A 72,089-nucleotide genomic window follows, 5' to 3' on the forward strand; every position below is an offset into this window, starting at 1 on the left:
TCCTGGCACCTTTCTATCATAGCTGCAATGCTCTGTGTGTCCTGGCACCTTTCTATCATAGCTGCGATGCTCTGTGTATCCTGACACCTTTCTATCATAGCTGTGATGCTCTGTGTGTCCTGGCACATTTCTATCATAGCTGCGATGCTCTGTGTGTCCTGGCACCTTTCTATCATAGCTGCGATGCTCTGTGTGTCCTGGCACCTTTCTATCATAGCTGCGATGCTCTGTGTGTCCTGGCACCTTTCTATCATAGCTGCGATGCTCTGTGTGTCCTGGCACCTTTCTATCATAGCTGCGATGCTCTGTGTGTCCTGACACCTTTCTATCATAGCTGCGATGCTATGCGTGTCCTGGCACCTTTCTATCATAGCTGCGATGCTCTGTGTGTCCTGGCACCTTTCTATCATAGCTGCGATGCTCTGTGTGTCCTGACACCTTTCTATCATAGCTGTGATGCTCTGTGTGTCCTGGCACCTTTCTTTCATAGCTGCGATGCTCTGTGTGTCCTGGCACCTTTCTATCATAGCTGCGATGCTCTGTGTGTCCTGGCACCTTTCTATCCTAGCTGTAATGCTCTGTGTACTGATACCATTATATCATAGCTGCAATGCCCTGTGTGTCCTGAAACCTTTCTATCATAGCTATGATGTTCTGTGTGTCCTGACACCTTTCTATCATAGCTGCGATGCTCTGTGTGTCCTGTCACCTTGCTATCATAGCTGCGATGCTCTTTGTGTCCTGGCACCTTTCTATCATAGCTGCGATGCTCTGTGTGTCCTGGCACCTTTCTATCATAGCTGCGATGCTCTGTGTGTCCTGACACCTTTCTATCATAGCTGTGATGCTCTGTGTGTCCTGACACCTTTCTATCCTAGCTGTAATGCTCTGTGTGTCCTGACACCTTTCTCTCATAGCTGCGATGTTCTGTGTCCTGACACCTTTCTATCCTAGCTGCAATGCTCTGTGTGCCCTGACACCTTTCTATCCTAGCTGCAATGCTCTGTGTACTGATATCATTATGTCATAGCTGCGATGCTCTGCATGTCTGGACACCTTTCTATCATATCTGCAATGCTCTGTGTGTCCCGACTCCCCTCTATTATAGCTTCGATGCTCTATCCTGACACTTTTCTATCATAAATATGATGCTCTATATGTCCTGACAACTTTCTATCATAGCTGCGATGGTCTGCGTATCCTGACAGATTTTTATCATAGCTGGAATCCTCAATGTCCTGAGACCTTTCTATCAGCGATGCAATGCTGATACCTATTATAGCTGCAATGCTGTGAGTCTCTTGACACGTTTCTATCATAGCTGTGATGCTCAGTGTGTCCCGACACCTTCTAGCATAGCTGCGATGCTCTGTGTGTCCTGACACCTTTCTATCATAGCTGTGATGCTCTGTGTGTCCTGACACCTTTCTATCATAGCTGCGATGCTCTGTGTGTCCTGGCACCTTTCTATCATAGCTGTGATGCTCTGTGTGTCCTGGCACCTTTCTATCATAGCTGCGATGCTCTGTGTGTCCTGACACCTTTCTATCATAGCTGTGATGCTCTGTGTGTCCTGGCACCTTTCTATCATAGCTGCGATGCTCTGTGTTTCCTGGCACCTTTCTATCATAGCTGCGATGCTCTGTGTGTCCTGGCACCTTTCTATCATAGCTGCGATGCTCTGTGTGTCCTGGCACCTTTCTATCATAGCTGCGATGCTCTGTGTGTCCTGACACCTTTCTATCATAGCTGTGATGCTCTGTGTGTCCTGGCACCTTTCTATCATAGCTGCGATGCTCTGTGTGTCCTGGCACCTTTCTATCATAGCTGGGATGCTCTGTGTGTCCTGGCACCTTTCTATCATAGCTGCGATGCTCTGTGTGTCCTGGCACCTTTCTATCATAGCTGCGATGCTCTGTGTGTCCTGGCACCTTTCTATCATAGCTGCGATGCTCTGTGTGTCCTGGCACCTTTCTATCATAGCTGCGATGCTCTGTGTGTCCTGGCACCTTTCTATCCTAGCTGTAATGCTCTGTGTACTGATACCATTATATCATAGCTGCAATGCCCTGTGTGTCCTGACATCTTTCTATCATAGCTATGATGTTCTGTGTGTCCTGACACCTTTCTATCATAGCTGCGATGCTCTGTGTGTCCTGGCACCTTTCTATCATAGCTGCGATGCTCTGTGTGTCCTGGCACCTTTCTATCATAGCTGCAATGCTCTGTGTATCCTGGCACCTTTCTATCATAGCTGCGATGCTCTGTGTGTCATGACACCTTTCTATCATAGCTGTGATGCTCTGTTTGTCCTGACACCTTTCTATCCTAGCTGTAATGCTCTGTGTGTCCTGACACCTTTCTCTCATAGCTGCAATGCTCTGTGTGCCCTGACACCTTTCTATCCTAGCTGCAATGCTCTGTGTACTGATATCATTATGTCATAGCTGCGATGCTCTGCATGTCTGGACACCTTTCTATCATAGCTGCGATGCTCTGTGTGTCCTGACACCTTTCTATCTTTGCTGCGATGCTCTGTGTGTCCTGACACCTTTCTATCCTAGCTGTAATGCTCTGTGTACTGATACTATTATATCATAGCTGCAATGCCCTGTGTGTCCTGACACCTTTCTATCATAGCTGCAATGCTCTGTGTACTGATATCATTATGTCATAGCTGCGATGCTCTGCATTTCTGGACACCTTTCTATCATATCTGCAATGCTCTGTGTGTCCCGACTCCCCTCTATTATAGCTGCGATGCTCTATCCTGACACTTTTCTATCATAAATATGATGCTCTGTGTCCTGACAACTTTCTATCATAGCTGCGATGGTCTGCGTATCCTGACAGATTTTTATCATAGCTGGAATGCTCAATGTCCTGAGACCTTTCTATCAGCGATGCAATGCTGATACCTATTATAGCTGCGATGCTCAGTGTGTCCCGACTCCCTTCTAGCATAGCTGCGATGCTCTATCCTGACACCTGTCTATCATAGTGGCAATGTTCTGTGTGTCCTGACACCTTTTTATCATAGCTGCGATGCTCTGATTGCCTTGACATCTTTCTATCATAAAAAAATTACAAAAAATTGAAGTCTGTAGTGCTAAAGCATGTAAATATTAAATATATTAAATATGAATAGCAATACTGCTCTAGTTAATAGGTAAAAATGGAGATACTCAGCACATAATTTGGCCAATTCATGCATGTCTAGCAGCCAACGACAAGGTGATCTTTGGTTGCTGGGAACCTACAGTTAGGTCCATATATATTTGGACAGAGACAACATTTTTCTAATTTTGGTTATAGACATTACCACAATGAATTTTAAACAAAACAATTCAGATGCAGTTGAAGTTCAGACTTTGAGCTTTCATTTGAGGGTATCCACATTAAAATTGGATGATGGGTTTAGGCGTTTCAGCTCCTTCACATGTGCCACCCTGTTTTTAAAGGGACCAAAAGTAATTGGACAGATTCAATAATTTTAAATAAAATGTTCATTTTAAGTACTTGGTTGAAAACCCTTTGTTGGCAATGACTGCCTGAAGACTTGAACTCATGGACATCACCAGACGCCGTGTTTCCTCCTTTTTGATGCTCTGCCAGGACTTCAGTGTGGTGGTTTTCAGTTGCTGTTTGTTGTGGGCCTTTCTGTCTGAAGTTTAGTCTTTATCAAGTGAAATGCTGCTCAATTGGGTTGAGATCAGGTGACTGACTTGGCCATTCAAGAATATTCCACTTTTTTGCTTTAATAAACTCCTGGGTTGCTTTGGCTTTATGTTTTGGGTCATTGTCCATCTGTAGTATGAAACGACGACCAATCACTTTGGCTGCATTTGGCTGGATCTGAGCGCACAGTATGTCTCTGAATACCTCAGAATTCATTCGGCTGCTTCTGTCCTGTGTCACATCATCAATAAACTCTAGTGACCCAGTGCCACTGGCAGCCATGCATGCCCAAGCCATCACACTGCCTCCGCCGTGTTTTACAGATGATGTGGTATGCTTTGGATCATGAGCTGTACCACGCATTCGCCATACTTTTTTCTTTCCATCATTCTGGTAGAGATTGATCTTGGTTTCATCTGTCCAAAGAATGATCTTCCAGAACTGTGTTGGCTTTTTTAGATGTTTTTTAGCAAAGTCCATGTAATGTCCACACGGTGTAAGGAATTTAAGAGAGAGTAAGCTTTAACTGTAGTTTATTCTTCTCATTTCCTCCAGCACACAACATAACAGCAGCATAACATTTCCTCCTCAGGTCAGAACTGAAACTGAAACTCCTCTCAACTCCCGCCCTCGCTTTCTTAAAGAGACAGATCTAATTCTTATACATTACATCATCCCCTTTTTTTTTTTTTTTTTATATACATATATTAACAACCTAAAACAAATATTGACAATGTAACAACACGAAAATGTCCAAGAAAAACCATATGTCTGTATTGTCTTATTCCCCTTTTTTTTTAAACTATATCTCTTCAATAAGTCTCGATGGAGCCCTTCTTTCCCGTGTAGGGTAATGTCTGCGTTCATTGGGGGTGTCCAGTGCTGACGGATCAGTCACCTCTTGTTGGTCCTCTCCACCGTCGGGTATCAAATCTTCCACTGGTGGGAGTTCATTACCATTGTTCTGCGGTATGATTTTAAAATGTGAGGAATTTCGAGTGATGGAGTGTCCGTCTCGCTCAGCCGTGACCATACTGCCTTTTCTCTCAGTAACATTATATTTTGCAGGACTATATACAGCTGAGGTTTTGTTGGTTGATTTTTGACGCACAACAACCATATCACCTCTTTTGATGGCACATGGCTGTGCCCGTCGCCTTCTGTCTGCATAATGTTTCATGGCTTGCTTGTTAAAGAAATCCGTTGATCGCACTGAAGAGTCATTTGGTAAGGGATGACTGGTCACATCAGGGATCCGTGTACGAAGAGTTCTGCTGAACATTAGATGAGATGGCGCAGCATTAGTGGTGGAATGTGGCGTGTTGCGGTAATTGCGCAGGAATTTGTATAGTGACTGTTTCAGTGGGGTGTGCTCCAGGCTAGCTGCCTTGATTCGTTTCCCCATGGTGCGCATGAAACGTTCTACGATTCCATTAGCTTGCGGCCAGCAAGGTGTGATTTTTCTGTGGCCGAACCCCAAGTATTCAGAAAACTGTGCAAACACATGTCCATTGAATGGAGGTCCATTATCTGTTTTGACCACTCTTGGAATGCCATATGCAGAGAATATGTCGTCCAGTTCTGGTATGACACTATTAGCAGACGTTGAAGAGATGAATGAAATGACAGGGTATCTAGAATATTCATCAATAGGGTTGAGCGACCTTCACTTTTATAGGATTGGGTCGGGTTACACGAAACCCGACTTTTGGAAAAGTCGGGTCGAGTGAAATCGGCCGATCCTATAAAAAAGTCGGGGTCGGGGTCGGCCGAAACTCGAAACCCAATGCAGTGCATTGGGTTTCCATGGTTCCCAGGGTCTGAAGGAGCGGAAACTCTCCTTCAGGCCCTGGGATCCATATTTAAGTGTAAAATATAGAATTAAAATAAAAAATATTGCAATACTTACCCTCTGACGCGCCCTGGTACTAACCGGCAGCCTTCCTCCTTCGAATCCGCGCTTCTAATTCCTATTAGGTATATACTCACCCTCGGAAGCGCCCTGCTTCCTTCCGACAGCCTTCCTTCCTAAGAATCAGCCCTTCCAGGACCTTCGGTGACGTCGCGGGTGACGTCGCGGCTTGTGATTGGCCGCGCGAGCGGTCACATGGGCGGCCGCGCGGCCAATCACAAGCCGCGACGTCACCGCGACGTCACGGCAAGGTCCTAGAAGCGCGGATTCGAAGGAGGAAGGCTGCCGGTTAGTACCAGGGCGCGTCAGAGGGTAAGTATTGCAATATTTTTTATTTTAATTCTATATTTTACACTTTAATCTGAATTCCGATACCAATTCCCGATATCTTAAACATATCGGGAATCGGGATCGGAATTCCGATTCCAGATTCAAAAGATCGCCGACTTCATGGCCGACCCCCCACTGGGGTCGGGTCGGGTTTCATGAAACCCGACCTTGCCAAAAGTCAGCGACTTTTGAACAATTTCGACCCGTTTCGCTCAACCCTAATCATCAATTGTTACTAGAATGTATTGGCCATTTGGTAATGGTCCATATATGTCGACTGCCACTTCCTCCCATACAGCAGTGGGTAACGGAGACATTTGTAATGGCTCTGGAGTTGATGATGGAGTAATTAATTGACAAGTGGAGCAATGTCCAATCTTCTCTTCCACCAATTTATCCATATTTGGGAACCACACTTTTTCTCTGAGTAACTTTTTTGTGCCAACAATTCCTAGATGACCTTCGTGTGCTATCTGTATAACTAGGTTGCGCAAGGCCTTAGGTACAACCAGTTTGGTACCACGAAGGATGAGTTGATCTTCAGTGACTGATAATTCCTCACGTACATTTGAAAATAGTTTTAACTCTTTCAGATCAATCCCATCTTCAGGAAATTTTTTCTTTTGAATTTCATGCCACCTTCTATTTTGAATAATTTGTATTAAGGCACAGAGTGTCTTGTCACTTGTTGTCGTATTCACAAACTGATCAACAGAAAGTGCTTTTGGCATGGCGTGAGCTGCAACAAAGTGGATGTATTCTTCAATGGAGGAATGCACAGGTAAATCATCATTCGTGGGATGTCTTGAGAGATAATCAGCCGAATTGCTGTATTTTCCAGGTTTGTGAACAATTTTGTAATTATAGTCCTGTAGACGTAGACCCCATCGTTCAATCCGTGCTGGCATTTTAGCTCGGGGATTTCCAAAAATTGTAAGGAGAGCTTGATGATCTGTGACAATGGTGAAGGGAGCGCCATAGAGAAATAAGTGAAAGTGTTCACATCCCCAGACGACTGCCAAGCTTTCTTTTTCAGGTTGTGAATACTTTCTTTCAGTGCTTGTTAAGCTTTTACTTGCATAGGAAATGATGTGGGGACTTTGATTGTCATCCTTGTATTGTGCTAAAATTGCACCCAGTCCCACGGGACTAGCATCCACAATCAGTTCAGTTCGAAGAGCTGGATCAAAATAGGCCATGGTGGTTGTTGAGCAGAATTCCTTTTTGATTGTTTCAAAAGAGGCCTGACAGGCTTGGGACCATTGAAAAACGCAATTTTGTTTCGTAAGTTCCCTTAATGGAGTGCTGATTGTCGAAAAATTTGGAATATATCTAGCACAGTAACTTGCCATTCCAAGAAAAGAGCGCACTTCACTGGCATCCTGTGGAATTGAAGCTGCTCTGATGGATTCCACTTTCTTGGGATCAGGTCGTACTCCTTCCGCCGAGAAAATGTGACCATAGAACTCCAATGAATTTTTATCAAATTCGCATTTTTCTTTGTTTAAAGTGAGTCCAGCAGAGAGCAGACATTCAAAGATAGCATATAGAGCACGATTATGTTCAGCTTGAGTTTTCCCAAAAACCAGTATGTCATCACTGTAATTAAAGGCATTTGGAATATGTTGAATGACACTCCTTATCGTATCTTGAAAAATTTCTGCTGCTGAGCAGACCCCAAACGTCAATCTTTTGTATCTTCTGAGACCCACATGGGTGGAAAATGTTGTTAAGTATCTGGATTCTGGACTCAATTCTAATTGATGATAGCCCTTATTGAGGTCGAGCTTTGAAAAAACAGTTGCTCCATTTAATAAATTAATAATGTCATCAATTGTGGGTGAGATGTGTCTTTCCCTTTGAATAGCAGTGTTGGGCAGGCGCATGTCAACACACAGTCTTACCTGCTCTGGAGTCTTTGGTTTTGGAACTACCACAAGTGGAGAGACCCACGGAGTGGGACCAGAAACAGTTTCAATGACATCATCATCCATGAGTAATTGGAGTTCCTTTTCTACCTTCTTTCTCAGGTGAAATGGAATACGCCTGTGAGCCTGGGCTACTGGACGGACACTGTCATCCACATGAAGATGCACTTGAGAGTCCTTTAATTTTCCTAATCCACTAAATAGGGAAGGAAAACTATTCACCATGGCTTGTACATCCAGGTCCGCAGGGTCGGTTATGGTATGAACAATCTGGATGAGTCCTAGCTTCAAGGCAGTGTGATAGCTGAGAAGACAGCCTCCGGATCCTTGTAATGTGTAAAAAGTGGTTTTCTGCCTATTTTCTTTATAGCTAAGTTCAGCATCAAATTGTCCCATTGTAACTAGAGGTGTTTTAGATCCATATGGGAAGATTTTAGAATGCACTTGCTGTAAGACTGGCTTTGTTTTCAACTGTTCATAAGTATTGCTGTCTATGATATCCACCGAAGCTCTTGTATCTATTGTAAAGGTGATATCCGTGTTGCAGATGGTGAGTGTAATACATGGAGCCTGCACTGAGCCAGTGACAGAAGTCGTGAACACATAGTTCTCAGCCACAGACATTTCTTCTATATCCTGATTTACCATTTTTATATTTGCAGGCTTTGTAATTGGCAGAGGAGACTTGTTGGGCGCTGATTTGCAGACAACTGCAAAATGGTTCCCTTTTCCACATTTACTGCAAGTTTGTCCTATAGCTGGACATTTGTTCATGTGGTGAGGGACATCTTGTCCACATCTATAACATTTCTTCTGTTGCGGGGCCTGCTTGCCTTGTGCACTGTTATGTTTGAGATTATGCACATGTAAATTATCCCCACTCTCCATTGCACTTGCCTGATGATCTGCTATCTCTATAGCACGGGCCATCTTGAGTAAATCATGCAGAGAGAGATCCTGCTGCAGAGCTTTACGCCTTATGGTATTAGACGAGCAGGTGACAATTACTTGAGTTAGGATTTCATCATCTACGTCAGTAAATGCACACCCATGTGCTAGTTCTTTTAGCCGGGTGACATAGGTGTCTATGGATTCTTCTGGAAGCTGCTTAGCAATCCTGAACTTGTATCTTTCATATCTGATGTTTTGTTTAGGGTTGAAGTAGTCAGTGAGAGCTTTGGAGCATTTGCTGTACGTGTCTGTCTCCGCTGCTTGTAATGTGCTGTATATGTCATAGACTCCTGTGCCAGCACAATGCAGGAACACGGCTTTTTTTCTGTTCTCCTCTTTTATATCTATTGCTTCCAGGAAATTCTCAAATCGATTTAACCATTTTCTCCAGTTATGAGAGAGATTAGTGACATCAGTCATATCAAACTGTGGGAACATGTGCAAGTATTCAGCCATGTTGGAGTCTCTCAGTGGCGCTGGCGTGTGAAGCAGTAAAGCAGGGGTCAGTACTCACAGAAGCAGGTGATTCTATCCCATCCTCGTCGCCAGTTGTAATGTCCACACGGTGTAAGGAATTTAAGAGAGAGTAAGTTTTAACTGTAGTTTATTCTCCTCTTCCTCCAGCACACAACATACAGCAGCATAACATTTTCCTCCTCAGGCCAGAACTGAAACTGAAACTCCTCTCAACTCCCGCCCTCGCTTTCTTAAAGAGACAGATCTAATTCTTATACATTACAGTCCAGTCTAGCCTTTTTATTCTTGATGCTTATGAGTGGCTTGCACCGTGCAGTGAACCCTCTGTATTTACTTTCATGCAGTCTTCTCTTTATGGTAGATTTGGATATTTATACGCCGACCTCCTGGAGAGTGTTGGTCACTTGGTTGGCTGTTGTGAAGGGGTTTCTCTTCACCATGGAGATTATTCTGCGATCATCCACCACTGTTGTCTTCCGTGGGCGCCCAGGTCTTTTTGCATTGATGAGTTCACCAGTGCTTTCTTTGTTTCTCAGGATGTACCAAACTGTAGATTTTGCCACTCCTAATATTGTAGCAATTTCTCGGATGGGTTTTTTCTGTTTTCGCAGCTTAAGGATGGCTTGTTTCACCTGCATGGAGAGCTCCTTTGACCGCATGTTTACTTCACAGCAAAACCTTCCAAATGCAAACACCACACCTCAAATCAACTCCAGGCCTTTTATCTGCTTAATTGAGAATGACATAACGAAGGGATTGCCCACACCTGTCCATGAAATAGCCTTGGAGTCAATTGTCCAATTACTTTTGGTCCCTTTAAAAACAGGGTGGCACATGTTAAGGAGCTGAAACTCCTAAACCATTCATCCAATTTTAATGTGGATACCCTCAAATGAAAGCTTTAAGTCTGAACTTCAACTGCATCTGAAATGTTTTGTTTAAAATTCATTGTGGTAATGTCTATAACCAAAATTAGAAAAATGTTGTCTCTGTCCAAATATATATGGACGTAACTGTATGTGTCTAGTGTGACTACCTCTCTTAGACTATAGCCTGAATTTGCTGACACCTTTCCATCATAGCTGTGATGCTCTTAGTGTCCTGACATGTTTTATTATAGCTGCGATGTTCTGTATGTCCTGACTCTGAGCTCAGATGATCTGTGTGCCCTGACACCTTTCTATCATAGCTCCATGCTCCACATGTCCTGACACCTTTCTATCATAGCTGTGATGCTCTCTGTGTCCTGACACCTTTCTATCATAGCTGCAATGCTCCACATGACCTGACACCGTTCTATCATAGCTGCGATGCTCTGTGTCCTGGCACCTTTCTATCATAGCTGCGATGCTCTGTGTGTCCTGGCACCTTTCTATCATAGCTGCGATGCTCTGTGTGTCCTGGCACCTTTCTATCATAGCTGCAATGCTCCACATGACCTGACACCGTTCTATCATAGCTGCGATGCTCTGTGTCCTGGCACCTTTCTATCATAGCTGCGATGCTCTGTGTGTCCTGGCACCTTTCTATCATAGCTGCGATGCTCTGTGTGTCCTGGCACCTTTCTATCATAGCTGCGATGCTCTGTGTGTCCTGGCACCTTTCTATCATAGCTGCGATGCTCTGTGTGTCCTGGCACCTTTCTATCATAGCTATGATGCTCTGTGTGTCCTGGCACCTTTCTATCATAGCTGTGATGCTCTGTGTGCCCTGACACCTTTCTATCATAGCTGCGATGCTCTGTGTGTCCTGGCACCTTTCTATCATAGCTGCGATGCTCTGTGTGTCCTGGCACCTTTCTATCATAGCTGCGATGCTCTGTGTGTCCTGGCACCTTTCTATCATAGCTGCGATGCTCTGTGTCCTGACACCTTTCTATCATAGCTGCGATGCTCCACATGACCTGACACCGTTCTATCATAGCTGCGATGCTCTGTGTCCTGACACCTTTCTATCATAGCTGCGATGCTCTGTGTCCTGACACCTTTCTATCATAGCTGCGATGCTCTGTGTCCTGACACCTTTCTATCATAGCTGCGATGCTCTGTGTCCTGACACCTTTCTATAATAGCTGTGATGCTCTGTGTACTGACACCTTTCTATCATAGCTCCATGCTCCACATGTCCTGACACCTTTCTATCATGGCTGCGATGCTCTGAGTGTCCTGACACCTTTCTATCATAGCTCCAATGCTTTGCATGTCAAGACGCTATTCTATCATAGCTGCGATGCTCTATTATGACACCTTTCTATCATAGCTGCGATACTCTGCCCGTCCTTACACCTTTCTATCATGGCTGCGATGCTCTGGGTCCTGACACCTTTCTATCATAGCTGCGATGCTCTGTGTGTCCTGACACCTTTCTATCATAGCTGCAATGCTCTGTGTCCTGACACCTTTCTATCATAGCTGCGATGCTCTGTGTGTCCTGACACCTTTCTATAATAGCTGCGATGCTCTGTGTGTCCTGGCACCTTTCTATAATAGCTGCGATGCTCTGTGTCCTGGCACCTTTCTATCATAGTTGTGATGCTCTGTGTGTCCTGGCTCCTTTCTATCATAGCTGCGATGCTCTGTGTCCTCGCACCTTTCTATCATAGCTGTGATGCTCTGTGTGTCCTGACACCTTTCTGTCACAGCTGCGGTACTCTGCTTTTCCTGTCATTTTCTATCATAGCTGCGATGCTCTGCGTGTCTGAAACCTTTCTATCATAGCTCCAATGCTTTGCATGTCAAGACGCTATTCTATAATAGCTGCGATGCTCTATTATGACACCTTTCTATCATAGCTGCAATGCTCTGCATGTTCTGACACCTTTCTATAATAATTCAAAAAATGAGTTAAAAAAACACAAATAAGATGCTAGACACTCCAAAACTAGTTAGAATCCACATTACCCAAAATAACATTATTATACCATCTAGGGATATAAAGTGATTCCAGGGACAATATAATTTTTTTTTTATAATTTATTATAATATAAATTAAAAGAACAAAACATCAAACATGGAGCAGAATATATAACCAAAAAAAAACAGGGTGGGAACAACCTCCAAATGGGGATGTGCCAAGACAGTAAGGCTGGGTCACCAGAACAGCTCAGGGAGTTATGGTACAAAGGTGCAATATTAGATATATTATATAGCGGTTCCCTAATATATCCCCAGGCATTCAGTTAATAGAAATGGTTCCTAAAGGAAGTGCACAGTGCAAAAGGAGGAGGTTAGCAAATAAATATTCAAGACAAACTGTTATGCTGGTGTGTATATATATATATATATATATATATATATATATATATATATATATATATATGAGAACTCTGCAAGTAAAAGTCAAAGAGAATTACATGCATAGTTCCAAAGACTTGAGGTATCAAAAAGTAAAGAGTTACATCACCTAAAAGAACCACAAGTCCCAGAGCAGAGGAGCCCAGGACAGCCGCGCATAGTAAATCCACACCTTGCATGTACTCTGGAGAGAAACTCATCTATGTAGTCGCATTAAATAGCGCAGCCGCCGTATTATATCATCACTAGTCCAGAGGGCAAACTGAGATGGCAGTCCTATGTAAAAGCACAGCTAGCACTTTGTTGGCGGCAACACAGTCCCATGTAATAGCAAAGCAAACACGTTACGTTGTATCCAGGACTGTGTCATATAGCATAGTCAACATTGCAGTCCTATGTAAAATCTGTGTAAAATGGAAAAATGACTTTGAGCTGCTACCTAGGGGGGTGTCATTGAACATAACTAGCTTTGCAGTCCTATGTAAAAGCACAACTAGCACATTGTGCCTTTACCCGGAAAGGCAATATATGACATCGTTGTCTTTTCAGTACCATGTCAAATCATAGATACCACTTTGCGCTGTTACCAGGACAGTGTAGTGTTGTAGGACATAATCGACTTGGCAGTCCCATGTAAAAGTTTAGCTATCACATTGCGCTTTAATTAGGACCATTTCATAGAACACAGTTGACTTTGCAGTCCTATGGAAAAACGCTTTGTGCTGTAAACCGGACTGTGCCACAGAACATAATCAACTTTACAGTCCTATGAAAAAAAAGTCTAGATAGCACATTGTGCTGATATCATACTGTTTCATAAGGCACGCTCGATGTTGCAGTCCTGTGTAAAAGTATGAATATCAAATCGGGCTGCTATCAGGACTTTGTCACAGCACACAGTCAGTTTTGCAGTCCCATGTACAATATTAGATATCTGATTGTGTTGTTACTTGGACTGTTTCATAGGACATAGTCCATTTAGCAGTCCTATGTAAAATTATAGATATCACATTGTGCTGTTACCAGGACTGTTTCATAGGACGCAGCTTTGCATTTGCATGGGACTGGAAAGTAGACTAACAGATTACACTGTCCCTGGGGCTATTTTATATATAGGACAAACTTCACTTTGCAGTCCTATGTAAACATATGGCTATTACATTGTGCTGTCATCAGGACTGCTTCATAAGGCACAGTTGTCTGTGCAGTCCTATGTAAACGTATAGTTATCACACTGTGCTGTTATAAGAACTGTTTCTTGAGACACTGTCAACGTTGCAGTCCCAAGTAAAACCATATATAACACATTGTTTTTACCAGCCCTCTTTCATAAATGACTTTGCAGTCCTATGTAAAAGCATCACTATCACACTGTGCTGTTACCAGGGCTGTGTCACGGGACATAGTCTACTTTTCAGCCCCATGCAAAAGCAAAGCTAACACCTTACGCTGTCACCAGGACTTTGCAGTCCCGTGTAAATGTATAGCTAGCGCGTTGCACAAAGTTGACTTGGCAGTCCTACGTAAAAGCCTAGTTAGCACGTTTACACTGATGCCAGGGCATAATTGACCTTGCAGTCCTAGGTTAAATCTCTGGACTGTGTCAGAGGACGTAGCTGACTTTGCAGCCCTATGTAAAACGTGCCAATTGCATGTCGTGGGTTAAAACTCGATGGACTTGTGTCTTAAACTCAAATAGGCTTTATTGGCAGGAACAAAATACACTTAGTGTCTTCTTTCAACCTTAAAGCTATGAAAGTGCGAAAGCCGACTTGGCAGTCCCATGTAAAAGCGCAGCCGCCGTGTGGCCACAAGCCAGCTTGTTGCGATGTCGCATAATTAGGACTAATTATGACTTGTATTGTTTAAGATTATTGTACTTGTTTTTATTATGTATACCCCTCCTCACATGTAAAGCGCCATGGAATAAATGGCGCTATAACAATAATAATAATAATAATAATAATAATAATAAGGGTATTCCGAATGACACACTCAGCTCTGCTACATCGTGTGTGGAGCGGAGGGCGGCGGTGCAGCCTCCTCTCATCCATCTGCTCTTTGCACTAAACTTCCCCTCAATGAGCTGCTGAAAGCTGGCGCAGCCCGACCCTCAGCTGTCACTCAGGCCGTCCCCTGGCTGGTGATTGGCTGCGCGCAGCACCTGTGGGCGGGGCTGGCCGGCGAGCTATTTAAGAGCACATGGCTTGTTAGAGATAGGCAGAGGATGTGAATGATCGGCCAGCGAGCGATCCCTGGGATTACCGGGGCTGGGGAAGCTTTGGGATTGGCGCTCCTTATTGGATCTTATTTATCCCCTGGGTTACAATGTGCTCCCCCAAACTAGAAGGTAAGTCCGTGCCAACTACAGATCATTCAGATGTAGCAGAGCTGAGTTTGTCACTTGGCGCCGCTCGTTGCGGAATTAACATCGCCTTCGGTGTAGCAGAGCTGCCGGGGTTGCAATATATCCGCATTGGGTTTACTGAAAGAATATTTTGGAAAACGACAAACACAGCTCTGCTACATCTGCCTTTTAAAAGGGCATTGGGATGGCGACATTGGTGACATTGGGCATTGGTGACAAACTCATCTCCCTTCGAATATTCATCTATTCCTTCTGAAGATGACTTGCTGCGGGATTACGAGTTCATAAGACAACTCCAATTTTGGCAGACGACAAGCTCAACCCTGCTGCATCTGTGTTTAAAATTGAATTCTGGGCTTGTAAGACGACGTTATTGGTTTACAGAAGTAACGTTCTGCGCAATGACAAACTCAACTCTGCCGCATAGGAATTATTTTTGCATGCCGATATAGCAGAGCTTAATTTGTGTCAACGTAGTGGGGTCTAAGGAACAAAAATTGTGATGGATGACAAATTCGGCTCTACTAAAATTGTGACAAGATCGTAAGATCCATGGAACAAAAATTGGGACGGACGACAAATTCGGCTCTGCTAAAATTGTGACAAGATAGTAGGGTCCACAGAATAAAAATTGGGGCGGACGACAAATTCGGCTCTGCTATATCTGAAGCCAATATGTTGTCCGGGTTGGGAGTTGATAAGACGATACAGCAATAAAAATAAAAAAAAATAGTGATTCGTGACTAACTCAGCTCTGCTACATCTGCCTCTAAGTGGAATTCTGTTACATGAGTTAAAGGAGATTTATTTTTACCGCCAGACCTTTGAAAAACCTTATAGATGCCAAATGACAAACTCAGCCCTGCTACATCCATTCAGAGCTTTTTGTTATTTCTTTACCTGCCGGAGAGAATCTCTAGCTCCTTTTCAGGCTATAAATCCCCGCGCTTCCCGTGCAGCATCTGTTGGTGCCGGCAGCCGCTGCCGGACACGGAGGTCGGGATTTCTAGGGCTTCGTTCACGTGTTCAGTATCTGGTCAGTATTTTACCTCAGTATCTGGTCAGTATTTTACCTCAGTATCTGGTCAGTATTTTACCTCAGTATTTGTTCAGTATTTTACCTCAGTATCTGGTCAGTATTTTACCTCAGTATTTGGTCAGTATTTTACCTCAGTATTTTACCTCAGTATTTTACCTCAGTATTTGTTCAGTATTTTACCTCAGTATTTGGTCAGTATTTTACCTCAGTATTTGGTCAGTATTTTACCTCAGTATTTGGTCAGTATTTTACCTCAGTATTTGGTCAGTATTTTACCTCAGTATTTGTAAGCTAAAACCAGGAGTGGGTGATAAATACAGAAGTGGTGACGTGTTTCTATTATACTGTTCTTCTCCAGATTTTTGACGCCGTGACTGTAAAATCTCCAGCAGTTGCATCATTCCTGTCACTTCTTAATGGTGACAGCTGAAGCAGTAAAGCGCGACTGCTGCGCTGAGGAGCCTAAAGTGGTCACGTTCCCCCTCTAGGCATAGTGGGGTATGATTAACACTCTTCCTCAGAGCTGAGTTTGTCATTTGGCACAACTCATGGTTGGTGGTACCACAAAGTATTTTTTACATAGGACTGCAGATTTGATACACTCAGCTTGTGGTGGTGGTGGCTGCAGCTGCGGCTTTGCCATCTCCTCCTCAGATGCGGCTGTCCGTCACTCTCACATGTTGGGGAACAGATGTCTGCTCTGAATCCGAAATATTTTGGGTTTTCTTTAAAGGGCCGGTACAAGACAATGCTCCGGGGTGTTTGAGATTATGTGGAAGGGACAGCTGAGAATACATGATATCAGGCTGTCAGTGGGAGTGGGAGCAGTTTTTAGGCTTCTCACATGTAGCAGAGCTGGGTTTGTCATGTGTGCAGAGCTGAGTTTGTCAGATGTGCGGAGCTGAGTTGGTCAGGCGCAGCAGAGCTGGGTTTGTCAAGGTGCAGCAGAGCTGGGTTTGTCAGGTGCAGCAGAGCTGGGTTTGTCAGGTGCAGCAGAGCTGGGTTTGTCAGGTGCAGCAGAGCTGGGTTTGTCAGGTGCAGCAGGGCTGGGTTTGTCAAGGTGCAGCAGAGCTGGGTTTGTCAAGGTGCAGCAGAGCTGGGTTTGTCAAGGTGCAGCAGAGCTGGGTTTGTCAAGGTGCAGCAGAGCTGGGTTTGTCAAGGTGCAGAGAGCTGGGTTTGTCAAGGTGCAGAGAGCTGGGTTTGTCAGGTGCAGCAGAGCTGGGTTTGTCAAGGTGCAGCAGTGCTGGGTTTGTCAAGGTGCAGCAGAGCTGGGTTTGTCAAGGTGCAGCAGAGCTGGGTTTGTCAAGGTGCAGCAGAGCTGGGTTTGTCAAGGTGCAGAGAGCTGGGTTTGTCAGGTGCAGCAGAGCTGGGTTTGTCAAGGTGCAGCAGTGCTGGGTTTGTCAAGGTGCAGCAGAGCTGGGTTTGTCAGGTGCAGCAGAGCTGGGTTTGTCAAGGTGCAGAGAGCTGGGTTTGTCAAGGTGCAGAGAGCTGGGTTTGTCAGGTGCAGCAGAGCTGGGTTTGTCAGGTGCAGCAGAGCTGGGTTTGTCAGGTGCAGCAGAGCTGGGTTTGTCAAGGTGCAGAGAGCTGGGTTTGTCAAGGTGCAGCAGAGCTGGGTTTATCAAGGTGCAGCAGAGCTGGGTTTATCAAGGTGCAGCAGAGCTGGGTTTGTCAGGTGCAGCAGAGCAAGGTTTGTCAGGTGCAGAAGAGCTGGGTTTGTCAGGTGTATATACCTGGGTTTGTCAGATGTGAAGAGCTTGGTTGGTCAGGTGCAGCAGAGCTGGGTTTGTCATATATGCAGAGCTGGGTTTGGCAGGTTCAGCAGAGATGGGTTTGACAGATAATAATCTTGATTTCATTGGATGTAGCAGAGCCACTTTTGTTGGAAATAGGGCAAATCCAAATGCCTTTCTTACCATAGTGTATAAGTTTTGCTGTCCTCATCATGAACATAAACAATGTCAGCTCAGCTACATCTTAAAACATTGCTCGATTTGGGTCTGGCACTGAGGCTTGGGATCCATGCACTTGCCATATACAGATACAGCTGATCCAAAAAAAAAAAAGTTACTTTTTTTTTTTACATAGGACTGCAGGTAAACCTACTACATGATGTAAATAGTTACATGACAAACTGAGCTCTGCTCCACGTGTAGTAGAAAAGTGGTGCAAACACAGAGCCACAAGCATTTCCATATCACTGTTTACCTTAGCATCACATGTGCCCAAGTGAACCCAACACTAACCCGCTGGTGAGCAGCGCTAACATCTGTCACTTGCTAATGCCGAGGTAGCAGAGCCGCCACGGTGCTGATGTAGTAGAGCTGGCTTTGTCACAGAATAGCTCACTGATATAAGAAGGTTTACCTGCTGCCTTATGGAAAGCATCACATGTCCTTACACTGGTTTGTGCCAGATGACACACTCAGTACTGCTACACCTGTATATATGTGGTAGTGGATGTTTACAGCAGGATGGCAGCGTACAGTAGCGGTGTAGCCCCAGGGTAGCAACATCTACATGAGTGGCGTCATTTGGGGACTTGTCTCCATCTCTCAGGGCCCTCCAGGTCTCTGAGATCTGCGAAAGGCACTGCCCCCCATACACTAATCCGAGCCCACCTCTATAGATTTCACGACACTGGAACAGCAGAGCTGAGTGTGCAAATCCACTAGAGTGGAGGAATCTGACATATGGCTACAGCTAAAAGAGAAAATAGCCAACAAACACAACTTTGTGTGTATACCGGACTGGTTTATGTACAGATGTAGCAGTGCTGAACGTGTTATAACATGGATGCCACCTGCGAATCAGATTTTTAGGTCTCTTGGTAACACCTCTCTTATCATCTGACTGTGTGAGGCATCCTCAATGACTAAATTCAGCTTGATGCCATGCGACAAAGTCAGCTCTGCTACATCGGAGTCCAAACAATGAGTTTGAAATGGCAAAAGATCACGGTTACGTGTCAGGGTGCTCAGGATGGTCTGCTGGTGCTTAATCCCCGTGCCCGTGGCATTACACTGTGCACGCAGTCTACACTTCCCAAACATGCGGAGGGACCTGACTTTCTTGTTCAAGTTCTGTCTAAACACTAGAACAGGAGCCGGGGGCCACACTGCAGCGAATAATGTAATATGGGTGTAGCAGAGCTGGGTCAGTCACCTGGCGGAATAGAACATAGACTTGAATGACTAACTCAGCTCTGCTACATTATTTTATATAGTAATGGTTAGGGCATGCTGGGACTTGTAGTTTCACAACATCTGTGGACAGATTCTAATCCATAGAGTGCATTTCCCCATACATTCCAGCTATATGTAGTTGGGCTGACTCTGTCAGATGCAGCAGAGCTGTGTTTGTCACTTCCCATTACTCCCCATGATAGTGCGGTCTACGGGGCTACCGTTCAGCTCTGCTACATCTCCCTACCGCTCCCCACCCCATCTAAGCCCTATCTACTTAGCGGTAATCCTCATTATTACATAATACATTAATATCGACCAGAAATGAACCCATTTCCAGTTCATCATCACGTTGTAGCAGAGTTGGGTTTGTCGGGTGTAGCAGAGCTGGGTTTGTTAGATGCAGCAGACATGATTATGTCATAGAGCTATTAGAACTGTAAGTAAAGGACGCAGCTCTGCTACATCTGCCATTGTTATTACATTAGAAAGAATCGGCAAAGTTTATACAGTCTCTGATTGGATGGGACACACACATATATATACATTACACACAAAAACATATATGCGCACACATTCATGGATAGACACACACATACATATATTACACATACATGCAAATTTATGTAGAGATACACACAGAAACACACACATCTATATATACACACACACACACACACACACACACACACATATAAACACACATATACGCACACACACATATACACACACGTATATATGCACACACACATGTATAGATACACACATATACACATACATACACACACATATACACCCATATATATACACACATACACACACATGTGTGTATATATACACACATACACATGTATATATACACATATACACACACACGTATATATACACACGCACGTATACATACACACGCATACACACACATATACATATGCACACACACGCATACATACACACACGTATACACACATACACACACACATGTATATATACACACACACTTGTATATATCTGGTACTGATCAATCCTTCACCTATGGAAAACATGATGGGGCGAGACGGAGCTAAATTTAGAGCGCGAGATGTTATTAATAGGAGGGGGACCGGCAAAACGTGGAATTCGAGCACATGCTTATTATTTTAGGAAGTCGGCGGTTTACTTCTCCATTCTGCAATTTTCATTCATTCTGAACTTGAATAATAGACACCAGAGAGGGGGCGGCAGGGAATTGGGGGCATCCAAAATAATTTTGGGCCAGCTGGGTGAGCAACAGGGCAATACTTTACATGGAGGGAATAGTGGAAATCCCACTTCCCCATCAGCAACCTGTCTGGCAGAGTGTCTCTCTATTCCAGAAACCTCATGTGTCAGATGTAGCAGTGCTGTGTGTGTCTTCTGGCATAGGCCTATGATACATCAGAATGTGTGTTGTTGTTGTTGTTGTTTTCCCCTGATATACCTAAACAAATCTATTTCAGCTCCGCTACATCTTTATAGGTTATTTTCTGAAAATTTCAGCAACGTGGAACATATAGATGTAGCAGAGCTGAATTTGTCATCTGGCACAGTTCTACTGGATATTAAAATATGTTTTTATATAAATTAAAACACGCTCAGCTCTGCTACATCTCACATTCAGCTCTTCTGTGCTATAAGATAAGAGTTACAAACTCGCTGTCATATGGAGCTCACTCACTAATTCTCAGTTAACTCATTGTGCAGCCAGGGTAACACAGTGGAACACAGAGGCTACAGTAAGCAACTCTGCAACATTTTGAATGAAAACCAATAGCATGTAGATGTCACACATGGTGCAGATCTGAAGTGACAAAATCAGCTCTGCTACATGTGCAGTTTACAGTTGCAGTGTGCTCCTGGGCTTGTGGGTAGCTGCTCTGCTGTGGAGCTGGGGGAGTTTGTCATACTTGTTTGTGTTGTGCTGATAAGGATCACAAAGGGAACAAAGTGTGGAGATGAAAATAGGATGTGAACAGCTCTCTATGTGCTACTTTGCCAATGTATAAATGCATACAGATGTAGCAGAGCTGAATGTGTCCTCAACTTCCACATTCATTCACTTTGACAATGCTGAAGGTTAAAGGGATTAATTTGTTGGGACATTTTTTTCTTCAGGTCACACAGTGTATCTGTGTGTATTGATATATCACACCCTAAGCTCTGCTACATCTCAAACTCAGCACTTCTGTGCTCCAAAGACAGATAATAGAGTTACAAACTCGCCTTCATATGGAGCTCACTGACTAATTCTCAGTTAACTCATTCTGCAGCCAGGCTTATACAGTGCAACACATAGGCTAAAGGAGGCAAATCCGGCAACATTTTGCATAAAACCCAATGGCACATATATAAATATATATCTGCACATACATAACATACACACATATATATATATTTCACGTATATATCCTAGTAGCCTCCTCACCATATTTATACACACATTGGGGCCATCATACTTTGTATAAGGCGCCGCTCATACTGTACATAGGGTGCTGTTTGGCCTCATACTATATATAAGGGGTCTGTGGGGCCATCATACTCCATATAAGGGGCTGTAGGGACATCATGCTATACTATACTGTATCTAGAGGGGCTGTAGGACCATCCTAATACATTTAGGGTGCTTTAGGGGACATAATACCAAACATTGTGAGCTATGGGGACGATCATACTATAAATAGGGGGTTATAGAGACATCATACTGTATATAGAGAGCTGTGGGGCCTCATGTTATAAATAGAGGTCTGTGGTGACCTACTGTATATAGGGAGCTCCGTGGCCTCATGTTATAAATAGAGGTCTGTGGGGACATCATACTGTATATAGAGAGCTTTGGGGCCCCATATTATACATGGGGGTCTGTGGTGACCTACTGTATATAGGGAGCTCTGTGGCCTCATGTTATATATATATATATAAAGAGAGAGAGAGAGAGTTCTGTGGGGACACCATACTGTATATAGGAAGCTGTGGGGCCTCATGTAATAAATAGAGGTCTGTAGGGACATCATGCTGTATATAGAGAGCTGTGGGGCGTCATGCTATATATATAGAGGTCTGTGGGGACATCATACTGTATATAGAGAGCTGTGGGGCCTCATGTTATAAATAGAGGTCTGTGGGGACATCATTCTGTAAATAGGGAGCTGTGGGGCCTCATGTTATACATAGGGGTCTGTGGGGGCATCATACTGTATATAGGGAGCTGTGGTGTCTCATAATATGTATGTATGTATGTATATATATATATATATATATATATATATATATATGCCAGCGCACGCACCCATACATATAAACACACACACACGTGTATAATATAAATATATATATATATATATATATATATATATATACAGTTATGTTTCAGTGTGGTAAGGGCGGTCACTAGAATCCCCTAGAAATATCACTTATCAAACACCCCGTTTATTTTAAAATGCCCCAGCAGAGGTTATCAAACACAACCCCTTTGTTATTTTTATATGCAGTCCTATGTAAAACTAGCAAAACTGAAATTTCCAAATTGACAAACTGAGTTCTGCTATACGACTCATTTACACATCTGCCTATTAAGGCCTGGGAAGAGACAAGAAGACATTACCACATTTCTATAGCCACAAGTGTAGAAGAAATAACGGTCTGGCATGTACAGATGTAGCAGTGATGGGTTTGTCATTTGATCCAGCACATACTGCGGTGAAATCATGATGTGCAGCAACGTTGTGTTCTTCAGCAACTGACAAAACTCACCTGGTGCAACCACTTACCCATGACAAATTCGGCCCTGCTACATCACATTCCAGCATTTGGACTATGACAATGTACTGTAGCTTGACCATTCTCTGTCTCCTTGCAAGCAACTCTGCAACTTTCTAAGGCCAGTTTCACACGTCAGTGGCTCCGGTACGTGAGGTGACAGTTTCCTCACGTACCGGAGACACTGACTCACGTAGACACATTAAAATCAATGTGTCTCTGTACATGTCAGCGTGTTTTCACGGACCGTGTGTCCGTGTGCAAAACACAGAGACATGTCAGTGTTCGTGGGAGCGCACGTATTACACGGACCCATTAAAGTCAATGGGTCCATGTAAAACACGTACCGCACACGGATGCTGTCCGTGTGCAGTCCGTGTGCCGTGCAGGAGACAACCCATAGGGGTGGAGCCGCATATTCATCACTGTAATGGGCGGCACCACGTGACAGCTCATACAGGAGAAGCTGCAGCGAGGGAGCCGGGTAAGTATTTTATTAACAGCGGGGGGGGGGGGGGGGGGGGGGAGGGGGATGATGGGGGTTGGGCGCACAGGGGGTGGGAGGGGGTTGGGGACAGGGATCTTTTTTTTTAAACACCCCCCCCCCCCCAAAAAAAAAAAAAAAGATTTTTCATATCTTCTCTCCAGCGAACGCTGCTGGAAAGAAGAAATGAATGGGGCTTCAGCACCAGATGCAGGGGACAGCGCTTAACTGTAGCGCTGTCTCCTGCACGGTGCGTGTGGTACCCACGGATGCCGCACATGTGCCACACTGATGTGCCACGTGAGCACACGGACACACGGATACGGATAATTCCAGTACCGATTTTTCCGGTACCGGAATTATCTGGACATGTGGGACAGGCCTTAAAGGGAGACTGCAACCTGCTGCAACACATCCAGTAAGTGACCCAGTGCTGGAATCCTTGTCTCTGTCACTACTTTACGCTGCCTTCTGCAGTTTCCCTTTAAAAGTCTGACAATCTAATACATCTCACAGCTGAGGGTTTGCTACAGTTGTATCCAGTCTAAACAATCATCAGCAGCAGAAGAAGTTTGTTACAATGTAGCAATCCGGTAGCTTAGCTCACAGTTACCTAGGCTGGATACAATTGTAACAAACCCTCAGCTGTGAAAAGTTTTTTTGGGGGGCTTTCAGGTTCTGGGAAGTGTTCCATTCACTCCTGAAAATGTTATGTAATTTAAACGTAAAATTAATTAAAATGTATTCAAGAACATCCCTTTAATTCAACTGCATAGCAGAGCTGGGCGTGCGGTTGCTGTAGGTTGACAAACCATAGCTAATACTTAGTCCTTCTGCACCTGCAATGGAGCAAAGCGGCGTTTTTCATCAACCGAGATCTGTTCTCTAACACAGTAAATAAATGGTTAAAGCTTGTATAAAATAAAAAAAATCTGTCTATATATTTTTTTTTTCCAGAATAGCGCCACCTATATGTATAAGCTGTATCTGGTATTGCAGCTTATTGATCTGAAGACTGCAATACCAGGAACAGCATTATGGACAAGAGTGGAGCTGTTTTTGGAAAAGTGAAAAATAAAAACCAGCAACCTATTCTACAGCGCTTTTAAAATATCAAACTCGTCTCTGCTACATGAGATTGAAAATATTATTCAGGGAGGTCAGGCATCTATTAAAGACGAGGACAGAATGTGCGTGAGAATGCAAGAGGTGAAATCTGAACGATGTCATGTGAGGGACACGGCCATTCTTTGGGGTCATCTTCTGGGTAATGATTCTCACAGGAACTGTGTGTCACCAGGGAGGGTTGCTGAGCGACATGTCCTATGTATGGGTTTTATTAATAATCCTGTGCCCCCTGTAGACCCTTCGGGGTGGATGGACAGGTTGGATCTGATCCTTTGCTACTCCAGTAGATAAGTGCCACCATGCTTACTCTTCTGACCCCACCATGCTTACACTTATGACCATCTTAGCATTGCTCTGACAACCTAGGCTCTGCTACATCTGTTTCCGAACTTCTTGCAATAAAGCAAATAATTAGCTGCAGTTATTTTAGTTTGCATTGTGGCCTCATGTGCTCCGTAAGGAGCATTGGGATTTGGACAAGGTGAAGCATTTGCTGCGGCTTGGACTTAGGAGGAGATCCAGCAGGAGATGATATTAATGGACTTGTTTGCATATGGCAGGAAGGAACATGGAGAAGGAAGGCTTACGTTACCATTTCCTTATGCTTTGACATCAAAATCTTTTCTTTTTCTTGCAGGACATGACATCAGGGTGACAATGAGAGCCTGCTGACATCCCCTCCTCATGCCAGAAGACCTTCCTTGGTAGCATCCAAGGTCCTTCTGAGACAGCAACCCCTCTGATACCAATCATATATATTTTTTCCCCTTGAGTGTTCCCTTTGAGCCTTCAAAACTGTTTCTCCAAAGAGTTTTGCAGAAACTAAGACTGTTTTCTAAAGCAGAAGCACCGCAGTCCTCAACTGAAGTGATGGGCAGCGTGCGTACCAACCGCTACAGCGTTGTGTCTTCAGAAGAGGACGGAATGAAGCTGGCCACCATGGCAGTTGCCAACGGATATGGAAACGGTAAAAGTAAAATCCATACCCGGCAACAGTGCCGAAGCCGATTCGTCAAGAAAGATGGCCACTGCAACGTCCAGTTCATCAATGTGAGTGAGAAGGGGCAGCGCTACTTATCCGACATCTTCACCACCTGTGTGGACATTCGTTGGCGATGGATGCTGGTCATCTTCTGCTTGGCTTTCATACTATCTTGGCTTTTCTTTGGCTGTGTCTTCTGGTTGATAGCTCTTCTTCACAATGACTTGGGGGCTCCGGAAAATCACAGATCTTGTGTTACTGAGGTCAGGAGTTTCACAGCAGCCTTCCTCTTCTCTATTGAAACCCAGACGACCATTGGCTATGGATTCCGATGCGTCACTGATGAGTGCCCCGTGGCCGTGTTCATGGTGGTCTTCCAGTCCATCGTTGGCTGCATCATCGACGCTTTCATCATTGGTGCAGTTATGGCTAAAATGGCCAAACCAAAAAAGAGGAACGAGACCTTAGTTTTCAGCGACATGGCCGTGATAGCCATGAGAGACGGGAAACTCTGCTTGATGTGGAGGGTGGGCAATCTCCGAAAGAGCCATCTTGTGGAGGCTCACGTCCGAGCCCAGCTTCTCAAGTCTCGCATTACGTCAGAAGGAGAGTACATCCCTTTGGATCAGATAGATATCAACGTTGGCTTTGACAGTGGCATTGACCGGATTTTCTTAGTTTCCCCTATCACGATTGTTCACGAAATTGACGAAGACAGTCCATTGTATGACCTTAGTAAGCAAGACTTGGACAATTCTGACTTTGAGATAGTGGTCATATTGGAGGGAATGGTGGAGGCCACAGCCATGACCACCCAATGTCGGAGCTCCTACCTAGCAAATGAAATCTACTGGGGTCACCGCTATGAACCTGTTCTTTTTGAAGAAAAACATTACTATAAAGTAGACTATTCCCGCTTTCACAAAACTTACGAAGTGCCCAACACCCCGGTTTGTAGCGCCAGGGACTTAGCGGAAAAGAAATATATACTTTCGAACCAAAATACTTTTTGCTACGAGAATGAAGTCTCGTTGACGAGCAAAGAGGAGGAAGGCAGTGACAATGGTCAACCGGATAGCATGAGTACGGATATGCATCCAGATATGGACCATCACAACCAAGTTTCCCTCGACCCTAGGCCGCTAAGGAGGGAATCTGAAATATGACTAAAAAACTGCTACCTACAGCTGGTCAACATGGCTGGTCAATGTGCATCGCTGAGCAGGGGCCCACTGTGGTTTTCAGATGTCGGTACTGTTGGACAGGGGTGAAACTGAGACGGTGCTCAATGGCATCAAGCAAACTGTTGCAAAAAAGGTGTAGGCTGTGGTGATCTAAACTGGAACTTATATACTGTTGTTCCACGTCACTGAGCTCGCCCCCCCACTAGGCACTGTTAATTGTGATAACGGGGCTACGCAGGGAAAAAATAATCCCAAAACCATCTTGTAGGACCATCTCTCGAAGGCTTCTCGATCCACCAGATGTTCCTGGTGATACAAAAACAACATAAAAGGACAGGCAGCTGGGATTATAGAGACAAAGCACTAAAGTATAACCAGAAGGCACATAGTGTAACATAAATGATGTATGTTTTTGAAAGAAAATTGACAAAACTTGAACTTGCAGACAAGCTCGTTGAGTTTTCAACCTCTCACTTTTTTTTTTTTTTAAATATTGGGAACAAGTCCATTTTTAATGGCATAACAATAGGCAAATATCTGCCTTAAATTCTAATCTGCTGCTATTTTATACACACCCCGTTGATTCTACTGCGGTGTTTTTTATTGTTTCAGTGTTCTAGACGTATGGTGGGGTGGGATAGGACAGGGGCGAGAAAGGTCATAAAGATGTTGGCCAAAAAAGTAAAAGCCAAATAAAATTTTTTTGGTATTTGAACGATGTTCAAACACATATGATACATTCACTTTAGGGAATGACGCTATGATCTTAGTCCTCTTAGTATAGAGTGTATTTTTATATGGGGAGTGGGGAGGGAGTTAAAAAGATCGAAATTAATACCAAAGAAAATCCCAAAAATTGTGTTCAAAACCACTGCTCGCTGGGAAGTCTTCTTTTCAGCAGTAATGGAAACTCTTGCTGCTAAATAATAGTCTAGGTTTAGGATATGAGATATTGGGGGTGGTTTGGTATTTTTGTGAGTATCTGCCTCCCTTGGGGGCACAACAAAAAAAAACAAAAGTGTAAGACATCTATTATTTAGGAATAAGTCAAGGTCAAGTGTGCTGGCGACATTCCAATTTTATGGAAGTGGAATCGCCATACTCATTAGTGCTTGGGTCCTATGAAGAAGGCCTAGGCCGAAGAGCTTAGATCATATTTTTTTTTCACTTTTCAAGGCTCCTCAGGGGCAATTAGAGTTTTTGCTTTTGTTGGATGAACAGAGTTAATGTCTTTGAAAATGAGAGATAGATTCTATGTATCATCATGTGGGTGTATATTTCTGGAGATAGTGCTGAGGCCATGGTTGGATTGATCTTGCATAAAAAAAATTGTAATAAAAGAACCTTATTTGGAACTATAGGAATTAGAAAAAAAAAATGATCATTTGGCACAAAGAACTCCGTAAAGGAATTTGTAATATTTGTGAAAAAAAAGGGAAACTGAATTTTTTGATTCATCCCTTTAGTTTGGCTGACGACTCTTTGGTATGAAGCGCCATGTGCGGGCCACATTTTTCTCTTGGTGACAGATGAGGAGGACAGCCTCTATTCCAGACTGCACACAGCTTGCACTTGACATAATTTAGCCCTTTAGAAACAGAGCGACACAAGCAACCCTCTGAGTCAGACACCAATGGGGGCAAAAAAAAGTTACTATAAGTTTGGGATTAACATCACTGTTGTGAACAGTTCTGAACCGTGTTACCATTCAAGAGTTTTTTTTCTACTATATTTTTTGGAATCCCAAAACTTTGAGACTTATATAGTTCTTCAATACATCTAGCCAAAGATGCAATGGAAAAGGGTGTGAGCTACGAGCTTTAAATTGTGTCTGTTAACAATATGCCATTAAAAATCATCTTGTCCTGAAATAAGGTAGCTAAAATGTAGTTCTGTGAAAGGCTACTCATCAAAATGTTCTGCAAAAGAAGGTGGTCATACCTAGACTCTTAGCTCTGGTCTTCGGTGGCTGATAGAAGGCCATATTTTCTAGATATTTTTAGATGAACTTGTCATGTACATAAGGGTATGCCCATCTTATATGGGGGTCTCTGGAAAGAAGAATCCAAACCCAAGTCAGTTGACTTTTTCATTGTCCTCTCCATAATTTTAGTAAATGAGAGATAGAAGACCAACTTGATGGTCATGAAATCCATCTATCTGATGAAGGGTGTCCATGGTGGGCCAATCAAGTAGTAGGCTCTCTTAGTTCTTTGGGGAGTTATAAAAATACTCTGTGCTGGGTATACCCTTGTATGTACTATGCTCAAGTATGGAAACACATAAAATATGGTCTTATTAAGGTTACAGTTGACCGCCATTAACCGATCGGTCAATAAATTGGGAAAAAGGTTTCATGGATGGATTTATTGTCTTGGGTAAAAATGGATGATATATTAGAGAACATTTGGTCCAGGCTTGAGGATGAGGAGGGGGGAGATTTTTAAGACATCATAGATCTGTCAGTCCATGGTCTGCTATGGTTGACCGCTAACTGGACAAAAAAATTAATGATGTTGGATTCTAAATGCGTGAGATAATGGAGAATATGTTATCCTGGTATGATAAGGGTAGGAATCCCAGATCTATCATTCCATGGTTTCCTACGGTTGACCGCCGTTGACTGGTTGGTCAACGAATTGGACAAAAACATTCATGATGGATTGACTGTGTTGGGTTCTAAATGCATGATATCGTGGAGAATATTTGGTCCCTGTATGATAAGGGTAGGATTTTTGAGACATCCTAGGTCTGCCAGTCCATGGTCCGCTACGAAGGAACAAAGTCAATACTCTAGCACCATGGTTGTTAGTCGAGATGCTATCTGCTGCTACACACATCGTTAAAAGGGAAGACAAAGCAATACCAAAGAGTATTTTTGTGTAACTGCTGCCATCTAAATTGGGTCAATTCTGTAAGTTGAATATTTTACCTTTCACAATCGGTAGGAAGACGTATCTCCTCTATGACGCCTCCTTTTGCTACCTCCCACCGCTATATACAAAAAGTTGCATTCCAGCTATTCGAGGCCTGATGTAGTACTTAAAATTAGAACGTTTCTTCCCCCTCAGTCACATTTTAATTGCATTTAATTAAAATACACTAGACTAAATATAGATCGTGTGATAAGAACAGCCGTTCCTATAGGAACCAGAACGCAAGCGTTGGGCCGACAAGCTGACGATTGTGAACACAAGGAGTTTTTTTTATTTTTTGTTTGTTTTTTATTATTTTTTACATCAGAACTAAATGATACTTGAACTAGCTGGAAATGTCATATCTATAACATACATGACTAAAGTCATGGCAAATTTTTATTTAAAATAAAAACGTGGTCTATAGTCACAGAGGACAAACTTAATTTATTTTTTTAAGTAATTTTTTCAAAAAAATAAAAATAAATAAAATGGGGAATTTACTACAAACAAAGCACAGTTTTTGGTGCCGGATGCAAGTAACGAACGACTTAAGTCTTACTTTTAAAAACTATATTAGTTGCAAACCAGTGCAGAACTTGAAAGAGGCTGCTATGCACTTTTAGCTATTTTTTTTATCCCTATTAATTTTTTTTTTTTTTAATTTAGAATAATTCTTTGTCCGAACGCACAGAATACATTAGCCCTAAAGGGGTAACAAGGCCCGACCCTTTGTTTCCTTTTATTTTAAGAGTTTTTATACTAATCCATATTTTCTGTATTTAAAGCCAAATGTAAATAATATGTTAAAAAAAAAATGTCATAAAAGTAATGAGATAATAATAAAAAAAACACGATATGCCAATAGAGGTATAAATAAAGTGCAGTGAATTCTGGGAACAGAAACCTAGAATTTAGATATTTACAAACCTCAGACTGTCTCCGATGTTATGGACGTATGTTATTTATTTAAGCATGGTCTTTTCATTTTGAAAGTGTTTTTTGTAGGTTCTACCATTTTTAATGTTAGTAGCTTTTTTTTGATGTTCATGAAGTTTTTTTTTCCTCCTGTTTTGTGTGCAAAAACCCTCTGTCTTTACCTTGCAAACTTGCACTTTTTTAATCAAAAGGGAAATCATTTTTTTATTTAACGGTGTATTCCCATCTTCAAGATCCTATCCCAATATGCAGTAGGTGTAGTAATAATAATATTAGAAAATACTTCCAATCAGAAATGTAGGATAGTTCTTCTGATTAGCTGTGTCACACCACTGTGCAGGGCATTTCAGTAGCTTAGGTATCCACGGATACGAACATGCACATAGTGACAGTTAGATATTTGCTAGTGGTCATAACCATGGATACCTAAGCTACTGAAATTCCCTGCACATGGGGTAAGTGACATAGCTAATCAGAAGAACTATACTGCATTTCTAATTGGAGTTATTTGCTACTATTATTATTATTACACCTACTATACATTGGGAGAGGATCCTGGAGATGGGAATACCCCTTTAAATTTGAATTCAAACAATCTTGATATTTTTGAATTGTGACAGATATTTTTTAAATTTATTTTTAAACCTTCTTCTCGACGGCACAATGTGATGTACGCCATAACGCAATGCATTGTTGACTCTGCGGCATCTTTAATGAGGGGCTGTACACCGTGAAGCTGGATCTAGCTAATATAGATGTTGCTGTTGTATTATACATTTATTACAAGTCTCCCTGTTACCTTCCTGAAATACTTGAATTGGGACATTTGAGTGATGTCTTAACCCTAATGATGTGGCACCCTAGATTTTTTTACATTTTTTTTTTTGCACCATCCTCCAAGAGAAGGCACTAAGGTCACATAAATACTCATAATCCTGTTTTTATGACTTTTTTTTTACGGAATTTTTTTTTACTTGAGGTCTGGAAGTCAAGACCAGGCAACAAGGAGGGGATTACTTACTAGTAGGAATAGTAAGTAAGCTATTCGCCTTCCTTAATTTCTATATATTATGCAACGGGGTAAGTTATTCTATTTATTAAACATTATGTATTAAATCGCGGGATGCAAACAGTTTTTTTTAAATTAAATATTTCTACCTTACGGTAAAGACAAAGGGTTTGAACTCGCAAATTTCTTAGTCTAAGAAGTGTTAAGATGTACTGTAATGTCTTTAAACTCTGGTTGTCCCTAGCTTGTTAAAAGGGGCGATGGGTACAGCCTGGTCACCATCTTTAGCCAATTTTTTTTTTTTTTTTTGGGGGGGGTGGGGGGGATCGGCTTATGACAATCATTGTAAATATTTTTCTTCTTTCTGGCTGTAACCTTTTTTTATTGTATCAAAGTCTTCCTGAAATGTACTGCACAGATCCTGGATTGTACAGATTTTTTTAATAATATTATGTCTTATTTTATTATTTGTAAAATAAAATAAAATTTGGAATAATTGCGTTTTGAGAATTTTTTTGCCGTTGTGGGGAGGAGGTAGAAAAGGGTTGAGATAATTAATTAGATTTATTAATTAGATTTTTTTTTTTCTAAATAGATGTTTACGTAGTTATAGGTATATTCAGTGTACCTATCCTACTACAGACAAGACAGAGGGAGAGGCTCCTGCTGCAGTCACTTTTCTTACAGCCAGACACAAGACGTGAACAGAAAAAAATTACATGTTTTCTTACACACATATGATTTCATTAAATATTTCTCATGTATGATATTGGTGAAAATCAAACACTTGGTACCCCACCCGCCACGATCAGCTGATATCTGATCAGGCATTGACCAGATGTAATTGGGACGTAGCTGTCAGACAAACGAGTAGCAAACCATGATCTATTGTGTATGAGGGGCTGCGGACAAGGGACTCACCAAATCTGTCTACCATAGATAGATACATATCACATGGAGCCAGTACAGGTGTCTAGTGACCATAAAATGTATATGTACCAGTAAATGTGAAAGGGACCAATTCGGGGCCACAAAAGATATGTATATTATAAATGACACATGGTAAGTAAAGGGTCCTTTCTGAATCATGGCTCCAGGACCTGAAAGTTATCGTCTAGTCGGATCCCTTCTCTTTGCTTTGCCAACTTAGAAATACATATTGAAAGGCGGAGCCTTATGAAGATTGAAACCTCCCATGAGGAACAGAGGAATCATTTCTGCCCACCCTTGAGCTTCAAATAGCAATGTAGAAAATGATTATTTTTAGTCATTCATGTTTTAATCCTTCTAGCAATATACTGTAGCTACGATATTATTGGGTGTAATAATCCAACCTTTGACATTTAGGATTACATTCCTTAGAAGAGCAGCAGTTACTATTGTAGGAATACAGACAGTGTGTTCATGCTGTACTTGCTCCTGAACTGACATGAAACCTGTAAAATGTCAAAGGGTCCATGTGTAGACATTACCTTTTTCGTGGACTTAACGAGCTGTAGGATTTTCGCGGCACTGTTTAAGTAGTGTGTAATTGAGACTATAATACCACTAGCGGTTTGTCCAGAATTCGCTGCTAATACGCTTACACTCCAGCTTAAAGCCTCATGATTAATTGGGCGAATTCCATCTAGAGAACTGGCATGTTACTTAAGCAGAGCGCTATATACTCATTATATCCTCATTAGTGACAGGATGATAAAGATAAAAAAATAAATAAATAAGCCCGGGCAAGGAGGGCACTATTCAGAGAGGCGGAACAGAAACCAAAGGTAACCCTGAAGGCTCTGCAGAGTTCCCAAGAAGAAACTGGAGTATCTGTCCATATGGCCACAATACGCTGTACACTCCAGAGTGGTTGCCTTCATGAAAGAGTGGGCAGAATAAAGCCCTTACTTACACACAAAAATTGTAGGGTTAGTTTTGATTTACAAAAATTGTAGGGTTCGTTTTGATTTTACCAAAAGACATGTGGGAGACTCAAATGTGTGGAGGAAGGTGCCAAAACTGATCTTTTTGACCTCTGACCACCAAGGTAAACTCTATGTCTGGCGCAAAACCAACACAGCTCATCGCCCCTAGAACACCATCCCCACAGTTAAACATGGTGGTCGCAGCATCATGCTATAGGGATGTTTTTCGGCAGCAGGGACAGGGAAAATAGTCTGTGTAGAGGGGAAGATGGATGGTACGAAATACAAGGTTATTCTTGAGCAAAACTTGTTTCAGTCTTGAGACTGGGACGGAGGTTCACCTTCCAACAAGACTGTAAGAGCTCCTACACTTTTGCAAGACAAACGGACGAGTGCAATCCAATAAAAAAAATCTGATTGCACTTTGACCAATGTTATTCAATGAGTTACATCTCATCTGCAATTTTTTCTCTGCTGAACTCGGAATGAGAAAAAATTAACATACTGCGATTTGCTGCGTATATTGGACGAGACTCGCCAATGCAAACCTATGGATACGAGAATAAAATTGCACAGCACTCCGACCATGCGAGTGCTGTCTGATTTTTACGCACAGATGTCCTTGGAAAAGCCGGCAATTCATCTGCTGCATATAGTAAAATCATAGAGTTACAGGTTAGAATAGAATAGAAAGAATAGGTGTATACACATAGTATACATAGATATATAGATGTCAGTGACACCCAACAATATACAGCTCTGGCAAAAATTAGGAGACCACTGAAAAATTTTCAGTTTGTCTGATTTTTCTCTTTATAGATATATTTTTGAGTAAAATGTAAATTGTTCTTTTATTCTATAAATTACTGACATGTCTCCGAAGTTCCAAGCAATAAATTTATTTTCTTAAAATGAGAAATGGTCAAAATAACAAAAAAAGCATTGCTTGAAGACCTCAAATAATACAAAAAAAACAAGTTCATAATTATTTAGAAACAACAATACTAAAGAGTTCAGAAATCAATATTTTGTGGAATAACCATGATTTTTAACCCCTTCATGACCGGGGGATTTTTCATTTTTCCGTATTCGTTTTTCGCTCCCCTCCTTCCCAGAGCCATAACTTTTTTATTTTTCCGTCAATTTGGCCATGTGAGGGCTTATTTTTTGCGGGACGAGTTGTACTTTTGAATGATATCATTGGTTTTAGCATGTCGTGTACTAGAAAACGGGAAAAAAATTCCAAGTGCGGTGAAATTGCAAAAAAAGTGCAATCCCACATTGGTTTTTTGTTTGGCTTTTTTGCTAGGTTCACTAAATGCTAAAAATGACCTGCCATTATGATTCTCCAGGTCATTATGAGTTCATAGACACCAAACATGACTAGGTTATTTTTTATCTAAGTGGTGAAAAAAAATTCCAAACTTTGCTAAAAAAAAAAAAAAAAAATTGCGCCATTTTCCGATACTCGTAGCGTCTCCATTTTTCATGATCTGGGGTCGGTTAAGGGCTTATTTTTTGCGTGCCGAGATGACGTTTTTAATGATAGCATTTCGGTGCAGATACGTTCTTTTGATCGCCCGTTATTGCATTTTAATGCAATGTGGCGACCAAAAAAACGTAATTCTGGCGTTTTGAGTTTTTTTCCCGCTACGCTGTTTAGCGATCAGGTTAATACTTTTTTTTAATTGATAGATCGGGCGATTCTGAGCGCGGCGATACCAAATATGCGTAGATTTGATATTTTTTTTATTGATTTATTTTGATTGGGGCGAAAGGGGGGTGATTTAAACTTTTATGTTTTTTTTATTTTTTTCACATTTTTTTAAACTTTTTTTTTTAACTTTTGCCATGCTTCAATAGCCTCCATGAGAGGCTAGAAGCAGGCACAGCACGATCGGCTCTGCTACATAGCAGCGATCTGCTGATCGCTGCTATGTAGCAGAATTGCACGTGTGCTGTGAGCGCCGACCACAGGGTGGCGCTCACAGCGACGGGCAATCAGTAACCATAGAGGTCTCAAGGACCTCTATGGTTACCATTCACATGCATCGCCGACCCCCGATCATGTGACGGGGGTCGGCGATGACATCATTTCCGGCCGCCCGGCCGGAAGCGGTAGTTAAATGCCGCTGTCTGCGTTTGACAGCGGCATTTAACTAGTTAATAGGTGCTGGCAGATCGCGATTCTGCCCGCGCCTATTACGGGCACATGTCAGCTGTTCAAAACAGCTGACATGTCCCGGCTTTGGTGCGGGCTCACCGCGGAGCCCTGCATCAAAGCAGGGGAGCCGGCATCGGACGGTATAGTACGTCCGATGCCGGTAAGGGGTTAATCACAGCTTTCATGCGTCTTGGCATGCTTTTCACCAGTCTTTCACTCTGCTTTTGGGTGACCTTATGCCACTCCTGGTACAAAAATGTAAGTTCTTCTTTGTTTGATGGCTTGTGACTATCCATCTTCCTCTTGATTACATTCCAGAGGTTTCAATGGGGTTCAGGTCTGGAGATTGGGCTGCCCGTGACAGGGATTTGATGTGGTGGTCCTTCATCTACACCTTGATTGACCTAGCTGTGTGGCATGGCGCATTGACCTGCTGGAAAAAACAATCCTCAGAGTTGGGGAACATTGCCTGAGCAGAAGGAATCAACTGTTTTACCAGGATAACCTTATATGTGTCTTGATTCACATGTCCTTTGCAAAGATTAACCTGCCCAATTCCAGCCTTACTGAAGCATCCCCAGATCAACACCTGGTCATCTAACGGCTAGATGGAGACCTGGAGAGGTGTACAAGCCACAGTGTTTTGCATCCACTGTGAAATTTGGTAGAGGATCGGTGATGATCTGGGGATGCTTCATCAAGGCTGGAATTGGGCAGGAGCCGACAGGATAGAATAGATGGATTACATACAGTATATACACATACTGTAGAATAAACAGATATATAGCTGTCAGTTACATCTATATATATAATTGTCTAAGGGGTACTTCCATCTGTCTGTCTGTAACGGAAATCCCACGTTGCTGATTGGTCTCGCCAGCTGCCTGTCCTGGCTGCTGCAACCAATCAGCAGCGGGCACAGTCAGGTCGAGAATTAGTCCCTCCCTACTTCCGTCCAGTCAGTGCCCGACACCCACTCCATACTCCCGTCCAGTCACCGCTCACACAGGGTTAATGCCAGCATTAACGGACCGCGTTATGCCGCGGGTAACGCACTCCGTTAACGCTGCTATTAACACTGTGTGTCCCCAACTTTTTACTATTGATGCTGCTTTGCTGGACCCCGGCGGGTGAGTATATAACTATTTTTTATTTTAATTACACGGTGAGTGGCCGGGCCCGGGCATAGTGATCTATGTGTACGGTGGCCCCAGCTGTGTGGAGAAGTCGTGTATCATATGAAGCTGTATGGAACTATTTACTTCTATTGCCAGTGTTAGATACTATTTGGGCTGTGTTAGATACTGCATGGCTGCTATATACCGCGTGGGCGTGTTATATACTACGTGGGCTGTGTTATTTATTGCGTGGCCTGTATTAACGCATCGGGTATTCTACAATATGTATGTATGTATATAGCAGCCACATAGTATATAGCACAGGCCACGTAGTACTCCTATATACTATGTGTCCTGTGCTATATACTATGTGGCTGCTATATACATACATACATATTTTACATATTCTAGAATACCCGATGTGTTAGAATCGGGCCACCATCTAGTATACAATAAATACAGTGTGGATGCAGCTTACTGAACATGCATTTATTAAAAGATAAAAGATAATTTTTCTGAAAAAAATAGCTTGGGCTCCGCGTAATGACTTGGGCTCACAACTGTAGCCTTTACTGGCTATTGAAATGGGGGACCCCCCAAAAAATGACCTAGGGTCCCCCTATAATTAATAACCAGCTTAGGCTGTGTAGACAGCTGTGGGCTGATATTAATAGCCCAGGAAGGGACCATGGATATTGGCCCTCAGGCTAAGAACACCAGCTCTCAGCAGAGGCGTAGCTAGGGCTTTGATTCGGGGGGGGGACGAGGCTTGTGTGTGGGCCACTAACCAGGTAACCTTGATTACAACTTGGTGATGAACCATAATAGTGGATGAAGGAGAACCTCAGCAGATGACCGCGATGTTACTAAAAATAATCTCTATACAAAAACCAACAGTCCTGCAGAACATATAACAGATCAAAGTACAGTTACAGATGGTGACTTACAGCCGATGTTCTTTCTGATGGAATTGTTCACTTTTCCCATCTTTTCCATCTGGCCCAGACCGACACATCAACTTCTTCCACCCAGGACTCATCTGCAGAGATTACAACAAAGACACATTTCACTTCTCATATTTTCAGCACCGTCCCCATCTATTCCCAACCTGCACAAACTCCTCATCCTGCTGATACCCCAATACTGAGCCGCTGCTGCCATATGTGTCCCTATTACTGCACCTGATACCCCAATACTCACCCACTTCTGCCATATGTGTCCCTATTACTACACCTGCTGTGTGGTTCTCTGTGCCCTCTAAATTCTAAAGCAACCCTCTTGAACATAGTAATGCTGGGTGCAAGTGCGCTAGAAAATAGTGTCCACACTTTGCCCCCTAGAAAGTAATGCCTTCTGTGTGCCCCTTTGATATTCACAGTAACCTGAGTTAACATTGAATAATGTCCCAAGTCTCCGCCCTTGTACAGCTCCCCTATACACAGTATGATGCTCACGTATTAAAGAGGGGGATGAGTGGAAAAAGCTATGCTATCAATACACTTGAGGGACACTATGAGAACCTTTTGATGGCATTTGGGCTGACAAATTCTCCTGCCTTTCAGACAGTTGTAATCTTTAGTCAACTGGTAGATAGATGTTTTGTAATCTATCTTGATGAAATATTAAATTATTCACCTGACCTTGAGTCACATCAGGTACATGTCAGGCAGGTCTTACAGATACTCAGAGACAATTATTTGTCAAACCAGAGAAATGTATGTTTTCGGTTGAGGAGATCCCTTTTCTTGGATATATGCTATCGTCCACCGGATTTTGCATTGATCTGGTGAAAGTGCAGACAGTACTGGATTGGGATTGTCCTGAGGATTTGAAGGCATTACAAAGGTTTTTGGGTTTCGCCAATTACTACCGTACATTCATCAAAAACTTTTCTGTAGTGGTTAAACCTCTGACGGATATGACCAGGAAAGGGACAGACTTTTCCAAGTTGTCCAGTCTGGCCAGGGAAACATTCGATACCTTGAAGGAGTGTTTTACATCTGCAACTATTTTCATACATCCTGACGTCACTCATCCTTTTATTGAAGAAGTTGATGCATATGAAGTGGGGGGTGGGGCTGTATTATAGCAGGGTGTCTGGGGGGGACGGTACATCCAGTTATGGTAATCACGGATTATAAAAATCTTGCATATCTAGTGCGAAACTTCTAACGCCTCGACAGGTAAGATGGGCATTGTTCTTCACCAGGTTTAACTTTTTATTACAAGAACATTAAGGTGGATACCTTATCTCGCTGTTTTCCTGGGAGTGGAGATAATTGTGAATTGGTTCCTATACTACAAATAGGGGTGGTTATTGCGCCTATATGCTCCGATCTTGAAAGAGAGGTTGTTAACACTCAGGGGGACGCCTCTGCTCCTTGTCCATTAGGTAAACTGTTTGTGCCTGTAAATCTCTGTCTGAGAGTTCTTAGCGAACATCATGATTTGGTCTTGGACGGACATCCCGGTAATAAAGCCACCACAGATCTTCTTACTCTGCATTTTTGGTGGTCAGGGGTACATCAGGATGTCCAGGAGTATGTGACCGCCTGCAGTGTCTGTGCTTCTTCTAAAGCCTATCATACTCATCAATCTGGATCTCTCCAACCTTTGGCAATTCCTGGTAGACTTGGACTCATTTGTTGGTCGATTTTATCACTGATCTACATGTGTCGGCAGGTAATACTGTAATTTTGTTAGTGGTGGAGAGATTCAGTAAGATGTCACATTTTATTGCGCTACCCGCTTTACCTAACACCAATACCTTGGCGCAAATTTTCGACAGTGAAATAGTAAAATTACATGGGGTCCCTACTGATATTGTGTATGAGCAGGGGGTGCAGTTTATTTCCAAATTTTGGAGGGCATTTTGCACTCTTTTGGAGATCTGCCTGTCATTTTCTTCAGCATTTCACCCACAGTCTAATGGGTAAACTGAACGGGTTAATCAGAAGCTTGAGACTTATCTTAGGTGTTTTGTGCCTGAGAATCAAGAGGATTGGGTTACCTATTTACCTCTAGCTGAATTTGTAGTAAATAATCGTTGTCATTAGTCTACTGGTAAGTCCCAGTTTTTCGGGACATACGGGTTTCATCCACAGCTCAGCTCATTTAATAGGAATCGTTCTCCTAGAATACATGCAAAAGAACTATTTTTATCAATTACGTCTGTTTTGAAAGGGGTTATTGATAATTTGAGGAAGATGGGGTCCAAATATAAGAATGTGGCTGATCGGAGACGTTTGGTGGATCCGGACTGTGTGTTGGTGACTTGGTGTGGTTGTCCTCAAGGAACATTAAGTTGAAGGTTCCCTCTTGGAAACTGGGTCCTATGTTCATCGGTCCTTATAAGATTGTGGACATCGTCAATCGTGTAGCATTCCGCCTTGCTTTGCCGTTCACTTTTAGGACTCATGACGTGAATCCTAAAATTCACTTACCGTATATACTCGTGTATAAACCAAATTTTTCAGCACATTTTTTGTGCTGAAAATGCCCTCCCTCAGCTTATTCACGAGTCATTGTCCCAGAAAGCTGGTGGGGGATGGGCAGCGGCGGAGCAGCGGCTGTGGCTAAAGCCTGTGCCCACTGCTAAAGAGAAATTAATATTTATTTCTCTGTAATAGCATACAGTGACAGTTGCAGCCACAGCCGCCGGCTTCCAGAAGACATCCTACTCACCCTCCAGCGTGCCCTCGCAGCATCTCGTTGATGCCGGCTTCCAGTTGCTCTTCCTGTGCTGAGTGATCACGTGGCACCGCTCATTAAGGTAATGAATATGCACGCATGTCCGCTCCCATAGGTGTGGAGGGAATATTCATTACCTTAATGAGTGGTGCCACGTGATCACTCAGCACAGAAAGAGCAACTGGAAGCCGACACCTATGAGATGCTGCGAGGGCACGCTGGAGGGTGAGTAGGATGTTTTTTTTTTCCTTTTGTAATACATGCATACAAGGATGGGGGGGAGCCACACATACCAAGACAGGACAGGAGAGCCATGCATATCAGGACAGCGACGGGGGGAGACACACATACCAGGACAGCTAAGGGTGAGCCAAGCATACCAGGACAGCTACGGGGGGAGCCACGCATACCACAACAGCTATGGGGGAGCCACGCATACCAGGACAGCGACGGGGGAGCCACGCATACCAGGACAGCGACGGGGGAGCGACGCATACCAGGACAGCAACGGGCGGAGACACGCATACCACATCAGCTACGGGGGAGCCACGCATACCCGGACAGCGACAGGGGGAGCCACGCATACCAGGACAGCTACGGGGGAGCCACGCATACCAGGACAGCGACGGGGGGAGCCACGCATACCAGGACAGCTACGGGAGAGCCACGCATACCAGGACAGCTACGGGGGAGACACGCATACCAGGACATCTATGGGAGAGCCATGCATACCACGACAGCTACGGGGGGGAGCCACGCATGCCACACATACCAGGACAGGACGGGCGAGCCACGCATACCAGGACAGGGATGAGGGGACAATGCATACCCGGCTTATACTCGGGTCAATAAGCTTACCCATGGGGTAAATTTTCCTAATTTTCCGTGGCAAAATTAGGTGCTTCAGCTTATACTTGGGTCGGCTTATACTCGAGTATATACGGTATTTATTCACCCTTGTGGGCCTAATAAAGTCCACTATTTTTTTTTTGCTAAATCTGGAGTGCTGCCTTCCATTTTTTTATTCCTGTATATTTGGCAAGTATATGGCTTAGTTGCCGGGAGGCCTGTGCACCCACTTGATTGCATGTGCTGTTCCAATTGTTTTCTATCTACATAGATAGATATATAGATAATAGATAGGTAGATAGATATATAGATAACAGATATATAGATATGAGATAGATAGATAGATAGATAGATATGGGACAGATAGATAGATAGATAGATAGATAGATAGATAGATAGATAGATAGATAGATAGATAGAATGGTTGAAAAGAGACACATGTCCATCAAATCCAACTGAAAGATGGGAGATGACAAAGGAAAGTGGTATGAGTACAGGTTTTCTTTAAGTGGTCCTTGATTGAGGAACTTTACTTGAAAACAAAACATCAACTTATGGACAGGAGCCGGATTGTGGAGTCATCCAATGGTTATACTGTTTATTATAATTCACAAAGGAAAGTTGCAAATATTTCTGTTCAGCGCTCACATGTAGAAAGTACAATTCTAGGTGTGGTGGAAACATCTCCCATCATCCAAACTTAGTAAATTGAGATGAATCAGAATATCCTGCTACCATGAGTGTTCTATATACATCGTACATGTGATCTGAGGTGGTTCTGATTTCAACTTGCACCCACTGCTTGTTCATTGGCTCCCTCATTAGCACATTCAGACAAGTGTATGTGCAGCGCCCCAGAGATCTGGTCGTTGCAGTTTGACACTCTGCCACTAAGGGGAGTGATGGTACGTCTGATGGCACTGAAGGAATTCTACTGACCAGGTATCACCAGCACACATTACACTTCACACTCCGGCCACTAGAGGGAGCAAAAGGCTTTATTTATTGGGCCACTCCTCACACTGGTAAAACTAGGGGTTGGATAGGAAGTTAGTCAGAAGCTGACTGGCTTGGATTCAGGCAACATCCCGTGGCAGGGCGTGTTGCAGGGAGAAGACACAGGGGGGTCCCTGTCAGGCGTGGGAACCTGGCAGGTGTCTAGCGAACAGAGCAGAACGTTACGGAACCGCGCCTGCACACCCCGCGGCGGTATCCTAAGGAAGTGACACGAAGGGAAGGATATTGTGGAACAGTGAGAAATGAGATCAAGCACAAAGGAGAGCCAGTAGGAGTCGTGCCGTGAGACTGAGGCAACATTCTACTGAGGCGCGTAGCCGGTGGCCAGAACACTGCGGAAGTAACTGACTCTACGCCTTACTTCGAACTCCACAGGACAGTTAATTATAGGTTGGCTGTCTACCTTAAATTTCCTACGAAGACATAGGGGGCAACGCGTGGAGAGGGGCATCTCTAGGGTCCCGGAAGAGCTCCGAGCCTTCCCGTCATACGGGTGTGTCCTAGCCATAACATACTGGGGGACGAGAAACTAGTAACATCTGGAACAAGCGAGAGAGAATTAGAAAGAACGAATGAACGAGAACAGCAGTTGTGAGGACTATTCCGAGTGCTCAGCATGGTAGCACTACAACACACGGGCGCTAGTGGTAGGCACTGATTTCCACCTGCAAAGGGAACTCTGGAAGTGTCCATCGGACCGGCCGGTCTCAGATAGCCCTGTTAAGCGTGCTCTGGATTGAGGATCCTGAAGTCTTCAGTAAAGAGGTAAAGAGACTGCAAACCTGTGTCCTCGTTATTGACTGCACCTCACACCATCACCATCCACCTTACTGGGAAGCCCTGGGGACATACTTCACCTGTGGGAAGGTATACCATCCAGCTGCCATTCCATCACCCCAGCGGGCCCCACAGCAGCGTTGGTCACACTGACCGAACACCACAGGTGGCATCACGAAACCTTGACAGACTCCTATCACCCTTTTATTGGACGCCCCTTAGCAGGATCGCGGACCGGGTCTAGGCACCGTGACAGCCTCAGAACGGAACCAGAGAGGCCCGGTACCGAGAACTCCTGGCCCTGTGTCTGGGGGCGCTCCATATGCAGTCATGAAATCAGGCTGATTGCCAGAGAAAAGGGGTTGAGATTTAAAGATAGCCACTTTAACTCACCATATTACAGAGACAAACAATTACCGTATATACTCGAGTATAAGCCGACCCGAGTATAAGCCGACCCCTCTAATTTTGCCACAAAAAACTGGGAAAACTTATTGACTCGAGTATGGAAAATGCAGCAGCTACCGGTGAATTTCAAAAATAAAAATAGATGCTCCATATTGTTCATTATGGCCCCATAGCTGTGCCATATAGTGCTCTGCACCATTCATTATTGCCCCATAGATGTACCATAGAAAGCTGTGCCATATGGTGCTCTGCACCGTTCATTATTGCCCCATAGCTGTGCCATATAGTGCTCTGCACCGTTCATTTTTGTCCCATAGCTGTGCCATATAGTGCTCTGCACCGTTCATTATTGCCCCATAGCTGTGCCATAGAGTGCTCTGCACCGTTCATTATTGCCCCATAGCTGTGCCATATGGTGCTCTGCTATTGTCAATTCTGTTATCGAACTCCCTCCTGTGGTCATGAATGGTACTTCGGCGAGTTCTGTCCATGGACTCCCTCTGGTGGCTGTGAGTGGAGCTGCTGGTTCTAAGGTTCCTTCCACAGGTGACCTAGTTTATTCTTTGGCTGGCTGCTCTATTTAACTCCACTCAGATCGTTACTCCATGCCAGCTGTCAATGTTCTAGTACTGGTTCAGTTCGCTCTTGGATCTTTCTGGTGACCTGTCTACTCCAGCAGAAGCTAAGTCCATGCTAGTTTATTTGTTGTTCTTGTTTTCTTGTCCAGCTTGCTATCATGATTTTGCCTTGCTAGCTGGAAGCTCTGGGAGGCAGAGTGGCACCTCCGCACCGTGAGTCGGTGCTGGGGTCTTTTTGCACACTCTGCGTGGTTTTTTTGTAGTTTTTTGTGCTGACCGCAAAGTTACCTTTTCTATCCTCAGTCTGTTTAGTAAGTCTGGCCTCCCTTTGCTGAAACTTGTTTCATTCCTGTGTTTGTGACTTTCATCTTAACTCACAGTCAATATTTGTGGGGGGCTGCCTTTTTCTTTGGGGAATTTCTCTGAGGCAAGGTAAGCTTTATTTCCTATCTCTAGGGGTAGTTAGCTCTTAGGCTGTGAAGAGGCGTCTAGGCAGAGTTAGGTTCGCTCCACGGCTATTTCTAGTGTGTGTGATAGGATTAGGGGTTGGGGTCAGCAGAGCTCCCACTTCCCAGAGCTTGTCCTGTGTTAGTTTAACCATCAGGTCATTCCGGGTGCTCCTAACCACCAGGTCCATAACATCTGCACCGTTCATTATTGCCCCATAGCTGTGCCATATAGTGCTCTGCACCGTTCATTATTGCCCCATAGCTGTGCCATATACTGCTCTGCACCATTCATTATTGCCCCATAGCTCTGCCATATAGTGCTCTGCACCATTCATTATTTCCCCATAGCTGTGCCATATAGTGCTCTGCACTGTTCATTATTGCCCCATAGATGCTCCTTATAAAGCTGTGCCATTGCTGCTGCTGCTGCAATAATAAAAAAAAAATGCCATACTCACCTCTCTTGCTTGCAGCTCCTTAGCGTCCCGTCTCGGCGTCTCTCCGCACTGACTGATCAGGCAGAGGGCGCCGCGCACACTATATGCATCATCGCGCCCTCTGACCTGCACAGTCAGTGCGGAAAGATGCCGGGAAGATGGAGCGGCGCCCGGCGTGTGGAACGCGGACAGGTGAATATGTAATACTTACCTGCTCCCGGCGTCCCGCTCCTTCCCCCGGACAGCTAGTCTTCGGTGCCGCAGCCTCTTCCTCTATCAGCGGCCACCGTTACCATTTCCTATTAACCTTCTCAGTGTTTAGCGTGCTGGAGGCAAAAACACTCTGGTTTTACATCACAGACCGCAGTATTCGCAGTGACAGTATCTCCCTTCACATACTGTGCCAGTGACTCTGTCACAATATTTTTATAAACATTGCCTACTTTTCAGACTAAATAAATAAAATTTAATAGCTCCCATTTCTCTTGCTCTGTAAACCGCACCCCGAAGCTATATGCTACCTGCAACAGGTGTAAAGTCAGCCTGTATGAAAGATTGGTGGTGGCAACTCGCTCATCTTCTTATTGCGGGGCTGGCATTGACCATACGGGGGTATATACATATATTCCATTTGTTGGAATCGGAGGTATATGCCTCACTGTGAGTTTCCCAATAACAGACCTGGTAGTGGAAGCATCTGAGGCCTTGTCCATCCTTCGTCAGTCGACTGCATGGCACAATACTGCATTGGTGTATTATACCAACAACGTATGGCACTATTAGTTGGGCACAATACTGTATAAGAGTACTACACACGTGGTGAAAAATCTTGGTACCCCTCGTTTAATGACAGAAAAACCCACAATGGTCACAGAAATAACTTGAATCTGACACAAGTAATAATAAATAAAAGATATATGAAAATGAAAGTCAGACACTGCTTTTCACCCACGCTTCCACAGAATTTAAAAAAATAAAACTAATGAAATAGGCCTGGACAGAAATGATGTACCCTTAACTTAGTCTTTTGTTGCACAACCTTTTGAAGCAATTACTGCAATCAAACAATTCCTGTAACTGTCAATGAGACTTCTGCACCTCTCGACAGGTATTTTGTTCCACTCCTCAAGGGCAAACTGCTCCAGTTGTCTTGTGTTTGAAGGTTGCCTTTTCCAGACAGCATGTTTCAGCTCTTTCCAAAGATGCTCAATAGGATTTAAGTCAGGGCTCATAGAAGGCCACTTCAGTCCAATGTTTTCCTCTTAGCCATTCTTGGGTGCTTTTAGCTGTGTGTTTTGGGTCATTATCCTGTTGCAAGACCCATGACCTGCAACTGAGACCAATCTTTCTGACACTGGGCAGCACATTTCTCTCTAGAATCCCTTCACAGTCTTGAGATTTCATTGTACCCTGTACAGATTCTAGACACCCTGTGCCAGATGCTGCAAAGCAGCCCTATAACATAACAGAGCCTCCTCCATGTTTCACAGTAGGGACAGTGTTCTTTTCTTGATATGCTTCATTTTTCCATCTGTGAACATAGAGCTGATGTGCCTTGCCAAAAAGTTCTATTTTTGTCTCATCTGTCCATAGGACATTCTCCCAGAAGCTTAGTGGCTTGTCAACATGTAGTTTGGCAAATTCCAGTCTGGCTTTTTTATGATTTTTTTTTTCAATAATGGTGCCCTCCTTGGTAGTCTCCCATGAAGTCCAGTTTGGCTCATACAATGACGGATGGTGCAATCTGACACTAATTTTCCTTGAGTTTGAAGTTCACCTTTAATCTGTTTAGACGTTTTTCTGGGCTCTTTTTTTGCCATTCGTATTATCCGTCTTTTTGATTTGTTATCAATTTTCCTCCTGCGGCCACGTCCAGTGAGGTTGGCTACAGTTCCACGGCTCTTAAATTTCTGAATAATATGTGCAACTCTAGTCACAGGAACATCAAACTGCTTGGAGATGGTCTTATAAGTTTTACCTTTAACATATTTGTCTATAATTTTCTTTCTAATCTCCTGAGACAACTCTTTCCTTCGCTTCCTCTGGTCCATGTTGAGTGTGATACACACCATGTCACCAAACACCACAGTGAGTATCTGTAGCCCTATATACAGGCCCACTCACTGATTCCAAGATTGTAGATACGTGTGATGCTACTTAGTGGACACACCTTGATTTAACATATCCCTTTTGTCACATTATTTTCAGGGGTACCATCATTTCTGTCCAGGCCTATTTCATGAGTTTTATTTTTTTTTAATTATGTGGAAGCATGGGTGAAAAGCAATGTCTGACTTTCATTTGTTCATTTTCATAGATTTTTTATTTATTATTACTTTTGTCAGATTCAAGTTATTTCTGTGACCATTGTGTGTTTTTCTGTCATGAAATGAGGGGTATCAACAATTTTGACCATGTGTGTATGTGAGCAGCCTATGACTCTATTATCTACTATATAATTGTCTAAGGGTCACTTCCGTCTTTCTGTCTGTCTGTCACGGAAATCCCAAGTCGCTGATTGGTCGCGGTCAAACGGCCATGACCAATCGGCGATGGGCACAGTGTGGCCGCGAAGTGGCCGCTCCCTACTCTGCGCTCACACAGGGTTAATGGCAGTGTTAACGGACCGTGTTATGCCGCTGTGTAACGCAGTCCGTTACCGCTGCTATTAACTCTGTGTGACCAACTTTTTACTATTGATGCTGCCTATGCAGCATCAATAGTAAAAAGATCTAATGTTAAAAATAATAAAAAAATAAAAAATCATTATATATTCATTATATATTCACCTTCCGGCGCCTTTCCCGCTCCTTGCAACGGTCCGGTCCATGCATTGCGGTCTAACTAGATGATGATGTACCGGTCTCGCGAGACCGCTACGTCATCATCTCGCGAGACCGCAATGCACTCTTGGGAGCGGAGCGTCGTGAGCAGGGCCGGACTGGCCATTGGGCAATTCTGTGTTGTGAATTCTGTGGCTGAATTCACTCCTGTGGTCACAAGTGGTACTGCAGCTTCTGAGCTTCCTCCCTCAGGTGTTCTGGTGAGCTCGTTAACTGCTTCATTACTTAACTCCGCCTGATGCTGCTATCCTTGCTCCTTGTCAATGTTTCAGTGTTGGATCTGAGCTTCTCCTGATTGTTCCTGTGACCTGCTGCTCTGTATAGCTAAGTGCTTTTTGCTTTTTTGTTGCTTTTTTTCTGTCCAGCTTGTCTTTTGTTTTGCTGGAAGCTCTGAGACGCAAAGGGTGTACCGCCGTGCCGTTAGTTCGGCACGGTGGGTTTTTTTTGCCCCCTTTGCGTGGTTTTGCTTTAGGGTTTTTTGTAGACTGCAAAGTTCGCTTTACTGTCCTCGCTCTGTCCTAGAATATCGGGCCCCACTTTGCTGAATCTATTTCATCCCTACGTTTTGTCTTTTCATCTTACTCACAGTCATTATATGTGGGGGGCTGCCTTTTCCTTTGGGGAATTTCTCTGGGGCAAGTCAGGCCTATTTTTCTATCTTCAGGCTAGCTAGTTTCTTAGGCTGTGCCGAGTTGCCTAGGTAGTTGTTAGGCGCAATCCACAGCCGCTTTTAGTTGTGTTTAGGATAGGATCAGGTGTGCAGTCTACAGAGTTTCCACGTCTCAGAGCTCGTTCTTGTATTTTTGGGTATTTGTCAGATCACTGTGTGCGCTCTGATCGCTAAGCACACTGTGTTTCTGGATTGCCTTCATAACACCTGTCGTTAGCAAACATAACAGTACAAGGAGCCCAACTAATGATTCTCAATAGAGGGAAAGAAAAAGTTCTGACATCATTTTTTTTTTTTTTTCTGCTCTGTGTTCACTTTTTTTTTTTTCCCCTAGACATTTGGGTGATTCTGGACACAGGTGTGGACATGGATATTCAGGGTCTGTGCTCTTCAATGGATAATCTCGTTATAAATGTACAAAAAATTCAAGATACTATTGATCAGAAATCTATGTTAGAACCAAGAATTCCTATTCCTGATTTGTTTTTTGGAGATAGAACTAAGTTTCTAAGTTTCAAAAATAATTGTAAGCTATTTCTGGCCTTGAAACCTCATTCTTCTGGTAATCCTATTCAACAGGTTTTGATTATTATTTCTTTTTTGCGCGGCGACCCTCAAGACTGGGCATTTTCTCTTGCGCCAGGAGACCCTGCATTGAGTAGTGTCGATGCGTTTTTCCTGGCGCTCGGATTGCTGTACGATGAGCCTAATTCAGTGGATCAGGCTGAGAAAAATTTGCTGGCTTTGTGCCAGGGTCAGGATGATATAGAAGTATATTGTCAGAAATTTAGGAAATGGTCAGTACTCACTCAGTGGAATGAATCTGCGCTGGCAGCTTTGTTCAGAAAGGGTCTCTCTGAGGCTCTTAAGGATGTCATGGTGGGATTTCCTATGCTTGCTGGTTTGAATGAGTCTTTGTCTTTAGCCATTCAGATCGGTCGACGCTTGCGCGAGCGTAAATCTGTGCACCATTTGGCGGTACTGCCTGAGGTTAAACCTGAGCCTATGCAGTGCGATAGGACTATGACTGGAGTTGAACGGCAGGAATACAGACGTCTGAATGGTCTGTGTTTCTACTGTGGTGATTCCACTCATGCTATTTCTGATTGTCCTAAGCGCACTAAGCGGTCCGCTAGGTCTGCCGTCATTGGTACTGTACAGTCCAAATTCCTTCTGTCCATTACCTTGATATGCTCTTTGTCGTCGTTTTCTGTCATGGCGTTTGTGGATTCGGGCGCTGCCCTGAATCTGATGGATTTGGATTATGCTAAACGTTGTGGGTTTTTCTTGGAGCCTTTGCGGTGTCCTATTCCATTGAGAGGAATTGATGCTACACCTTTGGCCAAGAATAAACCTCAATACTGGGCCCAGCTGACCATGTGCATGGCTCCTGCACATCAGGAAGTTATTCGCTTTCTGGTGTTGCATAATCTGCATGATGTGGTCGTGTTGGGGTTGCCATGGCTACAAACCCATAATCCAGTATTGGATTGGAATTCCATGTCGGTATCCAGCTGGGGTTGTCAGGGGGTACATGGTGATGTTCCATTTTTGTCGATTTCGTCATCCACCCCTTCTGAGGTCCCAGAGTTCTTGTCTGATTATCAGGATGTATTTGAAGAGCCCAAGTCCGATGCTCTACCTCCGCATAGGGATTGTGATTGTGCTATCAATTTGATTCCTGGTAGTAAATTCCCTAAAGGTCGATTATTTAATTTATCCGTGCCCGAACACGCCGCTATGCGCAGTTATGTGAAGGAATCCCTGGAGAAGGCACATATTCGCCCATCGTCATCACCACTGGGAGCAGGGTTCTTCTTTGTAGCCAAGAAGGATGGTTCGCTGAGACCGTGTATTGATTACCGCCTTCTTAATAAGATCACTGTTAAATTTCAGTATCCCTTGCCATTGTTATCTGACTTGTTTGCTCGGATTAAGGGGGCTAGTTGGTTCACTAAGTTAGATCTTCGTGGTGCGTATAATCTGGTGAGAATCAGGCAAGGAGATGAATGGAAAACTGCATTCAATACGCCCGAGGGTCATTATGAGTATCTAGTGATGCCGTTCGGACTTGCCAATGCTCCATCTGTGTTTCAGTCTTTTATGCATGACATCTTCCGTGAGTATCTGGATAAATTCCTGATTGTTTACTTGGATGACATTTTGATCTTCTCAGATGATTGGGAGTCTCATGTGAAGCAGGTCAGAATGGTTTTTCAGGTCCTGCGTGCTAACTCTTTGTTTGTGAAGGGATCAAAGTGTCTCTTCGGTGTGCAGAAAGTTTCATTTTTGGGGTTCATCTTTACCCCTTCTACTATCGAGATGGATCCAGTTAAGGTCCAAGCCATCCAGGATTGGATTCAGCCAACATCTCTGAAAAGTCTGCAAAAGTTCCTGGGCTTTGCTAATTTTTATCGTCGCTTCATCTGTAATTTTTCTAGCATTGCCAAACCATTGACCGATTTGACCAAGAAGGGTGCTGATTTGGTTAATTGGTCTTCTGCTGCTGTGGAAGCTTTTCAGGAGTTGAAGCGTCGTTTTTGTTCTGCCCCTGTGTTGTGTCAGCCAGATGTTTCTCTTCCGTTCCAGGTCGAGGTTGATGCTTCTGAGATTGGAGCAGGGGCGGTTTTGTCACAGAGAGGTTCTGATTGCTCAGTGATGAAACCATGTGCTTTCTTTTCCAGGAAGTTTTCGCCCGCTGAGCGTAATTATGATGTGGGCAATCGAGAGTTGCTGGCCATGAAGTGGGCATTCGAGGAGTGGCGTCATTGGCTTGAAGGAGCTAAGCATCGCGTGGTGGTATTGACTGATCATAAGAACTTGACTTATCTCGAGTCTGCCAAGCGCTTGAATCCTAGACAGGCCCGTTGGTCGTTATTTTTTGCCCGCTTCGACTTTGTGATTTCGTACCTTCCGGGCTCTAAAAATGTGAAGGCGGATGCTCTGTCTAGGAGTTTTGTGCCCGACTCTCCGGGTTTATCTGAGCCAGCGGGTATCCTCAAGGAAGGAGTCATTGTGTCTGCCATCTCCCCTGATTTGCGGCGGGTGCTGCAAAAATTTCAGGCGAATAAACCTGATCGTTGTCCAGCAGAGAAACTGTTCGTCCCTGATAGGTGGACTAATAAACTTATCTCTGAACTTCATTGTTCGGTGTTGGCTGGTCATCCTGGAATTTTTGGTACCAGAGAGTTAGTGGCTAGATCCTTCTGGTGGCCATCTCTGTCACGGGATGTACGTACTTTTGTGCAGTCCTGTGGGATTTGTGCTAGGGCTAAGCCCTGCTGTTCTCGTGCCAGTGGGTTGCTTTTGCCCTTGCCGGTCCCAAAGAGGCCTTGGACACATATTTCGATGGATTTCATTTCTGACCTTCCCGTTTCTCAAAAGATGTCAGTCATTTGGGTGGTCTGTGATCGCTTTTCTAAAATGGTCCATCTGGTGCCCTTGGCTAAATTGCCTTCCTCCTCTGATTTGGTACCTTTGTTCTTTCAGCATGTGGTTCGGTTGCATGGCATTCCTGAGAATATTGTTTCTGACAGAGGTTCCCAGTTTGTTTCAAGGTTTTGGCGAGCCTTTTGTGGTAGGATGGGCATTGACCTATCCTTTTCCTCGGCTTTCCATCCTCAGACTAATGGCCAGACCGAACGAACCAATCAGACCTTGGAAACATATCTGAGATGTTTTGTTTCTGCAGACCAGGATGATTGGGTGTCCTTTTTGCCGTTGGCTGAGTTCGCCCTTAATAATCGGGCCAGCTCGGCTACCTTGGTTTCTCCATTTTTTTGCAACTCTGGGTTCCATCCTCGTTTCTCTTCAGGACAGGTTGAGTCTTCGGACTGTCCTGGTGTGGATTCTGTGGTGGATAGGTTGCAGCAGATTTGGACTCAGGTAGTGGACAATTTGATCTTGTCCCAGGAGAAAGCTCAACTTTTCGCTAATCGCAGACGCCGTGTGGGTCCCCGACTTCGTGTTGGGGATCTGGTTTGGTTATCTTCTCGTCATATTCCTATGAAGGTTTCCTCTCCTAAATTTAAACCTCGTTTTATTGGTCCGTATAGGATTTCTGAGGTTCTCAATCCTGTGTCTTTTCGTTTGACCCTCCCAGACTCCTTTTCCATACATAATGTATTCCATAGGTCGTTGTTGCGGAGATACGTGGCACCTATGGTTCTATCTGTTGAGCCTCCTGCCCCGGTTTTGGTGGAGGGGGAATTGGAGTATATTGTGGAGAAGATTTTGGATTCTCGTGTTTCTAGACGGAAACTCCAGTATCTGGTTAAATGGAAGGGTTATGCTCAGGAAGATAATTCCTGGGTTTTTGCCTCTGATGTTCATGCTTCCGATCTTGTTCGTGCCTTTCATGCGGCTCATCCTGGTCGGCCTGGGGGCTCTGGTGAGGGTTCGGTGACCCCTCCTCAAGGGGGGGGTACTGTTGTGAATTCTGTGGCTGAATTCACTCCTGTGGTCACAAGTGGTACTGCAGCTTCTGAGCTTCCTCCCTCAGGTGTTCTGGTGAGCTCGTTAACTGCTTCATTACTTAACTCCGCCTGATGCTGCTATCCTTGCTCCTTGTCAATGTTTCAGTGTTGGATCTGAGCTTCTCCTGATTGTTCCTGTGACCTGCTGCTCTGTATAGCTAAGTGCTTTTTGCTTTTTTGTTGCTTTTTTTCTGTCCAGCTTGTCTTTTGTTTTGCTGGAAGCTCTGAGACGCAAAGGGTGTACCGCCGTGCCGTTAGTTCGGCACGGTGGGTTTTTTTTGCCCCCTTTGCGTGGTTTTGCTTTAGGGTTTTTTGTAGACTGCAAAGTTCGCTTTACTGTCCTCGCTCTGTCCTAGAATATCGGGCCCCACTTTGCTGAATCTATTTCATCCCTACGTTTTGTCTTTTCATCTTACTCACAGTCATTATATGTGGGGGGCTGCCTTTTCCTTTGGGGAATTTCTCTGGGGCAAGTCAGGCCTATTTTTCTATCTTCAGGCTAGCTAGTTTCTTAGGCTGTGCCGAGTTGCCTAGGTAGTTGTTAGGCGCAATCCACAGCCGCTTTTAGTTGTGTTTAGGATAGGATCAGGTGTGCAGTCTACAGAGTTTCCACGTCTCAGAGCTCGTTCTTGTATTTTTGGGTATTTGTCAGATCACTGTGTGCGCTCTGATCGCTAAGCACACTGTGTTTCTGGATTGCCTTCATAACACCTGTCATTAGCAAACATAACATTCTGGCAAATGCCAGAAGGGCCGGTCTGGTTGTGGGCTGCTTTGTCTGCTACATTGTTAACAGAATCGATGTTCTCAGGACACCCATACTTTTAACAGTTGTGATGAAGCACAAAGTCACTGACTCCGTCACTTACCCAGCATGCCATAGGTATCATTTGAAATATTGGTCATGTAGTAAATCTTTCTTTCCTCCATCCAGGGTAATATTAGTAATGTATACCATCTGGTTCTTGGGGACGAGGACAACATGGGCCTGTGTGGTTTCAAATGCCAGGACTGAATTTCAGCCCCAGTCCGTACCTGGTCGCGAGGAGCATCGGTAAACGCTTGGGCTGGATCCGGGGGCCGTCAGAGGGTGAGTATATAACTATTTTTTATTTTACTTCTTTTTTAACAGGGATATGGTGCCCACATTGCTATATACTACGTGGGCTGTGTTAGATACTGCATGGGCTGTGTTATATACTACATCTCTGTGCTATACACTATGTGGGCTGTGCTATATACTATGTGGCTGTGGTATATATTACGTGGCTGGGCAATATACAACATTGCTGTGCTCTATACTATGTGGCATGAGTTATATACTGCATGGGCAGTGTTATATACTATGTCTATGTGCTATACACTACGTGGCTGTGCTATATACTATGTGGCTGTGCAATATACTACATGGCTGTGCAATATATTATGTCGCTGGGCAATATACTACGTGTTTGTGCTATATACTACGTGTCTGTGCTATATACTACATATCTGTGCTATATACTATGTGGGGGGCAATATACTACGTGGCTGGGCAATATACTATGTGGCTGGGCAATATACTACGTGTCTGTGCTATTTACTACATGGGCTGTGCTATATACTACGTGGCTGTTATATACTACGTGGGCTGTGTTATATACTATGTGGGCTGTGCTATATACAACGTGGTTGGACAATATACTACGTGGCTGTGCAATATATTACGTGGCTGGGCAATATACTAAGTGTTTGTGCTATACACTACGTGTCTGTGCTATATACTACGTGTCTGTGCTATATACTACGTGGGGGGGGCAATATACTACGTGGCTGGGCAATATACTATGTGGCTGGGCAATATACTACGTGTCTGTGCTATTTACTACGTGGGCTGTGCTATATACTATGTGGCTGTGCTATATACTATGTGGCTGTGCAATATATTACGTGGCTGGGCAATATACTACGTGTCTGTGCTATATACTACGTGTCTGTGCTATATACTACGTGTCTGTGCTATATAAAACGGGGGGAGCAATATACTACGTGGCTGGGCAATATACTATGTGGCTGGGCAATATACTACGTGTCTGTGCTATTTACTACGTGGGCTGTGCTATATACTACGTGGCTGTTATATACTACGTGGGCTGTGCTATATACTATGTGGGCTGTGCTATATACAACGTGGCTGGGCAATATACTACGTGGCTGTGCAATATATTACGCGGCTGGGCAATATACTAAGTGTCTATGCTATACACTACGTGTCTGTGCTATATACTACGTGGCTGGGTAACATACTACATGGCTGGGCAATATATTACGTTTCTGGGCAATATACTCGTACTACGTGTCTGTGCTATTTACTATGTGGGCTGTGCTATATACTACGTGATGGGGCAATATACTATGTGGCTGGGCAATATACTACATGTCTGTGCTATTTACTATGTGGGCTGTGCTATATACTACGTGGCTGGGCAATATACTGCGTGTCTGTGCTATATACTACGTGGCTGTGTTATATACTATGTGGGCTGTGCTATATACTACGTGGCTGGGCAATATACTACGTGGCTGTGCTATATACTACGTGGCTGTGTTATATACTACGTGGGCTGTGTTATATACTACGTGGGCTGTGTTATATGCTACTTGGCTGTGCTATATTTCTCTGCTGTATCTGTGCATCATGAATCGTGGTTTGTGTTAAAGAGGGGGGCCCACTGAGACTCTTTCGCCCCGGGGCCCTCAAAAACCTGGAGTCGGCCCTGGCTTCACTGATTGGTCATGCCCGGCCGCGAACAATAAGCGACAGTCACAGTCCGACCGCGAATTGGCACGTTGAACCACGCTTCGCTAATTGGTCGCGGCCAGCCGGCAGAATCCTGTGTATAAATTGCATTATTCTGATATCTTCATAAATAAACTACATACATATTCTAGAATACCCGATGCGTTAGAATCAGGCCACCTTCTAATTTTGGTTCAGTAGATAGCACTGCAGCCTTGCAGCGCTGAAGTCCTGGGTTCTAATCCCACCTAGGACACCATCTGCAAGGAGTTTGTATGTTCTCTCCGTGTTTGCGTGGGTTTCTTCCGGGCACTCCTGTTTCCTCCCACATTCCAAAGACATACTGATAGGGAATTTAGATTGTGAGCCCAATCGGGGACAGTGATGATAATGTTTGCAAAACTGTAAAGCGCTGCGGAATATGTTAGCGCTATATAAAAATAAAGATTATTATTATTAATTTTAGCATAATACTGTATTGGAGTATTATATGGTCAGCATGTAGCACTATTATTTGGGTACAATACTGTATGGGAATACTATATGGGCAGTGTACGGCACCATTACTTGGGCACAATATTGTATGGAAGTATTACATGGACAGCGCACAGCACTATTATTTGGGGATAATGTTGTATGATAGTATTATACGGGGAGTGTAAAGAACTATTTGGGTACAATACTGTATGAGAGTATTATATGGGCAATTTACAGCATGATTATTTGGGAAAAATACTGTAAGGCAATATTACATGGGCAGTGTGCAACAACATTATTTGGGCACAATATTGTATGGAAGTATTATATGGGCAACGCACAGAACTAATATATGGGTACAATACTATATGGGAATATTATATGGGCAGCATACATCACTGTTAGTTGGACACAATGCTGTAGTGAGTTTTTCATTACACATAGTTATATTGGGCTCTATAGCAGCACAACATAAAGGGTGGGGTGGTGGGACTAACATATTTGACCATCCTTGCTGGGACAAGGCCAGGAACAGAACAACTAAAGGGGAGTAACTTACCATAATTTTTTTTTAGAGCTTGACATCAATATAATAATTTTGCATTCTAAACGTCAGTAACTATGGACTGAACAGGGCTAGGCCTCTGTCTCCGAGGGTCCCATGGGCTACCTCAGTGGTACATACAGTCATGGTCAAAAATGTTGGTACCCTTGAAATTTTTCCAGAAAATGAAATATTTCTCCCAGAAAGTTATTGCAATTACACATGTTTTATTATACACTTTTATTTCCTTTGTGTGTATTGGAACAACACAAAAAAATAGGTAAAAAAACAAATTGGCAATAATTTCACAGAAATCCCCTAAAATGGGCAGGATAAAATTGTTGGCAAGCTCAACTTAATATATGGTTGCTCACCCGTTGGAATAAACCATCTACACGCTTCTTACACCTCTCATCTGGAATTTTGGACCACTCTTCTTTTGCAAACTGCTCCAGGTCTCTCATATTTGAAGGCTCCTTCTTTCAACAGCAATTTTAAGATCTCTCTATGGGTGTTCAATGAGATTCAGATCTGGACTCATTGCTGGCCACTTCAGAATATTCCAGTGCTTTGTTTTCATCCATTTCTGGGTGCTCCTTGAAGTATGTTTGGGGTCATTGTCCTACTGGAAGGATGCACACCTAGCTTTCTGACACTGGGCACTACATTGCAACCCGAAATCCATTGTTAGTCTTCAAATTTGAGCACAGTCAAGACACCCAGTGCCAGAGGCAGCAAAAACAACCGCAAAACATCTTTGAACTGCCACCATATTTGACTGTAGGTACTATGTTCTTTTTCTTTGTAGGCCTTATTCCATATTTGTTAAACTGTAGAATTATGTGCTTTACCAAGCAGCTCTAGTTTGCTCTCATCTGTCCACAAAGCACATTCCCAGAAGGATTTTGGCTTACTTATGTACATTTTGGCAAACTGCAGTCTAGCTTTTTAATGTCTGTGTGAGCAGTGGGTTCTCCTGGGTTTCCTGCCATAGCATATCATTACATTCAAATGTCGACGGATAGTTCATGCTGACACTGACACACCCTGAGACTGCCACACAGCTTGAGTTTTTTTGGAACTTGAGAACTTGATTGGGGCTGCTTATCCACCATCTGGACTATCCTGCATTGCAACCTTTCATCAATTTTTCTCTGCGGTCCACGTTCAGGGAGATTAGCTACAGTGCCATGGGTTGTAAACTTGGTATATGTTGCACACCGTGAACAAAGGAAGGTCAAGGTCTTCAGAGATGGACTTGCAACTTTGTTATTGTTGGTATTTTTCAACAAATTTAGTTCTCAAGTTCTCAGACAATTCTCTTTTCCTCTTTCTGTTCCCCATACTTAGAGTGGCACACACAGACACACAATGTAAACATCGAGCCAACTTCTCCCCTTTTTATCTGGCTTCAGTTGTGATTTTCATATCGCCCATACCTATTGCTTGCCACAGGTGAACTTGATTGAGCATCACATGCTTGAAACAAAGTTGTTTGCTTTGTGTGAAATGATGTCCAATTTGACGTCCTCATTTTTTGTGTTATTTCAATACACACAAAGGAAATAAATATGTGCATAACAAAATGTGTAATTGCAATCATTTTTTGGGAGAAATACTTCACTTTTTGGAACAATTTCAAGGGTGCCAACACTTTCGGCCAAGACTGAATTTTTTTTCATGGGTTGGAGGAAGGGAATGTGCCACCTGTATAGGAGATCGGCTGATGAAAAAACATTTCCGATGTAAACCATTCAATGTGAAAGAAAAGATGAAAATCGTCTGTCTGGTCTGTATGGGCTCATGCCATAATAACAGATGCTTCGCCATAAAGGAAGAATACACCTCTGATCCAGCGGATGCTGTTACTTCTCATCCATCGGAGTGACAAGTGTTTGCATTTGAAAGGGACAAGATATAAATCCCCTCAGCGTATTCCTTTCCGCTGAAGGACAGAAAGTTCCAGGGATCGGATTACTTTTGGACATAATTATGATGCAAACTGTATCAGGAATGCTCTGCATGACATGAAATCTAGCTACCAGTGACACCGGATGGTGGAAAATTAAAGTGACAGCACACCAACGTTATTCTAATTACACTTTGCTCTCGATAGTACTTGTACATTTTTTATTTATTTATTTTACTCACTTATATAGCGCCACTAATTCCACAGTGCTTTACACAGATTAACCCCTTAGTGACCAAGCCAATTTTGACCTCAATGACCAAGAAAAGTTTACAATTCTGACCACTGTCACTTTGTGAGGTTATAGCTCTGGAACGCTTCAATGTATGCCACTGATTCTGAGACTTTTCTCGTGATTTACTGTACTTCATGTTAGTGGTAAAATTTCTTTGATAAGACAAATTGAAAATTTAGCAATTTTCAAACTTTTAATTTTTTTGCCCTAAAATCAGAGTCATGTCACACAAAATTGCTCATAAATAACATTTCCCACATATCTACTTTAGATCAGCACAATTTTTGTTAGGGCGCTATAAGAGTTAAAAGTTGACCAGTGACTTCTAATTTTTCCAACAAAATTTACAAAACCATTTTTTTTAGGGACCACGTCACATTTGAAGTGACTTTGAGGGTTCAATATGACAGAAAATACCCAAAAGTAACACCATTCTTAAAACTGCACCCCTCAAGGTGCTCAAAACCATACTCAAAAAGTTTATTAACCCTTCAGTTGCTTCACGAGATCTAGAGCAATGTGTAACGAAAAAATGTAACTTTTAACTTTTTTCACAAAAAATGTACTTTAGACCCAAACTTTTTTATTTTCACAGGGGTATCAGGAGAAAATGGACCATAAAATTTGCTGTGCAATTGCTCCTGAGTATGCCGATACCCCGTAAGTAGAGGAAAGCCAACCTACCCAAAACCCTAAGGCCGGCTTCACACTCAGCGTATGAAAATACGGTCCGTATATTACGGCCGTAATATGCTGAAAAGTCCCGAAAATAGTGGTCCGTAGCTCCTCCGTAGGCAGGGTGTGTCAGCGTTTTTTGCGCATGGCATCCTCCGTATGTAATCCGTATGGCATCCGTACTGCGTGGTTTTCTCGCAGGCTTGCAAAACCAACATACCGCTATAGAAGTGATCCATGTGTCCCAAAAAGAAAAAAAAAAATATATATATATATATATATATATATATGTCAGTAGACACATATATGTATATATATTAATATTTTTTCCAGCGCTATACAGCTTAAAAGCCGGTAATTCAATTACCGGCTTTTTCTTTCTCCTTCCTAAAACCCGACATGATTTGAGACATGGTTTACATACAGTAAACCATGTCTTCTCTCCATTTTTTTTTGCATATTCCACACTACTAATGTTAGTAGTGTGTATCTGCAAAATTTGGCCGTTCTAGCTCTTAAAATAAAGGGTTAAATGGCGGAAAAAATTGGCGTGGGCTCCCGCGCAATTTTCTCTGCCAGAGTAGTAAAGCCAGTGACTGAGGGCAGATATTAATAGCCTGGAGAGGGTCCATGGTTATTGCCCCCCCCCGGCTAAAAATATCTGCCCCCAGCCACCCCAGAAAAGGCACATCTGTAAGATGCGCCTATTCTGGCACTTGGCCACTCTCTTCCCATTCCCGTGTAGCGGTGGGATATGGGGTAATGAAGGGTTAATGCCACCTTGCTATTGTAAGGTGACATTAAGCCAGATTAATGATGGAGAGGCGTCAATTATGACACCTATCCATTATTAATCCAATTGTAGTAAAGGGTTAAATAAAACACAAACACATTATTTAAAATTATTTTAATGAAATAAAAACAATGGTTGTTGGAGTATTTTATTCTACGCCCAATCCAGTCACTGAAGACCCTCGTTCTGTAAGTAAAAAAACATAATAAACCAACAATATACTTACCCTCCGCAGATCTGTAACGTCCAACGATGTAAATCCTTCTGAAGGGGTTAAAACATTTTGCAGCAAGGAGTTCCGCTAATGCAGGCTGCTCCTTGCTGCAAAACCCCGGGGAATGAGGCTAAATATAGATCAATGTTCTATATTTAGCTTCATTTGCGGTAAGGCGCCCTCTGCTGGATGTTCATAGATCGTGGGAACTTACCTAGAAAGCTCCCAGGCTTACTGTATGTAAACCATGTCTCAAATCATGTCGGGTTTAGGAAGGAGAAAGAAAAAGCCGGTAATTGAATTACCGGCTTTCAAGCTGTATAGCGCTGGAATAAATATTAATATATATATACATATATGTGTCTCACTGACATATATATATATACCTATTCTATGTGTACACATTTATTCTACCTATTGGACTGTAAGCTGTCAGTGTGATTTTACTGTACACCGCACTGAATTACCGGATTTTCTCTCTAACAGCGCTGCGTATTTCTCGCAAGTCACACTGCTTGTCCGTGTGTAATCCGTATTTTTCACGCTTCCGTAAACTTTCATTGGCGCATTTCTTGCGCAGTACGGTGACAAACGCAGCATGCTGCGATTTTGTACGGCCGTAGAAAGCCGTATAATACTGATCAGTAAAATACGGCAGATAGGAGCAGGGGCATAGAGAATAATTGTGCCGTATTTTTTGCGAGTTTTACGGACGTAGTTTCTGCGCTCTTACATCCGTAAAACTCGCAAGTGTGAAGCCGGCCTAACCCCAACACAACTCTAACCACAACTCTAACCCAACACAACCCTAACACTAACCACAACCCTAACCCCAACCCTAACCCTTAACCCTAACACAACGCTAACCCCAACGCAACACCAACACAACCGTAACCCGAACACAACCCTAACCCCAATACTACCCTATTCCCAATATGAACCCCAACACAACCCTAGCCACAATTCTAACCCTTAGCTCCAACACAACCCCAACCCTAAACCTAACCACAGCCCTAACCCCAACACAACACTAACCCCCAATACAACCACAACCCAAACCCTAACCCTCATACAACCCTAACCCAACACAACCCTAACCCTAAAACAACCTCAACATCACTCTAACCCCAACACAACCTTAATCCCAACACTACCCTATTCCCAAAATAAACACCAACACAACCTTAACAACAATTCTAACCCCTAACTCCAACACAACCCTAATCCTATCACAACCCCAACCCTATCCACAACCATAACCTAATAAAACCCTAACACAACCCTAACCACAGTTCTAACCCCAGGATTTTGTGTGGTAATGGGGTGGGGAGCAGGATTATGTGTGGTGATGTATTGGGGGGTGGGATTATGTGTGGTGATGTGGTGGGGGGGCGGTATTATGTGTGGTGATGTGTTGGGGGGCGGGATTATGTGTGGTAATGGGGTGGGGGGGCTGGATTATGTGTGGTGATGTGGGGGGTGGGATTATGTGTGGTGATGTGGGGGGGTGGGATTATCTGTGGTGATGTGGTGGGGGCAGGATTATGTGTGGTGATGTGTTGAGGGCAGGATTATGTGTGGTGATGTGTTGAGGGCGGGATTATGTGTGGTGATGTGGTGGGGGGCGGGATTATGTGTGGTGATGTGGTGGGGGGGCGGTATTGTACGTGGTGATGTGGTGCGGATTGTGTGTGGTAAAGTGGTGGGGGGCGGGATTGTGTGTGGTAATGTGGTGGGGGCGGGATTGTGTGTGGTATTGTGGTGGGGGGCGGGATTGTGTGTGGTAATGTGGTGTGGGGTGGGATTGTGTGTGGTAATGTGGTGGGGGGTGGGATTGTGTGTGGTAATGTGGTGGGGCGGGATTGTGTATGGTAATAGGGTGGGGGCGGGATTATGTGTGGTGATGTGCTGGGGGCGGAGCTACTGTGCAGGGGGCGGGATTAGCGAGTAATCACAATGCCTCTTATATATATACTAGATTGTGGCCCGATTCTAACGCATCGGGTATCCTAGAATATGCATGTCCCCGTAGTATATGGACAATGATGATTCCAGAATTCGCGGCAGATTGTGCCCGTCGCTGATTGGTCGAGGCAACCTTTATGACATCATCGTCACCATGGCAACCATTATGACATCTACGTCGATATTGTGCCCGTCGCTGAATCAGAAACGTGGGATTTCTACGTCCTTTATGACATCATCGTCGCTGTGCCCGTCGCTGACCAATCAGAGACGCGGGATTTCCAGGACAGAAAGACAGACAGACAGACGGAAGAACCCTTAGACAATTATATATATAGATAGATAAAACCAGAGAAGGCACAGTCCACAGTGATTAACGCATACATTGATGTCACAGTACAGGTATAATAAACACACTGATGTCACAGTACAGGGATAATAAACAGTGATGTAACAGTATAGGGATAATAAACAGTGATGTCACAGTACAGGGATAATAAACACAGTGATGTCACAGTACAGGGATAATAAACAGTGATGTAACAGTATAGGGATAATAAACAGTGATGTCACAGTACAGGGATAATAAACACAGTGATGCCACAGTACAGGGATAATAAACAGTGATGTAACAGTATAGGGATAATAAACAGTGATGTCACAGTACAGGGATAATAAACACAGTGATGCCACAGTATAGGGATAATAAACAGTGATGTCACAGTACAGGGATAATAAACACAGTGATGCCACAGTACATGGACAATAAACAGTGATGTCACAGTACAGAGATAATAAACACAGTGATGTCACATTACAGGGATAATAAACACAGTGATGTCACAGTACAGGGATAGTAAACACTGTGATGTCACAGTACAGGGACAATAAACAGTGATGTCACAGTACAGAGATAATAAACACAGTGATGTCACAGTACAGGGACAATAAACAGTGATGTCACAGTACAGAGATAATAAACACAGTGATGTCACAGTACAGGGATAGTAAACACAGTGATGTCATAGAACAGGGATAATAAACACAGTGATGTCACAGTACAGGGATAATAAACACAGTGATGTCATAGAGCAGGGATAATAAACAGTAATGTCACAGTACAAAGATAATAAACACAGTGATGTCACAGCACAGGGATAGTAAACACAGTGATGTCACAGCACAGGGATAGTAAACTCAGTGATGTCACAGTGCAGGGATAATAAACACAGTGATGTCACAGTATAGAGATAATAAACACAGTGATGTCACAGTACAGGGATAATAAACAGTGATGTCACAATACAGGGATAATAAACACAGTGATGTCACAGTACAGAGATAATAAACACAGTGATGTCACAGTACAGGGATAATAAACAGTGATGTCACAGTACAGGTATAATAAACTCAGTGTTGTAACAGTACAGGATAATAAACACAGTGATGACACAGTACAAGGATAATAAACATTGATATCATAATACAGGTATAATAAACACAGTGATGTCACAGTACAGAGATAATAAACAGTGATGTCACAGTACAGGTATAATAAACTTAGTGATGTCACATTACAGAGATAATAAACACAGTGATATCACAGTACAGCAAAAATAAACACAGTGATGTCACAGTACAGGGATAATAAACATTGATATCATAATACAGGGATAATAAACACAGTGATGTCACAGTACAGGATAATAAACACAGTGATGTCACAGTACAGAGATAATAAACACAGTGATGTCACAGTACAGAGGTAATAAACACAGTGATGTCACAGTGCAGGGATAATAAACACAGTGATGTCACAGTACAGGGATAATAAACAGTGATGTCACAGTACAGAGATAATAAACACAGTGATGTCACAGTGCAGTGATAATAAACACAGTGATGTCACAATACAGGGATAATAAACACAGTGATGTCACAGTACAGAGATAATAAACACAGTGATGTCACAGTAAAGGGATAATAAACAGTGATGTCACAGTACAGGTATAATAAACTCAGTGATGTCACAGTACAGAGATAATAAACAGTGATGTCACAGTACAGGGATAATAAACAGTGATGTCATAGTACAGGGATAATAAACACAGTAATGTCACAGTACAGAGATAATAAACAGTGATGTCACAGTACAGGGATAATAAACAGTGATGTCACAGTTCAGGTATAATAAACAGTGATGTCACAGTACAGGATAATAAACACAGTGATGTCACAGTACAGAGATAATAAACACAGTGATGTCACAGTACAGAGGTAATAAACACAGTGATGTCACAGTGCAGGGATAATAAACACAGTGATGTCACAGTACAGGGATAATAAACAGTGATGTCACAGTACAGAGATAATAAACACAGTGATGTCACAGTGCAGTGATAATAAACACAGTGATGTCACAATACAGGGATAATAAACACAGTGATGTCACAGTACAGAGATAATAAACACAGTGATGTCACAGTAAAGGGATAATAAACAGTGATGTCACAGTACAGGTATAATAAACTCAGTGATGTCACAGTACAGAGATAATAAACAGTGATGTCACAGTACAGGGATAATAAACAGTGATGTCACAGTGCAGGTATAATAAACAGTGATGTCACAGTACAGGTATAATAAACTCAGTGATGTCACAGTACAGAGATAATAAACACAGTGATGTCACAGTGCAGGGATAATAAACACAGTCATGTCACAGTACAGGTATAATAAACTCAGTGATGTCACAGTACAGAGATAATAAACAGTGATGTCACAGTACAGGGATAATAAACAGTGATGTCACAGTACAGGGATAATAAACACAGTAATGTCACAGTACAGAGATAATAAACAGTGATGTCACAGTACAGGGATAATAAACAGTGATGTCACAGTTCAGGTATAATAAACAGTGATGTCACAGTACAGGTATAATAAACTCAGTGAGGTCACAGTACAGAGATAATAAACAGTGATGTCACAGTACAGGGATAATAAACAGTGATGTCACAGTTCAGGTATAATAAACAGTGATGTCACAGTACAGGGATAGTAAACTCAGTGATGTCACAGTACAGGAATAGTAAACTCAGTGATGTCAATAGAATATTCTCCCAGGTGAATGAATCCCAATTCCCAATGTTTTTAAATCCTGCTCCAATTTTTTTCCACACAAACTCTCACATAAAGGCCGATTTTGGTGCCTAACCCATATCTCGTTGCAGGTGAGTGGTCAGGTATGCAGCTGCCCATACTCAACATAGACTTTTGGCGACATCATATCGAGAATGTCGCTTTGCATTAGTAAAGCGGCTAACACGGTATCAGATCAGTAGTCAGGCAGCCTGCAGAACGGGATTCTCACCACATTACAAAAGGCTTAAACAACAAAATGATATGTTATTACTATAATTACAGCTACGAATTGGAAACAAAACTGAGTTTTTTAGAAGCTGCCTCCTCTGCGCGGAGGGTGTAAGCCTTGGAGAGGCTTCAGTTCACAAATCACTTCCATTTGGCAAGCGAGAACAATGGGCTTTGTTTGAGATGTTGCATCTGTTTGATGCACGCCGTTGTCTCTAGGTGCGCTGACAACGTCATTAATTAAGCTAACCTTATTCTGCTTCCTTCAAGGTAGTCTATTACTGCGGGAAGGTCTGTCCTTCTAATTACCCATCAGTGTATTCATCTACCTCCCGCCTACTGCATATGTAGCACACAATGAGTTATGTGCGATATGCCATTAAAGAGGTATCGCCTTTCCTTTACGTACTGAAGGTCCCCATTCTCACCTACTTTATGTATTTACCAATGTAGAAGAGCCACCAGTGCCCTTTTATACTGGCATTAAGCCACAACGAGAGGTCTGTGCACTGGTACAACAAAATCCATCACTTCTGCATCGATACAGCGAGAATCCAATGTGATCATGACTATTTCTTAACAAATAACTAGAGAGTGGCTAAAATTCTTCCAAAAACAGTGCCACCCCTACCAATGGGTTGTGTGAATAGAGCTATTTCTGGAAAAAATAAAGCAGCCATGTTTTTTTTTAAATTTTATCCTACCCTTTAAACTAAAGAATAAAGTTAAAGTAACACTCCGCACAAAACCGATACACTGCAGTCCTGGAGGCCTATATCTATAGACCATGTCTCAGACTAGAACTCGATAATAATCCTCACCTGTCCTCAGGTATTTTATCACTCACCTACAGAAGTTGACTCTCTGGGACATGGTCTCATACCAGAACCCACTCATAACTAGTGTCTGATGGGCTCCCGTACAAAATTTGGACCTAGGCACCCCCCTCCCACACACGCAACCACCCCACACCCCCACAAGTGGGTTCTAAATCCTATAAGGACATACGAGTTCTCTCATGCACACTTATCTAGTAATGTCCCCCATCATGGGTTCATCCTACTATATATGTCGCTCATCCTGGTATATACAGTGGGTACGGAAAGTATTCAGACCCCTATACATTTTTCAGTCTTTGTTTCTTTGTTTCTTTGCAAACATTTGGTAAATTAAAAAAAAGTTCATTTTTTTCTCATTAATGTACACTCTACACCTCTTAACTGAAAAAAATCTGAAATGTAGAAATTTTTGCAAATTTATTAAAAAAGAAAACTGAAATATCACATGGTCATAAGTATTCAGACCCTTTGCTCAGTATTGAGGAGAAGCACCCTTTGGAGCTAGTACAGCCATGAGTCTTCTTGGGAATGATGCAACAAGTTTTTCACACCTGGATTTGGGGATCCTCTGCTATTCTTCCTTGCAGATCCTCTCCAATTCCATCAGGTTGGATGGTGAACGTTGGTGAACAGCCATTTTCAGAACTCTCCAGAGATGCTCAACTGGGTTTAGGTCAGGGCTCTGGCTGGGCCAGCCAAGAATGGTCAGAGAGTTGTTCTGAAGCCACTCCTTTGTTATTTTAGCTGTGTGCTTAGGGTCATTGTCTTGTTGGAAGGTGAACCTTTGGCCAAGTCTGAGGTCCAGAGCACTCTGGAAGAGGTTTTCATCCAGGATATGACTGTACTTGGCCACATTCATGCTTCCTTAAATGACAACCAGTCATCCTGTCCCTGCAGCTGAAAAACACCCCCATAGCATGATGTTGCCACCACCATGTTTCACTGTTGGGATTGTATTGGACAGGTGATGATCAGTGCCTGGTTTCCTCCACACATACCACTTAGAATTATAAACAAAAAGCTCTATCTCCGTCTTATCAGACCAGAGAATCTTATTTCTCATAGTCTGGGAGTCCTTCATGCGTTTTTAGCAAACTCTATGCGGGCTTTCATGTGTCTTGCATTGAGGATATTCTTCCATTGGGCCACTCTGCCATAAAGGCCCAACTGGTGGAGGGCTGCAGTGATAGTTGACTTTGTAGAACTTTCTCCCATCTCCCTACTTCATTTCTGGAGCTCAGCCACAGTGATCTTGGGGTTCTTCTTTATCTCTCTCACCAAGGCTCTTCTCCCACGATTGCTCAATTTGGCTGGATGGCCAGGTCTAGAAAGACTTCTGGTGGTCCCAAACTTCTTCCATTTAAGGATTATGTGCTCTTAGGAACCTTGAGTACTACAGAAATTCTTTTGTAACCTTGGCCAGATGTGTGCCTTGCCACAATTCTGTCTCTGAGCTTCTTGGCCAGTTCCTTTGACCTCATTATTCTCATTTGATCTGACATGCACTGTGAGATGTGAGTTCTTATATAGATAGGTGTGTGCCTTTCCAAACCAAGTCCTATCAGTTTATTTTAACAGAGCTGGACTCCAATGAAGGAGTAGAACCATCTCAAGGAGAATCACAAGGAAATGGACAGAATGTGATTTAAATATGAGTGTCTGAGCAAAGGGTCTGAATACTTATGACCATATGATATTTCAGTTTTTTTTTTTTTAATAAATTTGAAAAAATTTCTACATTTCTGTTTTTTTTCAGTCACGATGGGGTGCAGAGAATACATTAATGTGAAAAAAAACTTTTTTGAATTTACCAAATGGCTGCAATGAAACAAAGAGTGAAAAATTTAAAGCAGTCTGTATACTTTCCGTACCCACTGTATGTCCCTCATCCTGGCCCCATACTGGTATATATATATATATGTATATATATATATATGTATATATATATATATATATATATACATATATATATATATACACTGCTCAAAAAAATAAAGGGAACACTTAAACAACAGAATATAACTCCAAGTAAATCAAACTTCTGTGAAATCAAACTGTCCACTTAGGAAGCAACACTGTTTGACAATCAATTTCACATGCTGTTGCGCAAATGGAATAGATGGAAATTATTGGCATGTATCAAGACACCCTCAATAAAGGAGTGGTTCTGCAGGTGGGGACCACAGACCACATCTCAGTACCAATGCTTTCTGGCTGATGTTTTGGTCACTTTTGAATGTTGGTTGTGCTTTCACACTCGTGGTAGCATGAGACGGACTCTACAACCCACACAAGTGGCTCAGGTAGTGCAGCTCATCCTGGATGGCACATCAATGAGAGTTCTGGCAAGAAGGTTTGCTGTGTCTTTCAGTGTAGTGTCCAGAGGCGCTACCAGAAGACAGGCCAGTACACCAGGAGACTGTTGTGAATTCTGTGGCAGAGCTCCCTCCTGTGGTCACAAGTGGTACTTTGGCTAATTCTCTCTATGAGCTTCCGTTGGTGGAGGAGAGTGGTACTGCGGCTTCTGAGTTTCCTTCCTCAGATGATGTGGTGAAGTCGTTAGGTGCTGCTCTATTTAACTCCACCTAGTGCTTTGATCCTGGCCTCCAGTCAATGTTCTAGTATAGGACTTGCTTCCTCCTGGATCGTTCCTGTGGCCTGCTGCTCTGCATAGCTAAGTTCCGCTTTTGTTATTTTTGTTTGCTGTTTTTTTCTGTCCAGCTTGCTTGGTTGGTTTTCTTGCTTGCTGGAAGCTCTGGGACGCAGAGGGTGTACCTCCGTGCCGTTAGTCGGTATGGAGGGTCTTTTTGCCCCCTTTGCGTGGTTGTTTGTAGGGTTTTGTGTTGACCACAAAGTTACCTTTCCTATCCTCGCTCTGTTCAGAAAGTCGGGCCTCACTTTGCTAAATCTATTTCATCTCTACGTTTGTCTTTTCATCTTACTCACAGTCATTATATGTGGGGGGCTGCCTTTTCCTTTGGGGTATTTCTCTGAGGCAAGGTAGGCTTATTTTCTATCTTCAGGCTAGCTAGTTTCTCAGGCTGTGCCGAGTTGCATAGGGAGCGTTAGGCGCAATCCACGGCTGCTTCTAGTGTGGTTGGAGAGGATTAGGGATTGCGGTCAGCAGAGTTCCCACGTCTCAGAGCTCGTTCTATGTTTTTGGGTTATTGTCAGGTCACTGTATGTGCTCTGACTTTTATGTCCATTGTGGCACTGAATTACCGAATCATAACAGTACTGGAGGCCAAAAGTACTAATGATTCTCAATAGAGGGAAAAAAGAATTTCTGAGACCATTTTTTTTTCTCTGCACTGTGTTTTGCCTTTTTTTTCCCCTAGACATTTGGGTGGTTCAGGACACAGGTGTAGTGATGGACATTAAAGGTCTGTCTTCATGTGTGGATCAGCTCACGGCAAGAGTACAAAATATTCAAGACTTTGTGGTTCAGAATTCTATGTTAGAACCAAGAATTCCTATTCCTGACTTGTTTTTTGGAGATAGAACTAAATTTCTGAGTTTCAAAAATAATTGTAAACTATTTCTGGCTTTGAAACCTCGCTCCTCTGGTGACCCAGTTCAACAAGTTAGGATTGTTATTTCTTTTTTACGTGGCGACCCTCAGGACTTGGCATTTTCTCTTGCGCCAGGAGATCCTGCATTAAGTAATATTGATGCGTTTTTCCAGGCGCTCGGATTGCTGTACGATGAACCTAATTCAGTGGATCAGGCAGAGAAAAATTTGCTGGCTCTGTGTCAGGTCAGGATGAGATAGAGGTATATTGTCAGAAATTTAGAAAGTGGTCCGTACTCACTCAATGGAATGAAGGTGCGCTCGCAGCTATTTTCAGAAAGGGTCTCTCTGAAGCCCTTAAGGATGTCATGGTGGGATTTCCTATGCCTGCTGGTCTGAATGAGTCTATGTCTTTGGCCATTCAGATCGGTCGACGCTTGCGTGAGCGTAAATCTGTGCACCATTTGGCGGTATTATCTGAGCATAAATCTGAGCCTATGCAGTGCGATAGGACTTTGACCAGAGTTGAACGGCAAGAACACAGACGTCAGAATGGGCTGTGTTTCTACTGTGGTGATTCCACTCATGCTATCTCTGATTGTCCTAAGCGCACTAAGCGGTTCGCTAGGTCTGCCACCATTTGGTATGGTACAGTCAAAATTTATTTTGTCCGTAACCTTGATCTGCTCTTTGTCATCTTATTCTGTCATGGCATTTGTGGATTCAGGCGCTGCCCTGAATTTGATGGACTTGGAGTATGCTAGGCGTTGTGGGTTTTTCTTGGAGCCCTTGCAGTGTCCTATTCCATTGAGAGGAATTGATGCTACGCCTTTGGCCAAGAATAAGCCTCAGTACTGGACCCAGCTGACCATGTGCATGGCTCCTGCACATCAGGAGGTTATTCGCTTTCTGGTGTTGCATAATCTGCATGATGTGGTCGTGTTGGGGTTGCCATGGCTACAAGTCCATAATCCAGTATTAGATTGGAAATCCATGTCTGTGTCCAGCTGGGGTTGTCAGGGGGTACATGGTGATGTCCCATTTCTGTCTATTTCGTCATCCACCCCTTCTGAGGTCCCAGAGTTCTTGTCTGATTACCGGGATGTATTTGATGAGCCCAAGTCCGATACCCTACCTCCGCATAGGGATTGTGATTGTGCTATCGATTTGATTCCTAGTAGTAAATTCCCAAAAGGTCGACTGTTTAATTTATCTGTGCCTGAGCACGCCGCTATGCGGAGTTACGTGAAGGAGTCCTTGGAGAAGGGGCATATTCGCCCGTCATCGTCGCCATTAGGAGCGGGGTTCTTTTTTGTGGCCAAGAAGGATGGTTCGCTGAGACCTTGTATAGATTACCGCCTTCTAAATAAGATCACGGTTAAATTTCAGTACCCCTTGCCGCTGTTATCTGATTTGTTTGCTCGGATTAAGGGGGCTAGTTGGTTCACCAAGATAGATCTTCGTGGTGCGTATAATCTAGTGCGTATTAAGCGAGGCGATGAATGGAAAACTGCATTTAATACGCCCGAGGGCCATTTTGAGTACCTAGTAATGCCATTCGGACTTGCCAATGCTCCATCAGTGTTTCAGTCCTTTATGCATGACATCTTCCGAGAGTACCTGGATAAATTCCTGATTGTATACTTACATAGTAACATAGTAACATAGTTAGTAAGGCCGAAAAAAGACATTTGTCCATCCAGTTCAGCCTATATTCCATCATAATAAATACCCAGATCTACGTCCTTCTACAGAACCTAA

The 72,089-nt window shown here is 43.2% G+C and overlaps 1 protein-coding gene across 1 annotated transcript; it reads left to right on the top strand.

The window, feature by feature from the left end:
* Window positions 1-14,787: 14,787 nt before the first annotated feature.
* On the top strand, window positions 14,788-32,066 carry KCNJ2 (potassium inwardly rectifying channel subfamily J member 2). Its single transcript, XM_069750712.1, has 2 exons — window positions 14,788-14,919; window positions 25,179-32,066. The coding sequence occupies exon 2, from the start codon at window positions 25,412-25,414 to the stop codon at window positions 26,687-26,689; it is 1,278 nt and encodes a 425-aa protein (XP_069606813.1). The 5' UTR covers window positions 14,788-14,919; window positions 25,179-25,411; the 3' UTR covers window positions 26,690-32,066.
* Window positions 32,067-72,089: the final 40,023 nt, after the last annotated feature.

This window comes from Ranitomeya imitator, chromosome 2 (genome assembly GCF_032444005.1).
Source record: "Ranitomeya imitator isolate aRanImi1 chromosome 2, aRanImi1.pri, whole genome shotgun sequence".
NCBI classification, from domain to species: domain Eukaryota; kingdom Metazoa; phylum Chordata; class Amphibia; order Anura; family Dendrobatidae; genus Ranitomeya; species Ranitomeya imitator.

Bases quoted from the DNA above. Each gene is read 5' to 3' on its own strand.
- KCNJ2 (XM_069750712.1), top strand. From the start codon at position 25,412: ATGGGCAGCGTGCGTACCAACCGCTACAGCGTTGTGTCTTCAGAAGAG.